Source organism: Pinus tabuliformis, chromosome 2_2, assembly GCF_031772625.1.
Source record: "Pinus tabuliformis cultivar Carrire ecotype Pingquan chromosome 2_2, CPIR1, whole genome shotgun sequence".
NCBI classification, from domain to species: Eukaryota; Viridiplantae; Streptophyta; class Pinopsida; order Pinales; family Pinaceae; genus Pinus; species Pinus tabuliformis.
In genome coordinates, this window is record NC_142300.1 from 472,256,473 (window position 1) to 472,328,561 (window position 72,089).

The 72,089-nt window shown below is 39.3% G+C and overlaps 1 protein-coding gene across 1 annotated transcript; it reads left to right on the top strand.

Moving 5' to 3' along the window:
- The first annotated feature begins 47,323 nt into the window (after nucleotides 1-47,323).
- LOC149193375 (laccase-12-like) lies at nucleotides 47,324-56,562 on the top strand. Its single transcript, XM_089406616.1, has 7 exons — nucleotides 47,324-47,446; nucleotides 47,942-48,093; nucleotides 48,236-48,320; nucleotides 54,885-55,050; nucleotides 55,165-55,293; nucleotides 55,378-56,322; nucleotides 56,432-56,562. Exons 1-7 carry the CDS (start codon nucleotides 47,324-47,326, stop codon nucleotides 56,560-56,562), a joined length of 1,731 nt encoding a protein of 576 aa, XP_089262742.1.
- Nucleotides 56,563-72,089: the final 15,527 nt, after the last annotated feature.

Genomic DNA, 72,089 nt, shown 5'->3' on the forward strand with positions numbered 1-72,089 from the left:
AAATGCTTGGTATGAGAATAACTAGAGACAGGAAGAATGGAAAATTAACATTGTCTTAGAGTGAGTACATACAAAAGGTGTTGAAAAGATTTAATATGCAGAATGCAATACTAGTCAATATACCTTTGGCTAGCCATTTCAAACTAAGTAAGGAGGTGTGTCCCAAGGCTCAGGAAGAAATGGCTTATATGTCTAAATTTCCATATGCATCAGTAGTTGGAAGCTTAATGTATGCAATGGTCTGCATAAGGCCTCATACTACATCTACAGTGGCAGTTGTAAGCAGGTACATGAACAATCTAGGAAAAGAACATTGGATGGTGGTAAAATAGATTCTCAGATATTTTAGAGGTACCATAAATCAAGAATTATGCTTTGGTGGTTCAAGCATTACTGTTGATGCGGATATGGCAGGTGATAGAGATAATAGGAGGAGCACCACAGGGTATGTGTTTACTGTAGGTAGAACAACTATCATTTGGGTTTCCAAACTGCAAAGTGTTGTTGCACTCTCAATGACAGAAGCAGAGCATGTTGCTACTACAAATCTTAGTAGAGAAATGATTTGGATATAAAGGTTTCTAGATGAATTGGGTAAGAAGCAGGAGTTGGGTAGGTTATATAGTGACAACCAGAGTCCCATACATCTTGTAAACAACTTTGCATTTCATTCCAAGATTAAAAATATACAGCTCAAGTACCATTTCATATGGTTAGTGTTGGAAGATGGATAGTTGAAGCTGGAAACGATACATGTTAGCTAGAATCATGCAGATATGTTAACAAAAGTTGTAACCAAGGAGAAACTAAGATTTTTCTCAGTTTCAATTGGTCTTCAAGTATGATGAAGAAGATGTGAAATAGCTAGGTCCAAAGTGGATTCATTGTTCAACAAATGAAGCAGTGGTGGAGTTGCTATAATTAGTCTCCAAGTGGGATATTGTTGGGTGTGGAGCTTGATTATCTTCTTTATTCAGAGGTATCGTCGCATTAGACCCTAGCTTGAAATGTGGTGGCAACGCCGCCCATAAATGTAACCTCCAAGGGGCGCGACAACGATTATTTGGAGCCCCCCTGACAAGGGATTGGGGGCAGCACCCTCGAAGCTAAAAATAGATGTAAAATTTCCTTGTAAAATGTTGTAATTTCGTAGTCAATCTGGGTCATTCATTAGGCGGAGATGTAACGGTAGAATTTATGTTTAATTTAGGGTTTTTTCCCTAGAAGGAAACCCCTTGCTATATATGAGGGAATTGTATTGCGTCTATGTAGATCTGTATTCTAAGTGAGAAAGAGAGAGGAGATTGTGTGTGAGAGAAGAGGGAATTGCAACAGATCTGCTGTAGGTTGTATCTCTTCATTTTCCTGGATAATATAAAAGGAAGGACTGGTTGTTTCTCCGTGGACGTAGCGCAAATTGGGTGAACCACATATATCTGTCTCTCTCTTGTTTTATGTGTTTTTTGTGTTTATATTTATGCAATATATTTTATGTGTTCCATTGCTCTGTAATATATAATTTTCTAACATCTTCTTCGTGATTGTAAGAAAAAAATTGTTAAGTGTTCAAAAGACATGGATCATCATTTAAAGTTTGAGGGATCATGAAATTTCAATGATGTATGTCACGTGGATTCCATGTTGTAACACATTTTTAAACGTAACACTTTGCTACACCAACAACAGTTGCATTGGACCAATCTAATGCTTCCATATCTGGCGCTTCAGGCAACCACAAAAAACTATGGATATGGGTTTTACCTCTATGCTACCACTCATACCTAAAAAGATTGAAAAAATGCAGTTAAACTAAAATAAGCAATCATAAAAACATACATTTTCCTTCAAATCATTATAAAATTATCGAAAAGGACAAACAAAAAACTTATAACAAAAGTCTCTAGCACCACGATATCTCTACAAGACTATGTCACCAAAGAAATTGAATCTTTGGTGCATATACATAGCAAATATATGCGGGTACTGTTGTAGCGGCTATAACACTTCCCTCTAAAAAGTTTCCTTAGCTTCTTTTTGGAGTCTCGATACCAACCATCCTTAGCAACATGTCTTGCCTTCTCAAGTACACAGGCTTTAGTGATTTCCTAGCATATTGCTAGCCTGTTCATGATAGCTTGTTGCATTCCTCTCACAGGCTATTTCTCCAGACTTAGTCGAGCTACAGGCTAAGAAACTCCCTCAAGAAATTGCGCAATTCTGGAGGGGAACCAACCTTCCCTCCAGAAATTGTGCAATCCTATCTAGCAACCTGCTGGGCTCTAGAATTGCGCAAATCTGCATGTGAAGCTTCACTAAAAAAATTGTGCAATTCCTCCCAACAGGGTTTCTTAGCTCAAAAATTTCACAATCTTGGGTAGCAGTCAATTGGTCTACCTAGAAATTACGCAATCCCTCTGGGAAGCCAACCCAACTCCCTCCTAGAAATGCACATTTTTCCCCTCAAATGAGAAAATTGTTGCATGTGTAGTTGGGTTGATTGGTTCCACCCGGGACTAAGGAAACTTGACTTGCATGCATGGACTATTGCTTCCTAAAATAGCAAAAGGAAGCATGCAAAACAAATCCCTAGATTTTAGGAAGTTATTTTTAGCAGCTGGAGGTTAAATGCAAAAATTGTTTTAGAATATTTCCTCCAAGTGTCGCTTTTTCCTAGATTTGTGGCATGCGCATCATGAGCCTCAAATTTATTTATTTAACGCTTCATAGATCACTTCTTCACATTGATCTTGGAGCTCTAACATCCCACAACACATCCAGGACTCTTCGACACATCCGGTTCAATTATTCATGGGTAAGTTGGCTTAACTTGTCTTTTGCAGCATTTCTGTCACTTTTTTTGTTTTAGCTTGTGTGAGTGTTGTTTTCTTCATTTCCATGAACGCTTTCTATCATTTACATGCATACTAGCTTGTACTAGCACCATTTCAGTTTTTGTTATCATCTCACTACTGTCACATGCATGAAACTATTTTGCACAAACAGTCACCGATTCGGCAACTCGCTTCACACACATGCATGTTGTTCCATTTTTTGAATCTTTCGTTCACTATTTTCATGCATGATCATTCAATCCTTCTTACACTCAGTATCACCATGCATTCACTTTCACATTTTCTTTCAGTTGCCCGTTGGCGGCTCTTGGCAGGCTTGGCCCGGACTCTATCTCACTAAGACAACATTGCGCAATCCTGAGAGGGAAGGCCCTGTCTTCCTCTCAGAAAATGCGCATTTCTTCCTAGTGACTATCCTCCAGTCTTTCATTTCACAATTATGAGGGACAATGACTGTTGGCCTAGTAAATTGTGCAATGTAGTCACTGGGCCTACAACCACTACCAGCTGAAATTGCACATTGTGCAGTTCTAACAGCCATCAGGCCAACCTGGTTTATGCATTGCGCAAATCCAGTAACTAGCCATTCCCCCCAGATAACCCAGACTGCCTTTTGTGTAGTTCTGGCAGCCAGTCTCCCAACCTCCTAGGAAAAATTGCACAATCCTTGCCAGTCAATCCCTAGATATGTGTCATGTCATTCCTCAAGTTTTCTATAGTTTTCGCTAACATATTTCTTACCATGCATCTCGCTTTGACTCCAGATCTAGCAGTTGTTTTTCCACCTCTTAGAAATTCAGGATCAACGGCCTCCAAGAGAGCCAGATCAAAGGACACTAACAGAAGTTCAACTGGAGCAATAGTTGAATGAGTGCCTACAAGTTTGCCAATCTATGAAGATACCAAGCTCATTGTAGAAAAGGACATCAAACTGAAATGGCAAGAGGTCAATGATTCATTTGCAGGAACATTTGGGGATGACCTCTAAGACCACCAAGTTTATGTCAACATTCACAAGTCCGGCTTGTACCAGATTGCATGCAGATATCCCGCATTCTCTTGCACGTACATGATATAGTGAATCGTCTCGCACATTGACCGTGAGACGATCACATTGAACAATGTCAGCAGGATAGATATTGCAACCTTTAGGGCACAAGATTATGATGAGATGTATCATATGCCGAAGCCCGTGATCATCATGGAGACTCCACTTAGCATACCTAGTAGTAATGCCAACTCCAGAGACATCTTGAAGAACTAGGTGAAGGAGCTAGCTAAATTCAAGACGACACCCAACCATGTCTACAAGATGAAGATACTGCAGAAGGCATATCAATACTTGGTCATCTTTTCATTTCGACTGTATGGCCAAGAGATCATAGAAACCTTCCCACAGAGTTGGATGATCGCACTGCAACAACTGGTCAGAGAAGGAAAAGCATGCAACTAGTCTGACATGTTGTTTCATTAGCTGAAGGAACAGGTAATAAGGGCTTGACAGCCACCCAATTGTATGCAATCAATAATCTACATGTCTGCTTACATCTTGGATGCAATCTGTGCCCATCAGGAGTTCTCGGGCTTGGAGTGGTCATGGACATTGGCGGAGACCTCTATGAACACTTATTGTAAGGTGTTGCCCGAATGCAGCTTCAGAGGAGTAATCACATGGCTGTACGATCATTTTCTCATCCCAGTTTACAAGATGATATTGAAACAGGATCCACCCTGCATGTCAAAAGAAATAATGGAGGCATTGATTGACATAGCTGATTGATATGCCTCACTGTCTGGAACCTTCATACAGATGTACAGTGCGGACAAGCCTCAACATGTTCTACCGCATGTTTTCTTGGACATACTTGTCAGGCAGGAAGTATCATATCACATCTTGGTAGGATTGACAATTAGGCTGCAACAGAAGAAGAAGGCACCTTGGCCCACTCTTCCATTGCGGATCGGGTTATATGAGATACAGAGTTTCAAGCATGTGGATGTTGAATCAGAGCAAATGAAGAAATATCCATTCGACCTCCAAAGTTACAATCCATATGACCCACATTGTCTTGTGAAAGATCACTGCATGAGAGTACAGTTCAACTAGATCTACGAGGAATTTCATTGGGCAAAGGAATACCCATGGAGATATTGCTACAATTTCTCCAGATCCAATGAACAGGTCAGCTTCGCTATGGAATGGTTAGCAAAGAAGAATGAAGAAGCATCCTGTAGAGCACCAGCAGCAACAAAAAAAGTGAACATACCAGTGCGTGAGAAGGGCAAGAGGAAGATTGTCGACATCATCTAGGAGGAGAAATGCTGCATGCTCTGAGGAGATCCACTTGTGGAGAAAGAAACTATGGCTATGGAGGCAAAGAGGTAACAGCATGATAAGAGAAACACGCAAAGGCAAAGAGAGAAACGGAGAATGGAGGAAACAAATAATTAGTTGCATGAGTTGAAGGAGAAACTCCAGAAGGAATAGGAGTTGCATAGACAGGAGAAGGAAGCACAACAGAAATAGGTACAACAGGAGGCGCAACATGTACAGACAAATGAAACTGCATCCGTACAGGTAGTGGACTCATCAGAATAGCTGGCATTAGGTAGACAGGGTGAACCATCGTAGGATAAGGACTTCGCCAGGACATAGAGCAAGCACTTGAATAGATGGATATGGATATGGAACAAGAGGAGTTAGAGAAAGACATCAAACTCATGCCTCAACAGCAAGAGGTATACCCACTAGCTTCACTGCATCCAAATGAGGAGCAAGTCCTGAGCGACCAAGGAGACAATGATATCCTTGGAGATCAGCCGGAAGAATGGATGCACAACATCTCATTCAATGACTCTCAACATAGATTTGTGCAATCTTGCAGAGTTTCGACTCCAGATGATCATACATCTCCTGTGTAGTTTGAGGAACAAGGCATGTCTGACAGGCGTGAACATCCAGCAGTATTGGCTGATGCTACCAAATAATATGCCGAAGCCACTAGCTCATGTGTTCGCTTTCTGATAGCTGAGAATGAGTGAATGGCTAAGGAGCTATAGACGGCCAAGCAGGGAGGATAATTGGTTGTAGCATCCACTTGAGAAGAGTTGAAGAAGGCAATACTAGACGAAGTATTATCCCTTGACACAGTCATGTGGGTGTTGTATTCCAAGTTTGGTATCGTGCATAAGGCAGTTGTCCATCTCCATGGTTTGGAGAAGCAATGTGCTAGGAGAGCACATATCTTGTCAAACGTGCATGTTGTTGTTGATTACATGCAAACATGGACAAAGAGATACAAGGGAGCTCCGCATCACTTGCATAAGATGATGAAGCCCATAGCGGTCGAGCTAAAGGCATGCATCCAGAGTCAAATCTAGAACTATGAGGAGCTCCTGCAGGTCATTACTGGTATACAAGCTTCCCATGCATGGGTATTCAAGAGTATGCATGTTGTTGTGCGTGCACAGGTGATCCCATCTATTGGGACTCTCACCTAGGAAAAGACAAAGGCACAGGTCTGACTGGATCTTGACTCGTACTTTGACGAGTTGATGTGCATAGCCACCAACCCAGACTTGATGATCAGTATAGACACCATGCACAAGTATGTTTCTGGTTTGGTCACTCTCAAGACAATGATGCGCATGCTTTTAGATGAGTTGGACAGAGGATCTCGAGCAGTGTACACGGATGCTATGGAGTCAAGAGTTCACTTCCAGAAAGATGTCACCTTTGAGCACGTGGACTGCATCCGGACTACCAAGCTTGGCATGAGTTTTCTATTGTCAACCACCATGAGGATGTTGAAGAGTTGGTCTTCCAGCAGTTGTCCAAGCTATAGTGATGTCTTGCATGGCTTGCTCAAGCCATTTTGTCTTACACGGGTACATGTGCATTGTAAAGTAATGTTTTTTCAAGTGTAATTCAAGTGTCGATAGTTGGATGTAACAGTGATAGAGTAGATGAAGAGTCATGAGGGTATTTGAACTGTCACAAAGGGGAATGTCAAGGGCCACCCCACCCTTTGCTATAAATAGTCCCTCATAAATAATTGTATAATCTTTAGAGAGAGCTTGGACAGTATTGTAATGTGCCTTGGCCTCTCCACTGCACAGAGCTAGTATATCTCTTTGGAGGAGCAAGCAGTTGTGGCTGTAACGTTACGTTGTCAGAACTAGTGCTTGGACATGGATGTAATGTATGACTGGAACTTACACTTCTTAATATAACAAGAGCCATCACGTTTCATGCCTATGTTGTATTGTATTTCAGTTATCTATTTACTCTAAATGATATATGTCTCCTTGCTTACGCATGCATGTATAGCTATTTCTGTGTATGTATGTATGAATATTTCTGAAATGTGCAGTTGGTTTAACCATCACTTTATATTTCTAGCTAACTTGTCTTCCATGCTGTGATGCATCTTTGCTCATGTGTTCCCTTTTTAACTTCGTGCTATCACAGGTTGCCAAGGGGCATTGTCACCTCACCTTCCATGTGTTAGAACCTCTCATGCACCTTCCTTGGCTTGTCACATATGTCACACCCTTGCTACCAACTGGGACATATTACTTGCCTCTATGTGAAATCACAGTCAAGGCATTACTGTACAACACAATGTTGGGACTCCTACACCAAACGGTCAGAGGTATAATTGGGACTTCTTATTGGGGAGATTCCCTGACATGTTAGCAGGTCCAGCACTGTCAACATTTTTGGCACTAGAAGGAGGGCCGGATGACAAGATGTGTCCTCTCATCCTGTTTTGAACATTCGTACATCTATCATTGAGTATTGAAATCTCGTCCCTCCATGATGTTTTTCACATGTCGAATCTGTTACCATCATGAGGGCATTTTTTGATCTCTTGTCTACATACACGTATGATGGTGAAGGCGAAGTTGCTTGGCCTGAGTTCTTACATGATTTCCTTGCCATGCTTCACAAGAAAGATGGATGTTCTGATGAATAGGCCAATCTATTTCTTACATACACACTTCATGAATCTCCACATCGGTGGATTTGCAGCCTACTAGCTGACAGCATGCACTCACTTGAGCACTTCTATGATCTCATTGAAGATACTTTCTATCATTTTGATCCATAACATCTTGACCAAAACATGTTACAACAACGAAAGGCTCTACATGAATCACCTATGGATTTTTGGCAGTGATTCCGTGATTTGCAGTTTCAAGCTCCTAAGAGCCAGATGAAATTTCCTTATATTTGGGATAGGTTCGTGTATTGTCTCAACAAATTTTCACATCCCAAGAAGAAATATGAGCTCAAACCTCACTCAACATACTTTAGTGATGGATTTGTGCAATTACAAATGGAGACCGTCACTGTCACAAGTGACAGTTCGCCGTCCCCTCATTAGATAGCTCCCCCACTGTAGAGTGATGCGGGAGATCATGCTCACACATTAGTTCAGTTGTCACATCCTCCCAACATAACTTCATTAAATTTTCGTGCATATTTGGTTGTGAGTCCATCGAGTTGTCATATGAATTTTTGTACCACAAACTCTGTCTTTGTACTGAGATGATCCTTCGGATGATGCTGCCTTGTGTTCTTCCATTCCGGACTCTACGCTTGTTGTGAATGAGGATCAAGCCATTGACGGAGTTGGTGTTTCACAACCAATATGCATTGTCATTCATGAAGAGTATGACTGGGACCTTGAGCATCAACACTCGGTGAAAGATGACTCCCTTCATCCAAGCCTCCTTCATTCTTTCCTGACATCTTTGGTGAACTTGCCATCCATGATTTCACATGTGTATCTTCATCTACAGATGCACCCATTTTTTATCACTCGTAGGACACACCAGATGTCAATCCATCATCCAACAATGGGGAGGATAAATTATTCATTGAAAATCCACTTGGCCTTTCATCTGCCTTTTCCAGAAACACAGAGGATGAATTTCTCCGCTTCTCGTCTACCCCTCTATTTGATTCATCATATGATGAGGATGTTGATGAAATCATTGATTTTTCTGATCATGGCTCTCGTGATCCATTTGCTGCCATGTTCGATCACGATGATGATTCTATCACAATTGATTTTTCGAAGCCAACTGTTTATGATGATCTATCTGACGACGAAGTTGAAACACCCCAGACTGTCGAGGCACTTCAGCCTAAGCTTATGGTTATGTCAGGCCCTCACTGTCCTATTTCACTTTCGATCACGAAATTTCTCAATCACCCGAGGCTCCTCATCACCCATCTATATATATTGAAGATCCATCTCACACAAAGATAATGCTTCCTCCACTCGAACTGCACAATCCCATTGCTCATGCACTAGAGGAATCTTACATTGCAAGAAGACGTGCACGACGCATGTTGTCTTTCTTTCTTTCGTTTTCTTGCATGTCACAGTCAAGAGTGTGCATATGCTTCACAGCTACATGCAGTGTCACACAACACCATGATATGTCCACGTACTTCTTGTCATGTACTTGCACTCACTTATGTCCTGTGGGCACTTTTAAACATGAAGTGTGTTTGTATTCATTGTTATATCTTTCTTGTCCACCGGTCCGCACAATCGGGTTGCTCACAGACCAAGCCTTCACCAACATGGTTCAACCAATGTGCGGTGGCTGCATTGGAAATGTCACTTCACATGATCATGCCCATGCGCCGTTAGCTTAGGAGTAGGAGTAGTGTTTGCTTTCTATTTTTTTTCTTTCATGCTTATTTGCTTACTTTCTTTGTTTTGTTTTTTTGTCTTCTTGCTTGTATTCTTACTTACTTTTCTTTCTCATTTACTTATGCTTATGCTTTGCTTTGCTGTTTGTTTGCTTGTCTGTTCATAGGTTAGTTTCACATGAAACCACGTATGACTCCTTAAACAAGCTGGGTAAAGTATAAGAGGCCTTGTACAACTATCACTACTTGGTTATTTGTCATCCTGCCTTTATATGAATAACTTGTTACTTTTAGTCCATGATACGTCAATGGAAAATACGTATTGTTCGAAGTGAACCTTGGTGAAAACACAATGCTTGCGAACTAACTAGTGTCACCTACTCTAGTCGGTTGTTTTTGGGTTAACCCTTGTCAGCTCAGTCAAGTAGAGTAAGGTGAGGGGGGAAACCTTAAAAATCACGTCAAAGGTATATAATAAACTACTTCTCTAAAGGAACAACCTATTCTTATCTTAATAAGTCAGGATCCCTCTTCCACCTTGGAAATGAATAAGTCTTATGCATAGTATGAAAAATGAAAAAATGAAAAATGAATAAGGAAAAAGAAGAGAAAGGCTTCCTGTGCAGAGAGGTGATGCAAGTAACTCCACTGGGGTACTGACCAGGCTCACTGGCAACGGAGCGATGCTTGTGTTCCTACGTGACTTCGTCGGGGTACTTTCTAGGCCTGCTAGCAGCGGAGCAACACTAGAGATGAAACTAAGACTCTGAAGATTATACTTCTTGTGCACCAATATAACCCTCAACCCCAATTAAAACAACCATGTTGACTTGTCTTGGAATGTGTGTCAATCGACCAAGATCTTGGCAGATGCTACATCTTACAATCAAGAAATTGTGGAAACCAAGACAAACTGAGAACTAAAAAATACTTCTGGAGGTGTTAGACTTTCTTTTCATGAACAAGGTCAATTCAGAGAGCTAGAGTTCTACCAATGTGTCACCAAGTGTTGTAGCATCTACAACACTTCCCTCCAAAATTTTTCCTTATCTTCTTTTTGGAGCCTCCCTACCAACCATCCTCAGCAGCATGTCTTGTCTTGTCAAGTACACAAGCTTAAGTGATTTCCTAGCAAATTTCCAGCCTGTGCATGATATATTGTTGCATTCCCCTCACAGGTTGTTTCTTCAGACTTGGTCTAGCTACAGGCTAAGCAGATCCCTCAAGAAATTGAGAAATTCTGGAGGTGAACCAGCCTTCCCTCTAGAAATTGCACAATCCTGCCTGGCATCCTGCTGGGCTCCAGAATTGCGCAAATCTGCCTGTCAAGCTTCACTGAGAAAATTGCACAATTCCTCCCAGCAGGGCTGCTCATCCCAGAATTTGCGCAATCTTGGGTAGTAGTTAGATTCTCTACCTAGAAATTGCACAATCCCTCTAGGCAACCTGCCCAGCTCCCTCCCAGAAATGCTCTTTTTTCCCTCAGATGAGAAGATTGTTGCATGTGCAATTGGGTTGACCAATTCCCCCCGAGACCAAGGAAACTTGACTTCCATGGATGGGATTATTTTTCCTGGAATAGCAAAAGGAAACATGCAAAAAGCATCCCTCGATCTTAGGGATCTATTTTTAGCAGCTGGAGGTTACATGCAAATATCGTTTTAGAATCTTTCCTCCAAGTGTCGTTTTTTCCTAGATTTATGGCATGTGCGTCATGAGCCTCAAAATTATTTGTTCAACACTTCATAGTTCACTTCTTCACATCAATCTTGGAGCTCTGACATCCCACAACACATCCAAGACACTTCAACACATCCGGCACAACTATTCACGGGTAAGTTGGCTTAACCTGTCTTTTGCAGCATTTCTATCGCTTTTTGTGTTTTGGCTTGTGTGAGTGTTTTTTGGTTTATTTCTATGAATGCTTGATGTCATTTAAATGCATACTAACTTGTACTAGCACCATTTCAGTTTTCGTTAGCATCTCACTATTGTTGCATGCATGAAATTGTTTTTCAAGAATGATTGCCGATTCGGTGACTCACTTCACCCACATGCATGTTGTTCTGCTTTCTGAATCTTTCATTCACTGTTTGCATGCACGATCATTCACTCCTACTTACACTCAGTATTGCCATGCATTCACTTTCACATTTTCTTTTAGTTGGCCGTCGACGGGTATGGGCAGTTTTGGCCTGGACTCTGCCTCACTAAGATATCATTACACAATACTGAGAGGGAAGGTTGTATCTTCCTATTATAAAATGCACAATTTTTCCTAGTGACTCTCCTCATATCTTGCATTGTGCAATTCTGATGGACAATCACTGCTGCCACAGAAAATTGCACAATGCAGTCACTGGGCCTGCAAACACTGCCAGCTCAAATTGTGTATTGCATAGTTCTAGTAGCTAGTAGGCTAGCCTAGACTGCGCATTGCGTAATCCAGCAGCCAGCCAGCCTACCCAGAAAACCTAGACTTCCTTTTGCATAGTTCTGGCAGCTAATCTCCCAGCCTTCTAGGAAAAATTGTGCAATCCTTTCCAATCAATCCCTAGGTATGTGTCATGTCATTCCTCAATTTTTCTTTGGTTTTCACTGACAGATTTATTTCCATGCATGTTTCTTTATCTCCAGATCTAGCAGGTGTTCATCTACCTCTTAGCATTTCAGGATCAACAGCCTCCAAGAGAGTAAGACCAAAGGACACTGACGGAAGTACAACTGGAGTAGTAGTTGAGCGACTGTCTACAAGTCTATCGATCTATGAAGATACCAAGCTGATTGTAGACAAGGACATCAAGCTGAAATGGTAAGAGGTCAATGATGCATTTGTAGGAACATTTGGGGAATACCTTGAAGACCACCAAGTTTATGTGAACATTCACAAGTCCGGCTTGTACCAGATTTCATGTATATATCCCACATTTCCTTGCATGTACACAATACACCAGATCATCTTGCACACTAATCCTGAGATGATGACATTCAGCAGTGTCAGCGGGACAAATATTGCAACCTTCGGGGAACAGAATTATGATGATATGTATCATATGTTGAAGCCTGTGATCATCATGGAGACTCCCTTCAACATACCAAGCAGTAATGCCAACTCGAGAAACATCTTGAAGAACTGGGTGAAGGAGCTGGCTAAATTCAGGATGACACCCAACAAGGTATACAAGATGAAGATATTGCGGAAGGCGTATCAATACTTAGTCATGTTTGCATGTTGACTGTATTGCCAAGAGAGCATGGAAACCTTCCCATAGAGTTGGGTGATCGCATTGGACAAACTGGCCAGAGAAGGAAAAGCATGCAACTGGTCTGACATGTTGGCTCATTAGCAGAAGGAACAGGTAACAAGGGCTTGATAGCCACCCAAAGGTATGAAAGTATAAATCTACATGTTCGCTTGCATCTTGGATTAAATATGTGTGCATCAGGGGTTCTCGGGCTTGGACTGGGCATGGACATCGACAGAGACCTCTGTGAACACTTAGTGTAAGATGTTGCCCAAATGCATCTTCAGAGGAGTTATCACACGACTATCTTATCATTTTTCTACCCCGGTTTAAAAGATTATATTCGAACAAGATCCACCCTGCATGTCAAAAGAAGCAATGGATGCACTTATTGACATAGCTGATTGGTATGCCTCATCATCCGAAACCTTCATATGGATGTACATCCCGAAGAAGCCTCCACATTTTCTACCAAAGTTTTCCTTGGACATACTTGTCATGGAGGAAGTATCATATCACATCTCGGTAGGATTGATAGCTAGGCTACACCGGAAGAAGAAGGCAACTTGGCCCTCTCTTCCATTGCATTTCGGGATATATTAGATATGAAGTTTCAAGCATGCGGATGTTGAAGTAGAGCAGATGAATAAATATCCATTCGACCTCCGAAGTTACAATCCGTATGACCTACATTGACTTGTGAAAGATCATTGTGAGAGAGTACAGTTCAACTGGATCCACGGGGCATTTCAATGGGCATAGGAAGACCCATGGAGATATTGTTACAATTTATCGAGACCCAATGAACAGGTTGGCTTCATTGTGGAATGGTTAGAGAAGAAACATGAAGCACCATCCCAGAGAGCACCAGAAGCAGCAGCAAAATTGAACATACCAGTTCATGACAAGGGCAAGACGAGTATTATCGACAACATGGAGGAGGAACAAAGCTGCAAGTTCCAAGCAGATCCACTTGTGGAGAAAGTATCTATGGCTATAGAGGTGAAGAGGAAATAGTGCGACAAGCGAAACACGCAAAGGCAGAGAGAGAAATGGAGAATGAGGAAATAGAAAAGGAGTTGCATGAGTTGGAGCAACTTTAGAAGGAAAAAGAGCTATGCAGATAGGAGAAGGATGTGCAACACAAACATGTACGGCAAGGGGTGCAACATGTACAAACAGATGAAACTGTGTCCATACAGGTAGTGGACTCATCAGAACAACTGGCATTAGGCAGACAAGGTGAACCATCGTAGGAGCAGGACTTCGCTCAGGAGATAGAGCAAGCACTAGAACAGATGGATATAGATATGGAACAATAGGAGTTAGATCAAGACATCGACCTCATGCCTCAACACCAAGAGGTCAACCCACCAGCTTCACTGCATCCAGAAGAGGAGCAATTCATGAGCGACCAAGGAGACACTAAGCTCCTTGGAGATCAGTCAGAAGGAGGGATGCACAACATCTCATTCGACGACTCTCAACATAGAGTTGTGCAATCTCATAGAGTGTCGACTCTGGATGATCATACATCTTCGACACAGTTTGAGGAACGAGTGATTGTGTCTGACATGCACAAACATCCTGCAACATTGGTCGATGCTACCAAAGCATATGTCGAAGCCACTAGCTCAAGTGTTCACTTTCTAATAGCTAAGAATGATCGAATGACTAAGGAGCTATAGACGGACAAGTAGGGAGGAGAATTGGTTGCAGCATCTACCTGAGCAGAGTTGAAGAAGGAAAGATTGGATGAATTATTGTCCCTTGACACAATCATGCGGGCGTTGTACTCTAGGTTTGGTACCGTGCATAAGGAAGTTTTCCATCTCCACGATTGGCAACAGCGATGTGCTAGGAGAGCACGTAACTTGTCAAACGTACATGCTGATGTTTATTAAATGCAAACATGGACAATGAGATACAAGGGAGCCCCTATTCACTTGCCTAAGATGATGAAGCCTAGAGTGGTCGAGATGAAGGCACGCATTTGGAGTCAGATCCGAAACTATGAGGAGATCCCATAGCTCATCACTGGTATACAGGCTTCCCATGCATGGGTATTCAAGAGTATGGATGTTGTTTTGCACACACATGCAATCCCATCTATTGGGACTCTCACCTAGGCGAAGACAAGGGCATAGGTCCAACTGGAGCTTGACTCGTACTTTGACGATTTGATGCGCATAGCCACCAGCCTAGACTTGGTGATTAGTACAAACACCATGCACAAGTATGTTGATGGTCTAGCCGCTCTCAAGACAATGATGCACATGCTATTAGATGAGTTGGATAGAGGAGCCTGACTAGTGTACCCGAATGCTATGGAGGCAAGAGTTCGCCTCCATAAAGATGTCACCTTAGAGCACACGGACACCATCATGGAGTACCAATCTTGGCATCAATTCGCTACTGTCAACCACCATGAGGATGTCGAAGAGTTGGTATTCCAACAATTTTCCAAGCCATAATGATGTCTTGCATGGAATTCTCATGCCATTTTGTCTCACATGGGTACATGTGCATTTTAATGTAACATCTTGTAAAGTGTAAGTCAAGTGTCGATAGTTGGATTTAACAGTCATAGAGTAGAAGAAGAGTCATGAGGGTAATTGAACTGTCACAAAGGGGAATTTCAAGGGCCACCCCACCCTTTGCTATAAATAGTCCCTCATAACTCATTTTATAGGCTTTTGGTCATCCAAGCTTCCAAAAAGACTATATTAGAGAGAGCTTGGATAGTATTGTAATGTGCCCTAACCTCTCCACTGCACAGAGCTAGTATATCTCTTTGGAGGAGCAGGTGGTTGTGGTTGTAATGTTCCATTGTCGGAACTAGTGGTTGGACATGGATGTATTGTACGACTGGAACTTAGACTTCTTAATATAACAAGAGCTAACACGTTTCATGCATATGTTGTATTGTATGTGAGCTATCTGTTAACTCTAAATGATATATGTATATGTTTTCTTACGCATGCATGTATAACTATTTCTGTGTATGTATGTTTGAATCTTTCTGAAATGTGTTCTTGGTTTAACCATCACTTTGGATTGCTAGCTAACTTCCCTTCCATGTTGTGATGCATCTTTGCTCGTGCGTTCCCTTCTTAACTTCATGCTATCACAAGTTTCCAAGGGGTGTACTCACCTCACCCTCCATGTGTTAGAACCTCTCATGCACCTTCCTTGGCTTGCGTTATATGTCACACCCTTGCTACCAACATGGACATATTACTTTCCTCTGTGTGAATTCATGGTCAAGGCATTACCGTACGACCCACTACTAGAACTCCTACACCAAACAGTCTGGGATCTAATTGGGACTTCTTACCGGGGATATCCCCTGACATGTTGGCAGGTCGAGCACCGTCAACAGGTACCAAATAATATTTTGAATCTTTCTAGCATGCTCACTTTGTCAATGACAATCTCTGCTTGAAGGCATAATACTATGCAAATTAGGCCACTTTGTGTCAGCCACAGTCATTTTAAAAAGCAATGTAGGGCAACCCAACTGGTTGATCATATAAGTTAATTTAGAATGGCACTTTTGCTACTAAGCTCTTGTACCCCTAAGACAAGATCCAAAATGCATTAATTTCTCATCCAACTTATTATTTGGAAAATCAAAAAGTTGTTGACGCAACTCCTAAACAGTTACAGGAACATTTTCATGAATATTTTTTTTCAAAAAAAATGAATTTGTTTCCTGACTACAATGCCGCATAATCATATTCAACAAGAAATATCGAAATCGAGGATGGCTTCCAAATATTTCATCATAAAATCTTAATAGATTCAAACCATATTCATGCATCTGAACATTGCAAATTCGAGGATGCAACCAATCAGTATCACCTGTAGGGAATAAAGTGGGGAACATTAAATCTGGTAGTCCTTCAGTATTATATTGATTAATGGGAGATGTACCAATATTTGGCCAATCTATTGGTTCAATGGATGTGTTATTTACATTATCAATAAATCTTCTGATTCGATCAACTTCCCGGGATTCATTAGTCAAGAGAAAAATAAAGGATGATAGGTGACATTACAATCAATTAGCCCCATCTATTTCAATCTCTGCATCCATCCTAGGTATATCATCAACATCACTATCAACATATTGTAACCTTAGAGAAACATCAGTAGGTCTTTCTAGGAGAGAAGCAATTGAATCCATGTCAATTTCCACATCCCTGTAGTACTTGTCCATTTCAATTTTAGAATGCAATGCATACATCACACATTGTCTCCTCACATAGCATTCATATTGAATAGCTCGTCTTCTTACAATAAAATAATCTAGTTCTTCAACATGTCGTGGAATCTTCTTTACAATTCAAGAAATATCTTGTGGGAAACATATCATGTGGTCGTTATATTTATATTGACCACCACGAGCATGCATCACTTGCAATATTGGATTTACCCACGCTATTAGAATCTCTTAAACTTGTGTAAAAACTCTTAGAACCTCAGGTTGTGAAAAGCGATGGGCGGCTTTCTCAGACTTATATCTTTTACAAATCGGCTACTCGTGAAATCTGACAACTTGTTTACCAGGATAACATTCATTACATACATGGCACATATTCACATGAGACAAAATATCAAACCTCGACCGCAAGTTTTTATTCACATCAAACATTTGTTAGCTAAAATGATAGCAAACACTTTCATTTTCTCTACAAAACACCATTCTAGCTATGCGACCATGCGAAATAACTCGTCGAACTAGAGTATTGGTTTTATCATTTCATTCGATGAAAGAATGGGAAATCATTCTTCTATATTCATTGCACCTGACCAAATTCTTCCTGGAAGAAATAAAATAACGTTTGTAAGAATGAAATGTCTACAAAACAAATCAAATTTGTTAATGAAACAAAAAATAATTTACATTTTCTTCATTGTTGCATCGTCCATGTGCAAGTCGTCGAACTGATATTTCTTGCATTTTTATCAAATTTGTTTCTCGACCACTATTCACCTAAACAAAATTTTGTGAAAAAACATCAAAAAAGACATTTGTAAAACATTATAAATTTAACATTGCCAACCACTAAACCTTTCAAAATATATATGCGTTAAGCACCTGTGCTCCGCTAAGAGGAAAATTATTCTCACATTCTTCGGCTTCAACAATATTCTCTGTAGAGCTATGTCAAGAAATATAGGTTCCAACATTTCCAATAGATCGACCTGTTGTAGCGGAAACAACCATCCTTCCAAAAAAAATCCTTAGCTTCATTTTGGAGTCTCCCTACCAACCATCCTCAACCATGTTTTGCACTGGCAGGTACTTATGCTTCAGTTGAGTTTTTGTGGCTTATCAACTTGTGTTTTATATATTGTTTTCCTTTCGCCCGCAAGATGACATTCCATGAATTGGTCATCAACTGGATCTTGTTCTCACTTTCAAACTTGTGCCGAATTTGATGGGAACCAACCTTTCTCTCTAGAAATGCGCAAAGCATCAAGGCAGCCTGCTGCTATCCAAAAATACACAGAGCAAGAAGAATACCTTCCCTCTGAAAATTATGTAGAGCAGCCCATCACTGGGCTTTCTCTCAATATTTGCGTAGATCTGGCTAACAACCTTGGCTTCAATCCAAAAATTGCGCAGATCCTAAAGGGTAGCCAGAGCCACTCAACCCATAAACTATGCATGAGTCACTCTAGGGCTTGCAGTCCATTGCATGTGCTCCAAATTTGACTGGTTCCCTCTAGGACTGAGCAATCTTGCTTTGCATGCATCGGTTGCTTTTCCAAGAAAAATCAAAAAGAAAAAAAAAAAGAAAAAACGCATCCCTAGATTTTAGCATTCCACTTTTAGCAGCTGGGGGTTACATGAAAAAGTCATTTTAGAAACCTCTCGCCAAGTGTCTCTTTTCCTAGATTTGTGGCATGCGTGTCATAGTCTTTGATATTATCAAAACTATGTATTCAATTCTTCAGAGCTCATTCTTCACTTCGATCTTGGAGATCTAGCATCCCCCATCACATCTAGGAGCATTCGGCACACTTAGCTCAACCTTCTCTGGGTAAGTCTGCTTTTCATGTCTTTTGTTGTTGTTCTGTCGCTTTTTGTATTTTGGTTTGTGTAAGTGTTGTTTCCTTGGTTTTATTGAATGCTTGTTGTCATTTTAATGCATGTTAGCGTGTAGAAGCATTGTTTCAAGTTTTCCATTGCATCACCTTATTGTCACATGCATGAAACTATTTTTACACTAACAGTCATCATTACGGTGAATCGCTTCAAAAACTTACTTATTTTCCCATTTAATGAGTCCTGAACTAATTTTTTCATTCATTTTGGTTGACTCATGTCTACACCCAGCTTCGCACATGCATTCAATCTTTACTGTTTTCAATCGCCCATCAACGGGTCTGAGTTGCCTTGGCTCGGACCTTGCCTTGCTTGGCTTACACTACACATTCCTGGGATGGAAGGCCATACTCCTAGGAATTTCACAAAGCTTACTCAACACTGACCTCCCAGGCTTTCTCTACACAATTCTGAGAGGTAGTGCCCCGTTGACCCTCATAATTGTGCAATGAAGTTTTACCGAGTTGCAGTCATGCTGACTGAAATTGTGCATTGTGTAGTTTCAACCCGCAACAAGCCAAGCTAGACTATCCTCTACACAGTTTCAGCATTCATTCAGCTCACTGACAGTCCAAACTATGTTCTCCACAATTCTAGCAATCAGCCTCCCAGCCTCCATGTGAAAATTGCACAAATCTTCAAGTTAGTCACCCAGGTGTGTTGCATGTCAGTCCTCAAGTTGTTTTGGTTTTCAACTGAGATTGTGCCTACCATGAGTGTTGCTCTATCCAGGGTAGGTGTTCATTCATCTCTCAATAGTAGAGATACAATGGCTTCCAAGAGAGTAGGGTCAAAGGACACCATAGAGAGTGCAACTGGAGATGTAGTTGAGCAAGTGTATATGAGTTTTCCCATCTATGAAGACAATAATTTTTTCATAGAAAAGGAGATCAAGATGAAATGGCAAGACATCAATGACATCCTTTTAGGCACCTTCGAGGAGAATCTGGAGGATCACAGAGTCTATATGAACATACACGAGTCGAGCTTGTACAAGATTGCATGCAGGTATCCCATGTTTCCATGCGCAGACATGATCCATTGGATTGTCTCGCATAATGATCCAGAGACAATGGTGTTGAGTAGTGTTAGTGGAACAAAACTTGCTACCTTTAGGGCACAATACTTTCAAGAAATGTACCACTTGCCGCAGTCGGTGGTCACAATGGATGCACCCTTCACCATGCCAAGGGGCAGTGCAAACTCAAGAGACATATTGAAGAGTTGGGTGAAAGAGCCATCTAATTTCAGGACAACACCCAACCAAGTGTACAAGACAGGGATACTGCAGAATTCTTATCAACTCTTGGTCATCTTCGCATGCCGCTTATACGACCAAGATAGCACAAAAAGATTCCCACAAATTTGGGTGATTGTGTTGGATTAGCTGGCGAAAAAGGGAAGACGTTTCAATTGGTCCAACATGTTGGCTCTCCGACTCAAGGAACAAATAATTGAATCCCAATATCTACACAAGGGTCAATAAGGAAAGCTTTTCATGTTCGCTTACATACTTGATGCAATATGTGCCAGTCAACAGTTCCCAGGCTTGGGTTGGGCATGGACACCTTCAGAAACCTCTGTGCACACCAACTGTAGGTTGTTCTCTGAATGTAGCTTCCATGGAGTTATAATACAACTATCAGACCACTTCGTCACCCCGATGTGTAGGATAATCTTTGAGTAGGATCCACCTTGCATGTCATAGCAATTGATGGAGTCATCGGTTGACATAGCAGATTGGTATGCCTCACCCCTTGGCACCTTCATCTGGATGTACAATGCAGAGAAGGCTCCACATGTTTTAAAAGTTTTCCATGGATAGGCTGGTCATGCAAGAGGTTGCATACGTCATCTCGACAGGGTTTTCAGCGAGACTTCATAAGAAGAAGAAGGCACCTTGTCCCGCTCTTCTTTTACAGATCATTTTATATGAGATCCAGAACCTCAAGCATGTTGAGGTCAAGATGGAGGATTCAATAGGTTCACCTCTGGCACCAGAAATTTCAATCCATACAACCTGCATTACTTAGTGAAGGAACAATGTATAAGAGTGTATCATCCTTGGATCCATGGGGTCTCTCATTGGCCTGAGGAAGACCCATGGAGATATTGTTATAACTTCTCAAGGCTCAATGAACCATTCAAAATATTTGTAGAGTAGTTAGCAGTGCAAAAGGCAGTAGCATCTCAGAGAGAAACATCATCAACAATTGCAGAGGGTAGCATATCTATGCTTGAGAAAGGAAAGATGAAGGTTGCCAACAACACAAAGGCAAATCAAGGTTGCAAGTTCAAAGCATATCCACTTGTGTTAAGAGAAGCTTTGGAGTTTTAGGCAAAGAGGTGGAAGCACGATAGAAGGATCACACAAAGACCAAGGGAGAAGAAGAAGTTGGAGGAGGCATAAAATCAGTTGCAGGAGTTGAAGCAGCAACTCAAGGAAGAACAAGAGTTTCACAGAAGAGAGAAGTGTAGTAGGAACAGGAACAACAGGAGGCGTAGTATGCACACATTGATGAAACTATGCTTATATAGGTTATTGACTCATCCAAGCAGCTGGCACGTAGTAGATAGGGTGAGGAGTCGCAGGAGCGAGACTTCGCTGAAGATATTGAACATATGCTAGAGCTGATGGACACGGATGTAGTTTAGCGAGAGTTAGATCAGGACACTAGCCTCATGCCTTAGAACTAAGTGGTCACTCCACCAGCTTCACTATATCTAGGAGCAGAGAAAGTCCCAAGCAATCAAGGAGACACTGAAATCCTTAAGGACAATCTGGAAGTGGATGTGCACAACATGTCTTTTAATGAATCACAACACTGAGTTGTGCAATCACATAGAGCACCCACTCCAGATGTTCATGTATCTCCTGCACAGTTTGAAGAACGAGTGACCGTGTCTGATGTGCACAAACATCTACATGCATTGGCCAATGCTACCAAGACATATGCTAATGCTACCAAGTCACATGCCGAAGCCACCAGCTCGAGTGTTAGATTCTTGATAGCTGAGAACAAGCGCATGGCTAAGGAGCTACAAGCAGCTAAGTAGGGAGAAGAACAAGTTACAACATCCACTAGAGCAGAGTTGAGGAAAGTGATAGTTGATGAAGTGTCATCTTTCGAGACAGTCATGCAGAAGTTGTACTTTAGGTTCGTCATCGTGCATCAATCAATTTTCCATCTTAACAGTTAGCAACAATGTTGTGCTAGGAGAGAACACATCTTGACAAATGTACACACTATTGTCGATCACATGTAAATATGGATAATGAGGTACAAGGGAGCCCTGATGCACCTGCCAAAGATGATGAAGCCAAAGTTTGTGGAGTTGAAGGCACACATCTAGAGTCAAATCCAGAACTATGAGGAACTCCCGCGGCTCGTCACGAGATTACAAGCTTCACATGCAAGTGTGTTCAGGAGAATGGATGTCATTGTGCACACGCATGCTATTCCATCCATTGGCAGACTCATCGAGGAGAGAGAAAAGACCCAAGTCCATCTGGAGATGGACATGTACTTTGATAAGTTGATGTGCACAACCACTAGCGTAGACTTGCATATGAGGGCAGACACTATCCACCAGTATGTTGTTAGTTCGAGTGCACTCAAGACCATGATGTGCATGCTATATGACGAGTTGGACAAAGGTTCCAAATCAGTGTACCCAGATGAAATAAAGGCAAGAGTTCACTTTCAGAAGGATGTCACCACAGAGTACGCGGACACCATAACAGACTACCAAGCTTGGCATCAATTTGCCACCATCGACCATCGAGAGGATGTTGAAGAGTTACTCTTTCGACAACTATCCGAGTCTTAGCCATGTCTTGCATAGCTTACTCAAGCCACTTTTGTCTCACATGGGTACATGTGCAAATTGTATTGTAAACATGTTGTATAAGTGAAATACCAAGTGTCAATAGAAGAATGTAACAATGATGTGTAAGTTGAAGAGTAATGAGGGTAGTTGAAGAGTCACAAAGGGTAATGTCAAGGGTCACCCCACCCTTTGCTATTTATGGAACCTCATAACTCATTGTACAGGCTTTTGGGAGCCAAGGTTCCTCTAGGTATAACTTAGAATAAGATTGGAGTGTATTGTAACGAGCCTTGGCTTCTCCACAGTGCAGAGCTAGTACATCTCTTTGGAGTAGCAGGCAACAGTGACTGTAATGTTAGATCTAAGACTTTTGTGATCCATATTGTAGATAAATGTCTTTTGGATTAATCACATCATTAGGATTTGGTGACGTTTCAAACCAACTAATGTGGTTCATGACTATAATGTTCTGTTATCGGGACTAGTGGTTGTCGTGGTTGTATGTATGATTGGACCTTTCACTTTTTTAATATAACAAAGCCAACACATTTCATGCATATATTTTTGTTGTAGTTTGACCATCCTGGTTACTTTAATGATGTATGTAGTTGTAATTTAAGCATGTATGTATGGACTATTTCATATATGTTCGTATGAATCTTATCGAAGCGTGTTGTTGGTATAATCCATGACTTTGGATCATCGACTATCCTGCTTTCCATCACGTGTTGTTTTTCTGCTCGTGTGTTCCCTTTCAAGATGCATGCTATCACAGGTTTCTAAGGGGTGCAATCTTCCCCAGTTCCATGTGTTATAGCCTTTCATGCACCTTCCTTGACTTTCTACAAGGTCAAACCATTGCTACCAACAACGACATCTTATTTACCTCTGCGTGCAACTGCAATCAAGGCAATATCGTACTACCCACTATTGGGACTCCTACTCCAAACGGTGTAAGGTCTAGTTTGGACTTCTTACCGGGGAGATCCCCTCACATGTTGGCGGGTCCAACACCATAAACATTTTTGGCACTAGGAGGAGGGAGAGATGAAACGCTGAGTCCTTAAATCCTATTTTGAATCTTCGCACATCTATCATGGATATTGTTGTAGTTAACCCTCCGTGATGTTTTTCCAACACACATTCCTTTGAAGTCACCAAGGAGTTTGTTGATCACTTTTTGGAACTCACGTATGATGGTGAAGGTGAAGTGGCCTGACCTGAGTGCTTACATGACTTCATTGCCTTCTTGGGGAATGAGGAATATTTTGATGAAGTGAATGTCAATATGTTGCTTGCATACACACTTCGTGAATTCCTGAAACATTGGTGCCGCAACGTGCCTCATAATTGTGTGCACTCATTTAATAAGTTCATTGATCTAATCAAATCTATTTTTCACCATTTTGATCCTGAAGCTCTTGATAAGAAAATGTTAAAACAATGAAAGGCCCCACATGAATTGCCTATGGATTTTTGGAAGTGATTCCATCTACTCATGTTTGAAGCTCCGAAAAGTTAGATGAAATGCCAATATCTTATGGATAGATTTGAATATTTATGTCATAAATAAATTTATACCAAAGTGAAGAAAAATTCAAACCCTGCTCGGCATACTTTGGTGATGGTGTTGCACAATCACAAAAGGACATGCCTGTTGTCACAAGTGATTGTCCATCTTCCCCTCATCAAATATCTCCACCCCCGCAGAGTGATGTGGGAGAGCGCACACACACATTTATTCAGCTGGTACAGGCTTCCACCCTCACTACTCTTAACTTTTGTGTAGATTTGGTTGGGTAGCCCATGGGTTGTCATTTTCACTTGTTATCTCAACCTCCATCTTCACGTTATGTTGATCCTCCAGATTGTATTATCTTATGTTCTTTCATTCCCAACTCTACACCTATTGGGAATGAAGATCAAGCCATCGACAGAGTTGATGTTGCACAACCAACCTGCGCTAACATTTATGATGAGTATGACTGGGAATATGAGCATCAACCTGTGGTGAAGGATGACCCCCTTCTGTCCATGCCTCCTCTGATTTTTCCTGACATCTTTGGTGATTCTTCTATCTCTGATTTTCCTTGTGTAAATTCATCCCCAAATGCATCTAATTTTGATCATTTGGATAACACACCCAATGTCAGTGCATCATTTGATAGTGGAGAGGAAAAATTCTTCACTAAAAATCCACTTGATTTTTCATCTACTTTTTCTGGAAATGCAGAGGGTGAACATTCTTGCTTCTCATCTACCCCTCTATTTGATTCATCAGATCATGATTATTCCGATGAACTCATTGATTTTTTTTTATTGTATCTATCATGATCATTTTACTCCTGTATTCAATCACGATGTTGATTCACTCATTGTTGATCTTTCAAAGCCACCTGTTTATGATGATCTATTTGTCGATGAAGTTGAAACCCCCTAGTTTGTCGAGGCACTTCAGCTCCAGCTGATGGTTATGTTAGGCCTTCGCTGTCCTAAGGGTAGTTTCTCTTCCAATTAGGAAATTGTTGAACTACCCAAGGCTCCTCATCACTCATCTATATGCATTGAAGATCAATCCAACACACAGATTTCCCTTCCTCCACCCGAATCACATGATCTCATCGCTAATGCATTGGAGTAATCTTACATAGAAAGCACACTAGGAAGATATAAGTTGTCTCTTTTTCTCATGTTTGCTTTTTTTTCATTGTCAAGAGAGTGCATATGCTTATCATCTAAACGTAGTGTACCATAACACCATGGTTAGTCCATAGACTGCTTGTCATGTGCTTTCACTCTTTTCTTTTCTGTGGACGCATTTAAACTCAAAGTGTGTTTGTCTTCATTGTTATATCTTTCATGTTTGTTTGTTCGCTTGACTATGTTGTTTGCAAACCATGCCTTCACCAACATGGGTCAACCAATGCGCTAGTGGTTGCATTGGAAATATCACTTCACGTGAGCTGACCCATGCACTGTTAGCTTAGAAGTAGGAGTAGCGTTTGCTTTTTGACTGGTTTTCTTGCATGCATGTTTGCTTTCTTGCTTTATTTGTTTGTTTGCTTGCTTGCATGATTTATTTAATTTCTTTTCTTTCATATTTTCTTCTGCTATTTTCTTTATGTCTTGTTTGCTTGCTTTACATCTGTAGGTTAGTTTCGCATGAAACCATGTGTGACTCTTAAGACAAGTAGGATAAAATACAAGAGGATTTGTACAGCTACAAACACTTGTTTTTATATTTTCCTCTCTCTTTATGCATAACTTGTTGTATTTGGTCAATGATACACCAATGGAAAATATGTTCAGTTTGAAATGAATTTGGGTGAAAAAACAACACTTGCGCTATAACTAGTACCACCTACTCTAGTCGGCTATTTTTGAGTTAACCCTTTTCAGCTTAGTCAAGTAGAGTAAGGTGAGGGGGAAACCTTAACAAGTATCTCAGAGGTATACATAAATACTTCTTTGAAGGAACAACCTCTTCTGCTCTCAATAAGTCGGGATCCCTCTTCCACCTCTGAAATAAATAAGTGCCTACGCACAGTTCTTTAAAAAATGAAAAAATGAGAAATTGAAAATGTGAAAAGTTTTGAAAAAATGAATAAGATGAAAGAAGAGAAAGGCTTCCTATGTAGAGAGGTGATGCTTGCTGGCAGCGGAATGGTGCTTGTGTTCCTATGTGACTCTGTCGGGGTATTGTCTAGGCTTGCTAGCAACGGAGCAACACCAGAGATGAAACTTAAACTTTGACAATCATATTTCTTGTGCACCAATATACCCCTCATTCCCGATCAAAACAACTAAGTTGACTTGGCTTGGAATGTTTGATGACCGATAAAGAACATGGAAGGTGCTACATCTTTCACTCAAGCTAGTGTGGAAACTAAGATGATCAGATAATCAAACAATACTTTCAGAGGAGTTAGACTTGATTTTCATGAAACAAGGTCCATTCAGAGAGCTGGAGTTCTACTAGTGTGTTGCCAATGTTGTAGCAGCTACAACCGTCCTCCAATATTTTTCCCTAGCTTCGTTTTGGAGCCTCCCTACAAACCATACTCAAAACCATATCTTGCACTAACAGGTACTTATGCTTCAGTTGAGTTTTTGTGGCTTATCAGCTTGTGTTTGCTAGCTTGTTTTCCTTTCATCCACAAGCTAACATTTAGTGAACTGGTCATCAACTGGCTGTTGTGCTCACTTGTAGAATTGGGTAGAACTGGAGGGAAACTAGCCTTGCTCTCAAGAATTGCGCAGAGAATCAAGGCAACCTGTTTCTCTCCTGAAATGAGTAGAGCGAGTAGACTATCTTCCCTCTGAAAATTGGGCAGAGTGGCCCATCACTAGGATTTCTCTCAAAATCTGCTCAGATCTAGCTGACAACCTTGGCTTTAGTCTAGAAATTGCGTAGAGCCTTAGGGGTAGCCAGAGCCACTCATCACAGAAACTATGCATAAGTCACTCTAGGGCTTGCAGTCTATTGCATGTGCTCCTAAGTTGACTGAATCCCTCAAGGACTAAGCAATCTTTCTTTTCATGCATGGATTTATTTTTCCCCAAAAAACAAAAAGAAAAAAGAAAAAAGCATCCATTGATTTTAGGGATCCATTTTTAGCAGTTGTGGGTTACATGCAAAAGTTGTTTTAGAAACCTCCCGCCAAGTGTCGCTTTTCCTATATTTGTGGCATGCACATCATAAGCTTCGATCTTATCAAAATTATTTATTTGATGCTTCAGATGTCATTCTTCACTTTGATCTTGGAGCTCTAACATCCTCCATCACATCTAGGATCATTCGGCACACTCAGCTTAGCTTTTTCTGGGTAAGTCCTCTTTTCATGTCTTTTACTATTGTTCTGTCACTTTTTATATTTCAGTTTGTGTGAGGGTTGTTTGCTTGGTTTTGTTGAATTCTTGTTGTCATTTTAACGCATGTTATCTTGTAGAAGCATTGTTTCAAGTTTTCCATTACATCTCCTTGTAGTCACATGAATGACATTGTTTCTGCACTAACAGTTGTCGTTGCGGCGACTTGCTTCACACACTTACTTGTTTTCCCGTTTATTCAATCCTACACTTACTATTTACATGCATGTTCATTCACTCATTTTTGCACCCAGCTTTGCACATGCATTAAGTCTTTACTATTTTCAGTCACCCGTTGGCAGGTCTAAGCTGCCTTGGCTCAGACATTGCCTTTTCCAACTAGCACTACACATTTTTGGGATGGAAGGCCATGCCTTGATCCTAGGAATTATGTAGATCTTGCCCAACACTAGCCTCCCAGGCTTTCTCTACATAATTCTGAGAGGCAGTGCCCCATTGGCCCTCAAAATTACGCAATGCAATTTTACCAGGTTGCAGTCATGCTGACTGAAACTGTGCAGTGTGCAGTTTCAGTCCTCAATAGGCCAAGCTAGACTATGCTCTATGTAGTTTCAATAGTCAGTCATCTCACTAATAGTATGGACTGTGTTCTACGCAGTTCTGGTAGTCAACCTCCCAGCCTCCAAGTGAAAATTGTGCAAATATTCCAGTCAACCATCTAGGTGTGTTCCATGTCATTCCTCAAGTTATTTTTTTTTCAACTGACATTGTGCTTGCCATGAGCACTTCTATGTCTCCAGCTATCACAGGTGTTCATTCGTCTCTTAGAAGTACAAGTACAATGGCTTCAAAGCGAGCAATGCAAAGGACACCATTGACATCGCAATTGGAGATGTGGTCGAGAAAGTGTTTATGAGTTTGCCCATCTATGAAGACACTAAGATCTTCATAGACAAGGAGATCAAGATGAAATGGCAGGATATCAATGACATCTTTTGAGGCACCTTCGAGGAGAATATGGAGGATCGCAGATTTTATGTCAACATACACAAGTCTGACTTGTACCGGATTTCATGCAGGTATCCCGCGTTTCCATGCACAGACATGATCCACTGGATTATCTCACATACTAATATAGAGACAATGGCATTGAGAATTTTCAGTGGAATAGAACTCTCTACCTTTAGGGCACAGGACTTTCAGGAGATGTACCACTTTCCACGGTCGGTGGTCACAATGGATGCACCCTTCACAAAACCTAGTAGTAGTGAAAACTCAAGAGACATCTTAAAGAGATGGGTGAAAGAGCCTTCTAAGTTTAGGACAACACCCAACCAAGTGTACAAGACAATGATACTACAAAATTATTATCATCTCTTGGTCAGCTTCGCATGCTTCTTATGCGGCCAAGAGAGCACAGAAACATTCCCGCAAATTTGGGTGATTGTGTTGGATCAGTTGGCGAATGAAGGAATACCTTTCAACTAGTCCAACATGTTGGCTCTTCGACTGAAGGAACAAGTAAGAGAAGCCCAACATCCACCCAAGGGTCAGCAAGCAAATATTTTCATGTCCGCTTACATACTTGATGCAATCTATGCCCATCAGTAGTTCTAAGGCTTGCATTGGGCATGGACACCTTTAGAAACCTTTGTCCACACCTATTGTAGGTTGTTCTCTAAATGCAGCTTCAATGGAGTTATAATACAACTATCAGACCACTTCGTCACCTCGATGTACAAGATGATATTTGAGAAGGATCCACCTTGAATGTCACAGGAAGCGATGGAGGCATCGGTTGACATAGCATATCAGTATGCCTCACCCCTTGGCACCTTCATCCGGATGTACAGCACGGAGAAGGCTCTACATGTATTACTGAAGTTCTCCATGGATAAGTTGGTCATGCAAGACGTTGCATGCCACATCTCGACAGGGTTGTCAGCAAGACTACATAAGAATAAGAAGGCACCCTGGCCTGCTCTTCCTTTGCAGATCGGTTTGTATGAGATCCAAAATCTCAAGCATGCTGAGGCCGAGATGGAGGAATTCAAAAGGTTCACCTTCAACATCAGAAGTTTCAATCCATATGACCCACATTTCTTAGTGAAGGAACACTGTACGAGAGTGTATCATCCTTGGATCCATGGGGCATGTCATTGGCCTGAGGAGGACCCATGGAGATACTACTATAGCTTCTCAAGGCTCAATGAACCAGTTAGAATGGCAGTACAATTGTTAGCAGTGCAAAAGGCAACAACATCTCAGAGAGCAGCATCATCAGCAACAGCAAAGAGTAACAAACCTGCGCATGACAAAGGTAAGAGGAAGGTTTTTGATAGTGTAGAGGTGGACCAAAGCTACAAGTTTAAAGAAGATCCACTTGTGTTAAGGATCACAAAGAGGACGAAACACGACATAAGGATCACGCAAATACAGAGGGAGAAGCAGAAGCTCCAGGAGGCAGAAAAGGAGTTGTAGGAGTTAAAGAAGAAACTCAAGGAAGAACAAGAGTCGCGCAAAAGAGAGAAGGAAGTGTAGTAGGAATAGGAATGTTCAAGACTCACAACATGCACACATTGATGAAACTGTGCCCATAGAGGTTATTGACTCATTTGAGCAACTAGCACATAGTAGACAGGTGAGTAATCACAAGAGAAAGACTTCACTCAGGATATTGAACAGATGCTAGAGAAGATAGACATGGATGTGGTTCATCTATAGTTAGATCAAGACCTTGACCTCATGCCTCAGAACCAAGAGGTCACTCCGTCGGCTTTACTAGATCCGAGAGTAGGGAAAGTCCCAAGCAATCAAGGAGACACTGAAATACTTGAGGACAATTCGGAAGTGGATGTGCGCAACATATCTTTCGATGAATCACAACACAGAGTTGTGCAGTCGCATAGAGCACCCACTCTAGATGTTCATGTATCTCCTACACAGTTTGAACAACGAGTGATCGTGTCTGATGTGTGCAGGCATCCAACTGCATTGGGCGATGTCATCAAGGCATATGCCGAAGCCACCTGCTCGAGTCTTAGATTCTTGATAGCTGAGAATGAGTGTATGGTTAAGGAGCTACAAGTGACCAAGAAGGGAGAGTAACAAGTTACAACATCCGCTAGAGCAGAGTTGAGGAAAGCAAAACTTGAACAAGTACTATCTCTCGAGACAGTCACACGGAAGCTATACTTCAGGTTCGTCACTATGCATAACTCATTTGTACATCTTAACATTGGCAACAACACTGTGCTAGGAGAGCACACATCTTCACAGACATACACAATGTTATCGATCACATGTAAATATGGAAAATGAGGTGCAAGGGAGCACCATTTCACCTGCCAAAGGTGATGAAGCCAAAGGCAGTGGAGTTGAAGGCATGCATCTAGATTCAGATCTGGAACTATGAGGAACTCTCACAACTCATCATCAACTTACAAGCTTCACATACACAAGTGTTCAAGAGCATGGATGTCATTGTGCACACGCATGTGATCCCATCCATTGGCACACACATCGAGGTAAAAGAAAATAACCAATTCTAACTGGAGCTAGACATGTATTTTGATCAGTAAATGTGCATAGCCACAAGCGCAGACTTGCAGATGAGCGCAAACACTATGCCCTAGTATGTTGTTGGTCTGACTGCACTGAAGACCATGATGTGCATGTTATCCGACGAGTTGGAAAGAGGTGCCAAATCATTGTACCCAGATGCAATGGAGGCTATATTTCACTTTCATAAGGATGTCACCACAAAGTACATAGACACCATAACAGGCTACCAAGATTGGCATTAGTTCACCACCGTCGACCATCGAGAGGATGTCGAAGAGTTAGTCTTCCCACAACTGTCTCAATCTTAGTGAAGTATTGCATCGCTTACTCAAGCCCATTTTTGTCTCTCATGGGTACATGTGCAGATTGTATTGTAAACATGTTGTATAAGTGAAAGACCAAGTGTCAATAGTAGAATGTAACAATCATGTGTAAGTTGAAGAGTCATTACAGTATTTGAAGAGTCACAAAGGGGAATGTTAAGGGTCACCCCACCCTTTTCTATTTATAGAATCTCATAACCCATTTTTCAGGCTTTTGGGAGTCAAGCTTCCTATAGGTATAACTTCGAGAAATCTTGGAGTGTATTGTAACAAGCCTTGGCTTCTCCAAAGTGCAGAGTTATTACATCTTTTTGGAGGAGAAGGCGGTATTGACTGTAATGTTTCGCTATTGGGGCTAGCAGTTGTCATGGTTGTATGTATGATTGGATCTTTCACTCTCTTAATATAATAGAGCCAAAACATTTCATGCATATATTCTTATTGTAATTTGGCTATCCTAGTTACTTTAATGATGTATGTAGTTGTAATTTACACATGTATGTATGGACTATTTTGTATGTGTTTGTATGAATCTTATCGAAGCTTGTTGTTGGTATAATCCATCACTTTGGATATTTGCCTATCTTGCTTTCCATCTCTTGGTGTATTTTTACTCGTGTGTTCCCTTTCAAGCTGCGTGCTATCACAAGTTTCTAAGGGGTGCAATCTTCCCACATTCCATGTGTTAGAGCCTTTCATGCACCTTCCATGACTTTCTGCAAGGTCACACCCTTTCTACCAACAAGGACATCTTACTTACCTCTCTGTGCAACTGCAGTCAAGACGATATTGTACTACCCACTGCTGGGACTCTTACTCCAAACTTTCTAAGGTCTAGTTGGGACTTCTTGTCGGGGATATCCCTTGACATGTTGGCAGGTCTAGCACCATCAACATGACCCAAGTCATCAACCATTATAGCAAGTATATTACTATCACCAAAAACATCGTATGCAACAACTTCTTCCCTGGAATCAGATTCCCTATCTTCCATTATAACATCTGTTGCACCATATCCACAGCCCCCAAGGTTCTCATCTCTACCAAGGGTCCCTATGTAAACACAATATTCCAAAACATACAACATCTGAGAAGATATATGGAAGAAGACCAAATTTCCAGAGAATCAAAAACAAACCAAACAAAATGTTCTCCTACGTACAAACAAAAGTTTATAAACTTACAATTAGTCTTATTGTACGTTTCATCATTTCTTGAAGTTTGACAAGTTGGTTGTCGACCCTTGCATTCAGGATGAAATAAAGGTTTGACTGCTTCTGAATCTATTTTTCGATTAGTAATGATTTTGAAACGAATATGAAAAAATAACACAAGAAAAAATAGAACAACAAGAAGTTCAAATGCACAAGAAAAAAATGCAAAAGAAAAAAAGAATGATCTCCCTACATTGTTCTAATGAGCACATTACATACAGATTCAACAGAGGTAACTTTATTAACAGTATAGTATCTACCAAGAAACACCTGACCCTCTTCACCAACAAAGTTTCCCAAATTTTCAACCATTTCAAGAAATTCTTCATTCCTACAGTTCTTATCAACTCCAAAACCTGCATTTCTTTCATTATTTTCACAGAAAATACCATTGTTATTGAGATGAAAAATCTCTTTAAAAACACAATATTCCGAAAAAAAAGACAAAAGTTTGTAAACCTTCAAAAAATATAAGTTCTTTCAGATGAAAAACATGCAACAAAATGACCATCAAAACAAAATTTTCACTACAGAAAACCATTGCTCTTTTCATAGTTATGATTTACAGGTCCACCTTGTTCATCATTTGCTAAAGCTCTTTTCTTTCGTTGATATGCAACTCTTCTCCGTGCTTTAATGACTTCCTTATTCTTTTGATACCACTGTCATTGGTATTCACTTAATCGTTATCGTGTAGCAACAGAGCGAGGTTTTTTCGCACCACTCTTGTTTTTTATTTTGCTCAACATCTCTATGATAACGTTAAAGTCAGTTGAAAAGTTGTTTTGAAGTTCTGTTTGACACTAATATATACTCTTCAATCTCAAAATAACTAAAAACTAAAAAAAGTACAGAGAATAAATATTTGAGAAATTATGTTTCCCACAACAAACTTGGGACACATGCAAAAATGTTCCCCTTACACATAATTGATACAATGACAAGTTGAAGAAATAAAAAATAAAGAAATACAAACTGCATTCGAAATTTACCATACATATGTCATGAATATAATTTCAAAATGTGAATTACAATGATGTTAAAAAAATATTTAAAAGCATACAGAAGGTCTACTGCATTATCAAAAAACGAACATGTTCAAGCCTGAAAGGCTAAATCAATACATCCACACGTACTGCACCTATGTGAAGAATACAATCTACATTATGAATAACTAAAAATACATTTCCATTTTTAATGACATGATCAAAATCCTCCACCGTTTGTAGATAGAAGCATGAGGCTATCTCATTAATATCACTTCAAAATGTGAATTAAAATGATGTTCAAAAAAATATTTAAAAACATTAAACATACATATGGTCTACAATAATATACAAAAATGAACATGTTCATGCCTCAAACAATACTTGAATACATCCACAGGTAGTGGAGGTATCTCAACAATAGAATCTGCATTAGGAATCAGCAAAAAAGGATTTCCATTTTCAATCACATCATCAAATTCTTCAAATCTTTGTAGATAGAAGCATGACGCTTCAAGCATGGACAATCCATCAAAAATTTCCATTTTGCACAGTCCACTCAGTAAATCATACAACTTTAACTGCACTCCAGACCAACCGTGCATAAGTACTTTCTCTCCAACTATGCACAAAGGTAGGTAACCTGCAGATTTACTATTTATATCCAAAGATACATATTGAAGCAACAACCATCTGTGTCCCCAATCATCTTCAAAATATTCCAAACTTTTCTCTTTCAAGAGTCAACCAAATTGAAAATTCTCTATCTCTTCAAGTGACCAAACAGACATGCGACCATTATTAACAACACAAACAAGTTGATTCTTGTATAAGCCTAATGACATACATTGTATGTCAACAATAGGAACAAATAAATAACCCCAATTATTTCTATTCAATTCCAACCAATAGATAGTGTAACCATAAGTAGGGTAATCTTCATAATCTCTATCTAGATATACCCAATAAAACTTTTCTTTAAAGAATATAGCCTCCTTTGGTGGAGTTACACCACCATATGGAAGCTTCGTCCTCTTCCAAACATTTTCAACACTACTGCAAATGAGAAAATGTGAATCCATGTTTTTACAAACATGTCTCAAAAACATGCATGAATAATTTCCCGGACTGCATTTTTGAGATAAAGAGAATAATCCTCACTCCTGAACACTAAGAACTCCAACATTTCTAAAAATCTTCATCAAAGGGTTAACAATGAAATAATTTTTTGTATGCAAATAACTTCCAGGCGTGCTGAAGAGAATCATTGATGCCACTGTACATTCATTATGTATGTAGAATGAAGAAAAGGAAACACCATAGTCAAAAAGCGACCACTATTATTAAGGTATGATTCTAGGAAGCAATCATTGGGAAAGCAAGTGGACAAAGAAATAAATCCTAACTCTTTCTCATGACATCGATCACAATCCATAAGAAAAACAAGACACCATTGTCTACAAACCAACTTAAATTTCATCAACACCAACAAAGGAAGCCAATGAAAGAGAAGCTCAATAATGTCAAAGGGGAAAAATTTCCAAATAGTAATATCCATATCAAAAGCAACAACCTTTGTTGGCAATAAAGGAAAACTTCCCTTGTATACTACAAAGAAAGAAAGAAAAACGTTAAATCACAATAGCAACAACATTCATTCATTATTTTAATCTGAAAAGAGATTAGGAAAAAAATCCATTTTCATCATTAATTGGTTTCTATATACTTCAATATTAGACTAAATAAATTAAATAGTGCAACTTAAAAATCCAAAATTATTAAAATTTATAGCCACTCCACAAGAACAATTTCTTCAAAGATTTCCTCAAAGATGGGCAAGTTAAAAGTTTTCAAAATTTGAAAAATTTCATCCCCTAAACACTTAATAAATCTATTTGTTAAATAAATTCAAACTAATAATTTATAGATACAAAATTAAGGTAGCTATATACATATCGAATACATTTTAACATTCTTACACATCTACTAAGCACTCTAACATAGTTTTGAAGGCTATATGCAAACCAAAAAATATTATGTCTAAGATAGTTCTGAAGGCTATATGCAAACCAAAACACATTATTTAAATAACTCAACATTTTTCATAATGTTCGTGAATTGTTATGAAATATTAGATGGTGTATGCTATAACTTTAGCATTGTTTAGGATTCTTTATAACCTTGCGGTCCTCGTTTATGTGTCTCCATCCCACTCATAGCAATTGTTTTTTTTACTTAGATCCAAAAATGTGCAATCCAAACATAGGTCCTTCTATGATTACATGCATGATATTTACAACTCAGTAAATCACACAAATGATTGTACACTATCCCTGCACTCTAGTCTCAACTAAGTCTTTCTTAGAATCGGCTAAAGTGACACTTGTGGATGCACTAGTGCACCAACTGTCTATTAACTCTCTATTAGTTCCACAAATAGTTTGGAACTAATTTCACTGAACATTAACTCAATAAATTGAGTTGTCTAATTACAACTCACAATTAAACTCATCCTGGACCCCTAAAACTTAGGGAGAACCTATACATGACTTCATAAAGACTTCCAACTCGAAATTCCTAAACTAATAAAGTTAATTAAACCTAATTAACTATTTACAAGTTGCTATGAGAATAGAATTTGATTTTAATTCTCAGTTTAATTCAAGGACAAATTTAAACTCGAATTTCTTGTTGCCATTTCTCAACACTCCCTCTCAAAAAGAAAGGGATTATTGACTACCCTGATCTTGTCTTTGTGAAACTTAAATTTACATTTGACAATGCCTTTGTAAAAATGCCAACATCTTTCTCCTTCATGGGAATATACTCTAACAACATGATCTTCTTGTCCTGACGATGAACCACACTGGTTGGTTCGAAATGCGTCGACAAAATTATCTCTATGTGATTTTCGCCAAAGATTCTTCTCTTAACATGATCTTCCTCAATACGTAATCTTTGAGATGATGATATCAGATACCAATATTCTTGGACTGATCATGAAACGCTGCATTTTCAGAGAGTTTGATACAACTTTGATTATCGCAATAAATAAAAGTTGGACACATCTGCTGACCAAAAAAACCAACCAGGATCTTCCTTATCTAGATGGCCTCACATTTTTCCTGACTCACAGCCATGTACTCTGCCTCTACTGAACTAAGTGCAACCAATCTCTATTTCTTGTTGTACCAAGAAACTGTCGTTGAGCTAATAATGAAGATCCCTCCTGATGCACTCTTCCGGTCGGATGGACTCCCTACCCAATCTGCAGCAGTGAAGCCTTGAAGCTTCATTCCCTTTATCTGTCTATACCATGATCCATATTGAGAAGTGCCACTGAGGTATCTCAACACATGCTTTGTCGCCTTACAATACATCTTGGTAGTCCTAACCATCGCTTAACTAAGCTGGTTAACTGCATAGCACATATTTGGTCATGTGTTCACCAAGTACATGAGTGAACCCACAAGCTGCCTATAAACAGTAGCTTCCACTACTTCACATGAAGTAGAATCCTCCTTCCTCCAATTACTAGCTAAAGAAGTCTCCATTGGTTTTCTGTTATCCATGTGGAATCTTTTGAGTATCTCGTTGGAATACTTTCCCTGAGACACAAAAGAATCCCCATCTCTTTGCCATACCTCCATGTCAAGAAAGTAATGCAGGAGCCCCATTTCCTTCATCTCAAACTCTCTTGCAAGGTCCTCCTTGCAAGACTTGATCAGTTGATCATGACTTGTCAATATGAGATCATCAACAAAAAGTACAATGATCAACAATTTACCTTCCATCACTATGTGATACAAGTTCACATCTGCTTCACTCTTTGTGAAGCCTAACTCAGTGAAGTAGATATCTATCATGGTGTACCAAGCACGGGGTTCTTGATTTAGCCCATACAACGCTCTCTTGAGCCATCACACATGTGACTCATAGTCAAAGGTCTCAAAACTTGTAGGCTTCTCTACGTACACCTCTTCCACAATCATACCATTAAGGAAGGTCATCTTTACATCCATATGATGTATCTTCCAACCCATTTGTGTTGATAGTGCCAATATAGATCTAATCAACAAGTACCTTGCAACAGGAGCAAAGGTCTCATCATGGCCAATCCCCTCTACCTGTGAAAACCCACGGGCCAAAATTCTAGCCTTATGTTTCTCCACACTACCATCTGCAGCTTTCTTTACCTTGTAAATCCAATAGGAGCTCACTAGTGACTTGTCCTCCAATCTTAGGACCACATCCCAAACACTGTTATGAACTATGGATTCATACTCCTCCACCATGAAATCAACCCAAACTGGCTGTTGCACTGCTTCCTTAAAGGAAGATGGCTCTGTCACAACACATTTGCCCATAAGGGCCATGTATATAGTACACCTCTCAAGTGACCTTCTCTTCCTGTGCTAAGAAGTGGGTGCTCCCACATCCTCTCCTACATCATCCAACAATCTGTCAGACTCTCTAGTGCACTTTCTTCCCTCTCTGGAAGACTCTGCCTAAGTGGATGTCTCCACTAGCAAATCCTCTGCATGTGGTTGCTCCATATCAATATGAGGCACCTCAACCTTAGGAGATAAAATATCCTCATTTGCATTTAGCTCAAGTTCCCTCTCAAGGGAAACTCTCATGGCCTTCTCCTCATCGAATCAGACATCCCTATCAACCATTGTCATCCTCTTCGTCAACAAGTACACCCAATAGTTGTGAGGTGTATCATTGTACCCCACAAATATCCCCAACTCTGTTACTGGCTCAAGCTTCTTCTATGCATATTTGTTGACATGGCAAAATACCAATGACCCTAAAATCCTAAAGTGACCAACATGTGGCCTCTTACAGGAATAAGCCTCCTTCGGTGTCTTCATCTCAAGTATCTTATGTGGGCTACAGTTTTTAACATAAACCGTTGCGTTGCATGAATTAGCCAACAAGTGTAGTGGTAGGCCCTAATCATGTAACATCACCCTCATTTCCCCTACTATGTGTATGCTCTTCCTCTCGTCGACCCCATTTTGCTGAGGGTTATGGGGTTCCCTCGACTCTCGTTTAATCCCTTCCATTGTACAAAAGTTCTTAAACTCATTTGAGACATACTCACCACCATTATCACTCCATGAAGCTATAACCTTCTTGCCTGACTCTTTCTCCACCAATGATTTAAACTCACAAAACTTTGTGAAGGTTTTATCCTTTTTCTGCATGAAAAATATCCAACATTTTCGAGAAAAGTCATGAACAAATATAATAGAATATATGTGTTTGGATGTGGATGTTGTTGAGAATGGTCCACACACATCTGAATGGACTCACTGTAGCATAGCCTCTGCTCAACTCTCTTTGTCATGAAAGGAATACTTGGTGTATTTTCCCAAAGTGCACCCTTTGCATGTATCAACTTGCTCAAGTGTACCTTTGGGAAGACCGGTGGAGATCTGCTGCAATATCTTCAAAGTCCCATGATGTAAGTGGCCCAATTGCCTATGCCACAATTCACCAACATCTCGGCTTTGCACCCTTTCTTCTTTTGACATCAAAGCAGCACACTCCTCCAGCTCCAGCTTATAGTGATTATTCACCCGAATCCTTATCTTCTTTAGTTGACCCATGGCTATGTGTCGAATGAATGCCTTTCCTTTTGAGAAGATCACATCATAGCCTCTATCCTTAAGCATGGTAATGGATACCAAGTTCTTCTTTGACCTGGACACATCCATAAAATCATTTAAAGTGAGTGGAACCCCATTCTCCCTCTGAAAAGTAATCATGCCCAATGCTCTAACACTATACTTCCTGTCGTCACCCATCTCGATATGCATATGGAGATCTCTCTCCTCTAGGTCACTGAATAACTCTTTGTTGGCAGTCATGTGGAATGAAGCTCCACTGTATAAGTACTGTACACTTCCCATCATTGATGACACCATGCATGCAATGAGGGAAAATACCAATTCGAATTGAGATGCCAAAGCCTCACCCGCTGCACCTCCCGAGGACTTCTTCTTCGACTTCTTGAGTGGAAAAGTTGTAGCAAAATTGCCTAGCTCATGACAATGAAATCACTTAACTTTCCTCATGTATTTCTTCTTACCTCCATGATGAGAATCCGATTTGGAATGGGAAGCTTTCCCTTTCCCCTTATTCGCCTTAATCACTAAGGAATAGTTCTCTTCATCTTAAGTCTTTGATGAAGAGCCATCACTGGTGTTTCTCTTGATCTCCTCCTGTATCAAATCCAACCATAGTGGTTCCCAATCTAGAAGCTTCTCCTGACCATTGACATAGTCTTGATAACTATGCCAACTCTTTGGGAGTCTCAGAAGAGCAAGACTTGACAATATCATCCTCAACAACCGTGATTCCAACACTTCCAAGTTCATCACAACACTGAGTGAACTTGGTCAAGTATTTTGGAATTGTCTCGCCTTTCTCCAATTTTATTTTTCAAAGTTTGTCCTTCGGTGCCAATTTCTTGTGGTCACTCTTGTTCTGATACAAGTCTGTCAATGTTTTCCACATAACACACGAAGTTTTCTTTCCATGGAGACTAGAGACAATGTGGTCTCAAACACCCTCAAGGATTATCCGCCTCACCTTCGCCACACACTTCTTCCATTCGACCAAATTCTGTGCATCCGATGTTGCTAAATTAGTAATTTCTTGAACAACGAATTCCTTCAAGCCTTTATCCTCTAGCACATCCTCCATTTTGTCCCTCTAGGTTATAAACTTCGATCTACCTTCCAAGGCATACTGGAGCCACAAACCATAGAACGCCATCAGCCGTTCCTGAAGTATGTATTGAAAATTCGAACTTCACATGTAACCCAAAACAAAAAACTTTGAAATATCCTCTAGTATACTGTTCTCAACTCCAATACCATGTAGAAAATCTTGTAGATTCACAAACTCATTAAATTTACTAAAGCACAGGACAAGAACCTACTTCTACTTTCACCCAATGGAAGCCAATAGATCGATGAAAACAATATGAAAAGAAGAAAATAAATCAATGCCACATAACACAAGATGTATCTTGGGAAAGCCACCGCTCAAAACCCCGCTATTTGTATTACATATATCAAAAATATGAGTGAATATACAAAGTTTTTTCTCACTAGAACAATTCTGCACAAGTATAATCGACTCTCTCTCAGCTCACAAGCAAGCTCTTGGTGAAAACTTAGACAATTTTGCAACTCTCCAAGCCCCTAATCTCTTGCGTAATACCTAGGATGAATAGCCCGTATTTAAAGGGAATTCATGCTTCCAAAACTGCACAATCCAAACATAGGTCCTTCTCTGATTACAAGCATGATATTTACAACTCAGTAAATCACGCAACTAATAGTACATTGTCCCTACATTCTAGTCTCAACTATGTCTTTCTCAGAATCAACATGCATAAGTTTAGGATGAGGGAATCTTCAGTTAACTAGAGTGAAACTTGTGGGTGCACTAGTGCACCAACTGAGTGTTAACTCTCTATTAGTTCTACAAACAGTTTGGAACTAATTTAACTAAACATTAACTCAGTAAACTGAGTTATCTAATTACAACTCACATTTAAAATCATCCTGGACCCCTAAAAGTTAGGGAGAACATATGCATGACTTCAGAAAGGCTTCCAACTCGAAATTCCTAAACTAATTAACTTAATTAACTATTTACAAGATGATATTAGAATAGAATTTGATTTTAATTATGAGTTTAATTCAAGGACAAATTTAAACTGAAATTTCTTGTTTCCATTTCTCAATACAAGTTCGTCAGTTTCTGGAGGTCGTGGTAACAATCATTTCCAAAAGAAAAACATAGATGGAGCATCGCCATCCACTCAACCCCTGAAGATGAGCGGTCGATGCATCGATGCTTAAATAATAAAAAGGGTGGTACAGGCCTATAATGTTGGAATAATAAGTTTAAATGACCGTAGTATTTTAATGAGTTTTCAATATGTATTTAATATAAACATGTATAGATAAACATTTGTAATAAGAATTATTTGTTAAAATGCTTATTTTGAAATGAACTTAAGCATAATGAGCTTCAACGACTCTAATAATATTAAACAAACCCTCACTGATGATATTTAATGAAGGCTCACTGGCAAAGGTTTGGTCTTGTCACCAGCAAACAGTCTGTTAAGTCGTTCATGCCGCTATGCATGTCACGAGTTCGAGTCTTGTCTTACCCAAGGGCCATTCTTGCGGACTGGGCAGTTCCTCTTAGAGGTTATAGTGGCAGTCGGTGGGATTCGACCCCGTGTAACGCAAGTACGATACCACCGATGTTGTTGATTCCACTAGTAAAAAAAAGGATATTTAATGAAGACTCATGATGGTAGAAAATAGAGAATAAACTTATCTTAATAATTAATACAAGCATCAAATTGGACAATAATTTGTAATAATCCGTGTTTGAGTATGCAATGACAACTGAATGTATAAAAAAAGTATACGGACATTAAATTGGACAAGAATTTGTAATAATCTGGGTTTGAGTATACAATAATAATTCATAGGACAATTAAAAAAGGTAACTCATCTGAACAAACTCTCTTTGATGAAACTATCAAAGCTCATCAGACATCGAGTGTGTCAATTGAGAACTTGCAAGATAAAATGACTTAGGTGCATCCTACCAATACAACATCTTTCAATAATCCACCAATTACTGAATCTATTTCGACTTCAAACATAATTGCATAGCCAGCTACAATGACCACTACAACAACCATGGACAAAAAGAAGCTTATTGACATTACTAGTAAGTATGACAACATCAAACTTTCCAGTGATAAACAATTTTTTTAAGTTATAGAGAAAATTGTTAAGACTGCTAAGAAAATATTGTGGAAAAGGAAGAAGCATACCAGCACACTCCAACAACAATAGGAATGAGGAAGGGAGACTTAGCTTGCATGTCAAAGTCAGACAACATAAAAGGTACATATTCCAACTCTAGCCAAGATTGAGGATAATCTCATTACTATCCAACAACTGGTAGAACAATTGACTTATCATAACATCTAGCTCCATGCTCAAGTATTGAAAATGTAGGCACGACCTATAATTGTTGTAGATCCTAATTTTACACAAGCCCTATAGAAGGCCCATAATAAGTTTCTAGCAATGAAGCAAACTCTATAAGTCACACTTGACAAAGGAGTTTTTATTACTGCTACATTGAATAATTGGCCCAACTACTTGGCTTCTATTCATTCAAAAATAAGGGCTCAAGAGCTACTTATCATAGAGTTGTGAGCTAGACAAACTTCATATACTAGAATGCAGTAAACACTTAAAACTCAGTTGGAACATGAAAGTGAAAATTATTCACAGTTACTGCAACAACACGGCTAGTGGCTAAGAGAGGGAAATAAATCTCAACACGAAGCTTCCAATGGATCAACATTTTTGCAGGGAATTATTAACCAAGTCATCAGCATTGAAGCAGCCAAGCATTTTACTCAGAGGATAGCAGGGGACACACCTATGGAAGAAAACATGAAATAGTTATCTGATCTCATAGAATCTAGTGTTCAATCTAGCATGCAAGTTCAAGAATGGTCTATCTTCAACAAGTAACTACATATTTTTGCTCCATTGATTTATGAAACCATATTTCCAAGTACGAATCTACCTCCATTAGAATGTTCAACATAACCACACCCACCACGACCTACCCATGACTTTTATGCACCAAGTGTTTCAACATATGTTGCAACTTTAGAACAACAATCTCATGAAGAGGAAGTTAACCAAGCAGAGAACAAGTCGACACAGCCAACTTCAAAGGTTTCAACCGCAACAACAGAAGCACGAGGGGATGACACACCAAATGTTCTATCTTAGTCTTATTTTATTGTAATAATTGTACTCAAAATTTTAGTTTAAAGAATCACCGCCACGAAAGTAAAAACTTGCCTTTTCTTTTGTCAATTTTTGTTACACTCCAACTCTCCCCTTCTTTGGGATGAAGAAGGCTTTGAGTGTGGGGAAGATGTTGGAGGAGCTAGTTGGCTTAGCCGAATAGCCCAAGTCAAGTTGATAAGTATGTAATGTAATAAAAAGTTAGCTAATGACATGCTAAGCACCATGTTTGGCCAAAAAAATAGACTAGAATTATTGTCCCGACAATCTATATATATGTTTGTCTACATAAAAATGTGATAATTCTAGTTTTTGTTTCAACATATAATAAAGATATATCTATGCTCTTATGTTGGTTTTCCATTACTGTGTCTCTTTTCATATTTGCGTATGCTTGACATGTGATTACTTAATGTTTGTCTAGTGGTAATAATGCTTGATTTTCGCTAGATTACAATAGAGATACCTAGAGTCTAAAGAAACTATCAGAAAAAACAACAACATGGGTAGGGACAAGGAGAAACAAAGGATTTTCTATCCCGTAAATCCCTCCTTATGGTGGGAAACACCCCCTTATGGTTGATATTATGAACACTCTCTAGCAGATGCATAGATTGCTTCACTATTTGCTCAAGCTCGTCAACATGACCATAATGATATCCTTAAATTCATAAACCACCTCAAACATACTCTATGGGAGAAGAACAATTGACTAGTTAGTTCTGGAAAGAACAATGACAAATCCAAGAGTAGATGATAGGCTAGAATCTCGGCTAGCACACATGGAGGATCACATCCATTGTGAATTTAATCCCCTCCATTCCCTGGCTTATCTTCAGATCATCCTATACTGGGAAACTCTAATGATGCATGATGAGTGTTGGTTGTCTTTTTGTATTGTTAATATTTTTGCAATAATTGTCGGTTAATGTATGTATATCGCAGTCGCTTTGGTATTTCACTATGTATTTGGGAATACAACTCTTGGACAAAAATTCTAGTAAGAGTGAGGGAAAGAGGCTTTTGAGATATGTCTTGGAACGATGTAATCTGATGCAAACTCTACAATACACCTAATAATTATTAATATGATTGATATACAACTTCGAACATATCGAGAATATGTAATAATGTGGTTGTGGTGGTATTATAAAATAAAAAATTCTAAATAAACTTTCATATATACAAGTTATACTATTTTAATAATTAATATTATTTTTATATTTATTTATTTATTGAATAATAATAATTCTAGAATAAATTGATGTGGGAAATTAGTGATTTATAAGAGTTTTATTTATAGATTTTATTAATTTGATCTAATATTTAATATTAATTTAAATTTAATTTAATTTATTGAATATAAACATTAAAATTAAAACGCATTGAAAAAATGAAATTTAAAAATTTTCAATTTGTTTTTATTTAATCCAAAATAAATTTTAATTTTAACAATATATATAAAAAAATTACTTATTAGAAAAAATTAAAATTATAAAAATAATGAATATAAAATTGTAGTATTTTTTAATACATTAATATGAATTATTTCTCGCTAACACTGAATCCAATAATTCTTTCGATTCTTTATCAGCGTCATTTAAAATTGTTATTTATTTGAGAAGATATTTTAATTTATAGTCCTAAGATTACAAAAGATTTTTCAGTGAAGATCACATGAAACATCATTTGTCGACGCGTTTTGAACTAACCAGTGTGGTTCATCGTCAGGACAAGTTGAAGAAACAAATCCCGGTACCTAGTCCAAGTAGCTATTGGACTTTTTAAGCCGTTGGAGGCTCTGCTCTGTGTATTTAGCTTGCTAAGCTGGATCTGTTTCTTCAACTTGTCCTGAGGATGAACCACACTGGTTGGTTCGAAACGCGTCCACAAATGATGTTTCATGTGATCTTCGCCAAAAAATCTTTTGTAAACTTGATATGGATCACAGAACCCTGAACACTACTATTGAGTCCTAAGATTGTTTGGGTTAAAGGAAATCGAAAAATAAAATATATTATTATTTATATTTTTAAATATAACATCGTAATGATCTTTGGTTCAATATAATATTTAGCAAATCATATACAATAGTTTGGGAAAAATTAAATTAAGATGAGTAAAATTAACATCGTTAATTTCAACCACTATCCTTAAAAACAATGTACTTCAATTAAATAATTTTATTTATAATATTAAATTATATTAAATAAATAATTAAATTTATAACATTAAATTAGTATTTGCATATTACAGTGTATAAGAACGCTAACGGCATTAAACTGAGGGCGGAAGGCCGAGGGCGTATTAAATAAACAATTATATTTATAATATTAAATTAGTATTCGCATATTATGGTGCAAAGGAAAACCGATCGCGTTAAACAGAAGGCATAGTGTCGGTTTACCAATCTCTAGTGTTACCTCATAAAATTTCACAATAAAAAAATGGCTTCGCAGCATTGTAGTAAATAAATAAATATATTTTTTTTTAAATATTTATTTATTTATATGAAATGAGATTCTAAATTTCTTTTCTGGTTTTAACATGATATTTTGGTATAAAGTACTCGAATAATTTGAAATTTGAACTAGAAACATGATTAGTACAGATTTCTAAAAGCAACATCAGAAATAATGAGTTTAAAAGACTAGAGTATTTTACTGAGTTTTCCCTATGTATGTAATAAGAAGTAGTTGTTAAAATGCTTATTTTGAAATGAACTTAAGCATAATGAGTTTCAGCGACTCTAATGATATTTAACGAAGGCTCCTTATAATGATAGCAAATGAAGAAGAAACTTATCTTAATAGTTAATACAAGCACCAAATTGGACAATAATTTGCAATAATCTGTGTTTGAGTATGCAATGACAACTGGATGTATAAAGAAAAGAAAGTATACGAACATTAAATTGGACAAGAATTTGTAATAATCCGGGTTTGAAAGTATGCAATGACAACGGAAAGAAAGTATAAAGAACCGATGAAATTTTATTTCGCTGGAAGAGCACGGTCTAATTTGAAACGTGGCAGCTGTCGATTTCCTTACGATTTCTTTAGCATTCTAAAGGAAAAGTCAAAATACAGAGTATTAGAAACATGGTTGAAATTAATTAATATGATCCCGTGATAGTTAAGGATAGTTAAGGATTTTAATCTCAATGCAAATATTTGATAATAATCCGATGGCGGATGGCAACGACCAAACTTGATTAAGAGCTTTCTTCGTTACGGTTTTGCGTATATTGTGCATAGGAAATAATGAGGAGAAACCATTAGCATACAATGCCATTATTATTAAGGAACGAGGAGAACAGTGTTGACTCGCGTCAAGGTATGAGTTATTTTTGTTTTCCTGTCATATAAAATGCTGTTATAACGAAGGAATCAAGAAAACCAGCGGCGCCGTCATTGTGTAACCGGGGAGGAAAGAGACCTTTCAAATACGCACGTTACTCAGGTGTCATTCTTCGACCGTGTCCTCCACTGCGGTACACGTCGACTACGAAAAGTGTGTCTTCATCTTTCTAGAGCTCAGCGCCTAACTTCACCGAGTTTAGCCTTTTCTGACAACTTCTAACTTCACCAACTTTGACCTTTTTGTTACGGCTTTAACGACTTGAACGTAGACTTATCACCAAACTGAACGGAGTTCAACTGGCAATTTACATGTATAAATACTTTGATCTCACTACTCTCACACATATGTTTGGTTTTTTTTTTTAATCAAACTTCTGTGGAGCTGCACGTTGAAATAGAAACAGTGCAGCTTGCTAAGTTTATTAAAAGTATATATATTCAATGGAAAGGTTTAATCAACATTTGTGGGCATGCCCATTTGCGACTAGGTTGTTTCGAATAGTCATATGCCTAACATGGCTGACTGCTATGGCCTCTGCGAAGCTACACAAACATATATTCGTTGTATGTCTTCTCATCTTTCAATATTCCCATTTAAAATGTATGTTAGAGTTTGCTTGAAAAAAGGTGTTATAATGAGCTGGGAGATGTTGCTTCCTTGGAATTTCAAGTCTTTCCTTTAATCCATTGGGTGTTAGAGAAAATATATATTTATAAACGAAAAATAAATCTATGGATTTAGATGAAGCATCCTGGGTGCATTAGCTTTTTTAACATATTTTTTTTTATGGACAGACGCATAGAAATAATAGCAAAGCACTGTCTATTAAGATAGAATAAACATTAACGTGCAATTCCTAGTTTCTGGTATTCTGAGCACTCTGTGCACTTCATATATTGTCTGTCACTAACATGGATGTATCATATCATAAATTCTTCTGTATGAATTGCGGTAATTTCCTCCGCTCATTGACTATGTATGAGTAATACTCAGGTATCTGATCAACTCATCACTTAATAATGTAATGATGTTTGTGGCTGGTTAATCGCAAAATTCAGCTTCGATCTACACCTGTGAAAAGGCTATGTGGGACACACAATATCATCACTGTGAACGGACAGTTCCCGGGTCCAACGCTGCATGTTAGAAACGGAGACAAACTTAAAATCAAAGTGCCCAACCAGGCGCAATATAACGCTACCATTCACTGGTACGTCACGTCTCTAACCCACCGAGTAGTACTGCATCATATTGATGTTAATGCATTTTTAAGTCTTGTTAAACGGCAGAGCATCGTGTATGTCTGGTTTTGCATGTTAAAAGGAATAAATTGTTTATGCTCGTATTTACAGGCACGGAGTGCGCCAATTTCGCACAGGGTGGTCAGATGGACCTGAATTTATAACACAATGCCCCATTCGCCCAGGGCGAAGTTACATGTGGGAGATTTTTCTGGCAAAATCTCAAAAACATAGAAAATAAACTCCACAGAGGCAATGCTCTGTTTCTACTTCCACATGATCTTTTGTGCACAGGGAAGTTTTTTTTTTTTTTTTTTAAATTTACTGAGGAACAGAGTATTTCACCACCATAAAAACATTTCTATTCATTAAAATATATGCCTGATACATATTCATCCTCTTTGGTGAGAGGGATTCACCACAAAAAAAACATTCAACCATTAAAAACGAACTCTGTCTCCTCCTGAGTATTTACACTGCTGGTGTGTAAAAACCCATTTACATTTACTGCTGTAAAACTAATTTACTCATACTGGTGTAAAAAAAAATTTACATATGAAGCTCAAAAACATTATATGTCTGCTTCACTCCCCGCACTGTTGTGCATTTCCTTTTGCAAAAATCAACAAAGTTTACCTCATGGAAAATACATGCGTTCCACCCTCTGTCTTCATGCACTGCTGTGGAAAACTATATTTCTTCAGAAAAGTCAACACCCTCTGTCTTCATGCACTGCTGTGCAAAACTATATTTCTTCAGAAAAGTCAACACTTACTATTCGCTTCAGCCACACACCTTTTGTTTCTTTGTTGCAACAAAAATTACAGAGCACGTTTTTTTTTACATGGCTCGTAATATATAAGAAACTTAAAAAAAACAAAACATATGTTTCAAAACATACAACGAAAATAATTAAATGCTTTACGTGCCCTATATAAAAAAAACTTAACTATTCACCTAATCTAATGACACTGCATTAATGAAAGGTATGGTCAACCAAGCTTTTATTTTACTCCACGCAATCCTTGATTTGATGCGGGCCCGTATGCAGCTTCAGGCGATCGACGACGGAGAGCGCGGGAGCAGATCGGACGGCGGAGATCAATTTCGGAAGCCAATTTTGGGTTGAACTTTACCTCCCGAAATATTACGTTGGCTGACGTATGGGGAGAGCCACGCGTCAACTCGAAATTTTATCGGGCCCTTGTGTACGGAAACCACTCCATACCAAAGAGTAGTCCAATATGCCTCAAGTGGGTTTGTGGTTTTGCTGCGGTGGTTTTGGGGAGCGCAGTTGAAATTAGATTTCAACACTCCCCTTTAATTTCAACTGCTAGGCATTCGGTCATACCCAAACACTTCCTCAAAAATTCAAAGCTTTTTTGATCCAAAGGCTTTGTCAAGATGTCTGCTATCTGTTCTTGAGTCATGCAATGTTCTAAGACAATTTCTCTATTGTTCACCAATTCTCTGATGTAGTGAAACCTTGTATCAATGTGTTTCGTTCTGTTATGAAACACTGAATTCTTTGACAATGCAATAGCTGAGCTATTGTCACAAAAAATCGTTGTCGCTTTTGCCTGCTCTTGGCCTAAGCTTCTCAACATTCTTCTCATCCACACTGCTTGACATGCTGCTGCTGTAGCTGCCACATATTCAGCCTCTGCTGTAGACAATGCTACAATGGACTGCTTCTTAAAAGCCCATGAAATGGCTCCTGAACCCATATGAAAAACATAACTGGAAGTGCTTTTCCGATCATCTACACTTCCAGCCCAATCACTATTAGTGTATCCAATTAAATTTGAATGTTCTGAGACAGTATATAAAATGCCAAACATTTTGGTACCTTTGACATACCTCAAAATTCTTTTTGCTGCCTGCCAATGTGCCTCCTTTGGCCTCTCCATAAATCTGGAAATTAAACTAACAGCATACATAATGTCAGGCCTAGTAGCTGTTAAATACATAAGGCTGCCAACAATACTTTTGTACAAACTAGGATCAAAATCCTTGCTGCTGTCCTCTCTGCTGAGTTTTAATCCCATTACTGTAGGAGTGATCGCTGCTTTGCATTCTTGCATGTTAAATCTACTCAATACTTGATTTACATATCTAGCTTGTGAGATAAAAATTCCTTTTTCATTTTGATCTACTTCTATGCCTAAGAAGTATCTCAACAAACCCATATCAGTCATTTCAAATTCTTCCTTCATGACTGATTTAAAATTCTCAATGCACTGATCATCATTACCTGTGAAAATAACATCATCAACATATAAGACAACAATCAAAATTTTACCATCTTTTTCTTTGATGTAGACGGTGGGTTCTCCTTCACACTTGTCGAATTCATTATCCAATAGATATGAATCTATCCTGATGTACCATGCTCTTGGCGCTTGCTTCAGCCCATAAAGAGCCTTCTTCAATTTGCACACTTTGTGCTCTTCACCTTTCTTCTCATAGCCGAGAGGCTGTTCAATGTAAACCTCTTCCTTTAACACTCCATTTAGGAATGCTGACTTCACGTCCATTTGGTAGACTTTCCATTTGTTTTGTGCTGCTATGGACAGCACTGCTCTCACGGTTTCCATTCTTGCAACCAGTGCGAAAGTCTCCTCATAATCTCTCCCATACTGCTGCTTGTACCCCTTGACAACCAGCCTTGCCTTGTGCCTTTCTATCTTGCCTTCAGCATTGCTCTTAGTCTTGTAAACCCATTTCACTCCAATGACTTCTTTACCTTTTGGTAGCTCAACCAAATCCCATGTTTTGTTCCTCTCTATGGCATTCATCTCCTCCTCCATAGCTTCTATCCATTTCCTATCTTTAATTGCATCCTCGAAATGAATAGGATCATCAACATGACAATACAAGGCAAATAAGGAATTCATTCCTTCATCATAAATATCACTTAGATTTCTAAATTTCTTACCTCTTTCATTTGGTGTGGAAGTGCTTGAAGACGCACTTGAATTTCCTCCTTGTGGTGTGCTTGGAGAAGCACTCTCGTTTATCCTCAATGGTGTCCCTTGCTATCCTTGTGTTGGCGCTGCTGTTTGGGGATGTATTTCAGCCACCTCCTCATCATCTTCATCATGAGACAAACAGTTTTTAACATTCACTGTTTTCTCTATGCTTCCATCCCAAGCTTCCTCTTCAATGAATTAAACATCTCTGCTGACGAAAAACTTCTTGGTAGATGGGATATACAACCTGTAGGCCTTGGATTCCTCACTATATCCAATGAAAAGACATTTCTCCCCTTTGTTGTCCAACTTCCTCCTTAGCTGATCTGGAATGTGTGCATAGGCCACACATCCAAAAACTCTCATGTGGGTGACTCCTTGCTTTCTCCCACTCCATGCCTCTTCCGGCACTTTGTTCAACACTGCTTTTGTAGGACACCTATTCAAAATATACAATGCACAATTTACAGCTTCAGCCCAATAATCATTTGGCAAATGCTTTGCCTTCAGCATGCTCCTCGCCATATCCATGATGGTCCTGTTCTTCCTTTCAGCAACTCCATTTTGCTGCGGAGTGTACCTTGCTGTAAACTGTTTATGAATTCCATTTTCTCTGCAAAATCGTAGGAATTCCTTGGAAATATACTCACCTCCTCTATCAGTTCTCAAAACTTTTATATGTAGCCCCCTTTGGTTCTCCACAAGTGCTTTGAAATTTCGGAATTTTTCAAACACTTCACTTTTGTTTTTAAGAAAATATACCCAAGTTTTTCTTGTAAAGTCATCAATGAATGTTAGAAAATATTGGCTTCCTGCTAATGATGGAGCTTGCATTGGTCCACATAAATCTGAGTGGATGATCTCTAAGGGTGCCTTTGCCCTTATGCTTTTACCTGATGGAAAACTTTCTCTATGTTGTTTCCCCAATATGTAGCCTTCACAAAGGCTGTCCGGTTTCTCTATCAATGGTAGTCCTCTTACCATTCCTTTCCTACTCAACAAATTTAGACCTCCAAAATTTAGATGACCAAATCTCAAGTGCCACAGCCAATTCTCATCTTTTGGCACGCTTTGGAAAGCCTCTTGGGTAACTGCTGCAATTACATTTTTGTTTTTCAAATCTGCCCTGATCCGGAGAGGGAACATCCTGTTCCTTGTCATCTTTACTTCAGCAATGCATCGTTTGCTGGGTGCTATATCCATGATGGTGCATACATCATTTTTAAATAAAACATTGTACCCCTTATGGACAAGCTGTCCAATACTCAAGAGGTTACATCTCATTCCAGGGACATAGTAGACATCTGCTATGGTTTTCTTTTCTCCTTGCTTTGTAAATATTTTTACCTCTCCTTTTCCCATAACAGAGATTTTACTATCAGTACCAAGTGTAACTTCTGATTTCACATTTTTATCTAGGGCAGAAAAGAAGGCTATGTTTCCTGTCATATGGTTGCTGCAACCTGAGTCTAAAAACCATATGTCTTCACTGTTTGTTTCAGCCATGTTACAAGCTAAAAGCACATTATTTTGGCTGATGTTTTCTCTAGTGACATTTGCATTTTGTCTATTACTCATATCATGTTGTTTCTTCCTACATTCACTGGCATAATGCCCATATTTTTTTACAATAATAGCATTGGACATTGGATTTTTCATACCTTTGTCCTTGAGCATGATGTGGTCCTCCTTGTTGGCTGCTACCTTGGCCTTGGTTCTGATTCGGATTGTTGCCTCTTCCTTGTGCATTTGCTGGGCTGTTCCTTCCACCTCTGTTCTGACTTCTGCCTCTTCCTCTTTTGTTTCCTCTGCCTTGACCTCTTCCTCTTCCAAAAGACATCTGGGTCTTGAAGGCTTGCTCTAAAGATGAGTTTTCATTCCTACTCAATCTCTGCTCATGTGTTATCAGTGATGCATGTAATTCATCAACTGAAAATTTTGAGAGATCCTTTGTCTCTTCAATGGTGGTGACAATCGCATCAAACTTTGAGGGTAAGATCCTCAATATTTTCTCCACAATCCTCCTATCTTCAAGGGTTTCTCCATGAGTCCTTATCTGTGTGACCAAACCAATTACATGTGTGAAGAATGAGTCAATGTTGTCTGACTCCTTCATGCACAAATTCTCAAAATCTTTCCTCAGCAATTGTAGTTTTGCTGTCTTCACTCTCTCCATGCCTTGATAGGCTGTCTTGAGGGTTTGCCATGCTTCATTGGATGTCTTAGCTGCTGCTAACCTTGGAAACACACTTCCATGCACTGCTTGATACAAGAAGAAAAGGGCTTTTGAATCCTTCTTCTTGCAGCTCTTTAATAGATCCTTCTCTCCTTGAGTTAATGCATTAAACTCATTTTCATCTGCTGGTTGTTCAAAACCTTCCTCAACTATTTCCCATAAGTCTTGGGAAGCAAACAAGGCTTTCATTGTTTTTGCCCAATAGTCATAGTTCTTACCATCAAATAATGGGAGCTGCATACCCATGCTATTACTGGTGCTTGTGCTAGCCATTCTTGCAGCCTCAGCTATGCTTCAATTTCTTGACTGTGTATTTTAAAACAACTGACTGCTTCTTCAGCAACACATAAAAAAACTTTGTGAAATACCTGAGTATTTTCTTGACTGAGCCTTCACTCTACTTGAGAAGTTTTATTGCTGCAAAAAACTCCTCCCTTCAGCTTCTTGAACACCTTCAAAGAGCCTAAGCCTGCTCTGATACCACTGTTGGGGATTTTTCTGAGAAAATCCCAAAAACACAGAAAATAAACTCCACAGAGGCAATGCTCTGTTTCTACCTCCACAGGATCTTTTGTGCACAGGGAAGTTTTTTTTTTTTTTTTTTTTTAAATTTACTGAGGAACAGAGTATTTCACCACCATAAAAACATTTCTATTCATTAAAATATATGCCTGATACATATTCATCCTCTTTGCTGAGAGGGATTCACCACAAAAAAAAACATTCAACCATCAAAAACGAACTCTGTCTCCTCCTGAGTATTTACACTGCTGGTGTGTAAAAACCCATTTACATTTACTGCTGTAAAACTAATTTACTCATACTGCTGTAAAAAAAAATTTACATATGAAGCTCAAAAACATTATATGTCTGCTTCACTCCCCGCACTGCTGTGCATTTCCTTTTGCAAAAATCAACAAAGTTCACCTCATGGAAAATACATGCGCTCCACCCTCTGTCTTCATGCACTGCTGTGCAAAACTATATTTCTTCAGAAAAGTCAACACATACTTTTCGCTTCAGCCACACACCTTTTGTTTCTTTGTTGCAACAAAAATTACAGAGCACGTTTTTTTTACATGGCTCGTAATATATAAGAAACTTAAAAAAAACAAAACATATATTTCAAAACATACAACGAACATAATTAAATGCTTTACGTGCCCTATATAAAAAAAACTTAACTATTCACCTAAGCTTATGACACTGCATTAATGAAAGGTATGGTCAACCAAGCTTTTATTTTACTCCACGCAATCCTTGATTTGATGCGGGCCCGTATGCAGCTTCAGGCGATCGACGGCGGAGAGCGCGGGAGCAGATCGGACGACGGAGATCAATTTCGGAAGCCAATTTTGGGTTGAACTTTACCTCCTGAAATATTACGTTGGCTGATGTATGGGGAGAGCCATGCGTCAACTCTAAATTTTATCGGGCCCTTGTGTACGGAAACCACTCCATACCAAAGAGCGGTCCGATATGCCTCAAGCGGGTTTGTGGTTTTGCTGCGGTGGTTTTGGGGAGCGTAGTTGAAATTAGATTTCAACATTACACATACAAATTCACCATCACTGGTCAGGAAGGAACTCTCTGGTGGCATGCGCACAGCTCTTGGCTTCTAGCTACTGTCTACGGAGCTTTGATCATCTTGCCTAGACTGGGAAGCACTTATCCCTTTAAATTTACAAGGCCACATCGCCAGATTCCCATTCTTCTAGGTATGCTATAGCTATTCAATTTGTTATGCTCCTTGGTTAGAAATATAATTGGGAGCTTGGTTTAAATTTAAATTCTAATGTGATTGAAATGTTTGACCCTGTTTGAATTCGCAGGAGAATGGTGGAATAGGAATCCTATTGATGTTGTGAATCAAGCAACCCGAACAGGAGCTGCCCCCAATGTTTCAGATGCATTTACTATAAATGGACAACCAGGCGACTTATACAAATGTTCTAGTTCAGGTACATGTCTTCCTACATTAACGCATATCAAATAGATTGAATCTGTTCAGCTGGCAAATGATCAATTTCAAATGATGGATACAGATACCTTCAGCGTCTCAGTAAAAGCTGGGGAAACTAATCTTCTGCGTGTCATTAATGCTGCTCTCAATAGTGACCTGTTCTTCTCGGTAGCTAACCACACAATGACCGTTGTTGTTGTGGATGCTTTGTATACAAAGCCTCTTAAGATGAATGATCTGATGCTCGGGCCCAGCCAGACAACAGACATACTTGTAACTGCCAATCAGGTTACAAGTAGATACTATATGGTTGCTCGAGCATATTCCAGCGGGCAAGGGGTTCCATTCGATAACACCACTACCACTGCCATTCTAGAATACGAGGGAAGCTCTAACAAATCAGCTCCAATCATGCCGAATCTTCCATTCTATAACGACACCCAGAGTGCCACTAGCTTCGCCAATGGTCTCAGAAGCTTGGCCTCACAAGATCACCCCATCTTCGTTCCTCAGAGGGTGAACGAGAATCTCTTCTACACCATAGGTTTAGGGTTGATCAAATGCCCGGGGCAGTCTTGTGGAGGTCCCAACGGATCAAGATTTGCAGCAAGTATGAATAACATATCATTTGTCCTGCCAACAACTTCGTCAATTCTTCAAGCTCAACATTTTGGAATGAAAGGAGTATTCTCCATAGACTTCCCCGATAACCCTTCTCTGCGATTTGATTATACCGCACAGAATATAAGCAGAGGTCTGTGGTCCCCTGTGAAAGGTACAAGAGTGAAAGTTCTTAATTATAACACAATGGTGCAAGTAATTCTTCAAGGAACAAATATATTTGCGGGTGAAAGCCATCCTATTCATCTCCATGGTTATGACTTCTACATAGTGGGAGCAGGATTTGGCAACTATAATCCACAAACCGATCCTCAGAAGTTCAACCTGGTGGATCCTCCTATGCGCAACACTGTAAACGTTCCAGTTAATGGCTGGTCTGCAATAAGATTCGTGGCTGACAATCCTGGTGAGCATTTATTTCACAACATTCCATTTTCCTTCTGTGTCGTCCCTTATTCTGAATTGGATGATACATTGTGCATAGTCATGGTAATTATGGTGATTACTTATTGCAGGTGCTTGGGTGATGCACTGCCACTTGGACGTGCACATAAAATGGGGGCTGGCCATGGTGTTTGTGGTTAACAATGGACCTGACGCTCTTTTGAGTCTCCAGTCACCTCCCAGAGATTTTCCGCGATGCTGAGGAAAACTGCCATCCATACCAATCGATAATAGAGATGAATCCCGATCTTTTATTGATCCCACTTCATGCTTTTTACCTTGTCATAAATTTTCTTCTTCCATTCTTATGTCCATTATTATCCCGATTGTTATGGCAAAGTTCCGGCCTATTGGGAAATTTGTAGTTACACGAGAGTAATGTAGGAAATCTGGTATTCGTGTGAACCGCTAGGAAATGAAAAATACCTTGGTCACGATCACAGCAATAGAAGACCCACGTACTTTTGAATCAATGCTATGGGTATATTATTTATGGTTCAGTAATGGAAGACTAACAAAATCACAGTTACCAATGTGATTGATAGATGCGGATAGGCGTATATGAAACATATAGAGTGATATTTTCCAATGTGGTTGATATAGGTAGATAGGATTATATCAATTATATTAATAATTATTATAGGTATTTAGGATTATTAATAAATATGGAGTCGTTTAATGAGGCGGAGGAATTACCCAGATGGTCAAAAAAATTTGTAGAGACAGTGTTTGAATCATGTTTTTGATAATGGAAATGGATTCAACACCATCAAAAGCGTCTAAGACACCTAAAAGTTTGAAGTTTAACAATTATAACTTGGATTTACAAATATCTTTGCCGGATTTTCTCTAAATATAATCAGAATTTCCATAACTTTCCGAACAATTCCTCCTACTAGTTAGACTACGGTTATAAATATTAACAACCAAATCATTTATATATATTATTATATAAATATTAATATATAGTAATTAATAATAAAAATAGCTCATAAAAATATATTATCATTATATTATTAAAATAATATAATAAGAAAAAATTATAAAAAAAATAATAACAATTATACTGTATAGTAATAATAATAATATCTGATTATAATATTATATTATTATTATTATATTATTATAATAATAATATAATCAATATTATTATAACATATTATTATAATAATAACAATAAAGAACAATTATTTATTATTTATGATAATCAATAACCAACAAATAATAGCAACTATATTCTTATATATTTATATATTTATGATTATTATATTAATACTATTATAATAACATAAACTCATAATAATATTAGTATTATTAATTATTATTATTATTATTCTTAGGCATTAGTATTCTTAATATTTATCTTAGGGTTTATATACATTGGGTTCATTATTATGAGTATTTAGGATTATTAATAACTATATAAATATTATTAAACATATTTAAAATTATTAATAACTATATAAATTACTCTATAAAATTATTGATAACTATATAAATATTAATAACAAGATTATATATATATATATATATATATATATATTATATTAATATTATAATAATAATATAAATTCCTAATATATATTAATTAATAATAAGAATAGCTCATAATAATATTAGATTATCATTATAAATTATAAATTATATAAGAATATAAAATTATAAAAAATAGTAACAATTATATTCTATTATTATTATAATAATAAGAATCATAATATCTAATTATAATATTATATTATTATAATAATATACCAATATAATTATTATTATTATAATAATATAATTAATATTATAATAATATATTATTAAAATAATAATAATAAAAACTAATTATTTATGATAATTAATAACTATACAAATAATAGCATCTATATTCGTGTGAATCGCAAGGAAATGAAAAATACCTTCTCATGATCGCAGCAATAGAAAACCTACGTACTTTTGAATCAATGTTATTGGTATATTTTTTATGATTCAGTAACGTAAGATTAATGCGTGGAGCCAAATTGATTCGTTCAAATAATTTGTCGGCCGCTTATAAAAGGTGACGATTAGGGCACGCTTAAAAGTTAGCTATAAAAATCATAATGATCCTATCATTATAATTTTAAAACTAAATCGTCTTTACTTTTAATTTTATATAATAAATATTTCTTTTAATTATAAATAAAATTAAGTAAATTAATTTATTTTTAAATAATTTCACCATTAGTATAGAATTTATTATTATTTATAAAAAAATTATTTATTTATTATTATTTTTAAATTTAAATTATTAATTAATTATTTAAAAAAATTCAAACATTGCGCTCTAATACTCATATAATAGTATACACTTAAAAAAAAATTTAAATTTTTTTTTATACGACCAAACAATATTACACTGCTACACCAAAGGCATTTTTGAGACATTTTTTTAAGACAAAAGAAATCTTTTGTCTCGAAAACTCATTTTTTATTTTAGTTATTTTACATTAAAAATTAATATCAATTGATTTGTCTTAAATATAGACCTTAAGACAAAAATAGGTTGAGACAAAAATATTTTAAGACAAAACTTTATATTTAAGACAAAAATAGTTAAAGACAAAAATATTTTAAGACAAAAGTAGTTTGAGACAAAAATATTTTAAGACAAAACTTCATATTTAAGACAAAAATAATTTAAGACGAAAATATTTTGAGACAAAAGTAGTTTGAGACAAAAATTTAAAGGCAAAACCTTATATTTAAGACAAAAATAGTTTAAGACAAACAATTTAAGACAAAATTATTTTAAGACAAAACTTTATATTTAAAACAAAAGCATTTTGAGACAAAAATATTTTATGACAAAACTTTATATTTAATACAATGGCCACTTTAAATCGAACCTATGTTTAATACGATATTTCACTTCGAATGAAAATGGAGGGCAGCGCTGAGTTTCAGGGTGATCTGTGCGCGCGTTCTGAACTGGAGCTCCCGCGCCCCTGCTTCCTCGGCCCTCCACAGGCCCCCTGCCTGGCAGCCCCTACTGCTGGGCTCTCAATCCTTCCCGGCATCCTCGCAATCGGGCTTTGCCTCCCACCTCCGGCCAGTGCTACTGCTGGCACAACGTCCGCATCTGGGTTTTGCGATGGCAGAGGAGCGTAGCCGCCGCCATGAGTGCGCCTGAGGGTGGGGAGCCTTCTCCCACCCCACCAATCTCTTCGGAAGAAGCATTCAGAAGATTGCTCTCGCGGAAAGGGAAGAAACATTTGATTCCAGAAGTCTCGAAATTCATCAAAAAACTGGAGGAAATTCCTGAGATCGCCCTGCCAGAAGACCAACCGATAAAAATCGCCCTAGCCCTATCTGAGAGAGGGTTGGTAGGATAATTTATGGGATGCTGGCCCTCTACAAAAATAACAGATGATTGGATCCAACGCAACTGGAGGCCCCAGCTGGAAAACAATGTGCTCTGCTATGTTGTCGGGAGAGGGTATTTCATTTTCTAGTTCACTTCCAAAGAAGATCGAGATTTGGTTTTGAGAAATGGTCCGTATTTTATGGGAAATTAGGGTCTGTATCTTAATAAGTGGACCCCCGATTTCGATCCCTCAATCGATACCCCTAAAGAGGTCCCAATTTGGGTCCGGCTTCCCAATCTTCCGATCCATTGCTGGAGCTATCACAGCTTGCAAAAGATTGGAAATGGCCTAAGCCGTTTCATTTACAAAGAAGATAACAAGGGCCAATATAACTGCACAAGAATCTATGTGGAAGTCGATCTGGAAGCTGGACTGCCTGAAGTGGTAAAACTTACAGTCATAGAATGGCATCACTACCAAAAATTGGATTACGAGCAACTGCCTTTCAAATGCAGAACCTGTCACGAACATGGACACTTCCAACGAAATTGCCCAAAATCTCCAACTAGGGACAAAGTGGACGAAGAAGGATGGAAAGAAATAAAAAACGGCAAGGCAGTCCCAAAACCAACTGAGAAGAAAAATTCAGGGCCATTGGGGAAGCCATGGCTTAAACCAAAAGCCAAAGAAGTTCCAAAAGAGGGTTCTTCCTCTGGGGTAAAGACAGATGCCATTGGAACCCAAGAGGAACCAGAAGACCCGTCGAAGAAAGTGAAAGAAGTAGAGGCAGAGTCAACTCTTCCTCCATTAGAGGATGAACAAGGGGAAAAAGAAGAAAACAAGGAGCACATCAGTCTGGGCTCCAATTCTGAGGGAGATTCGGAAGATGGAGTCTCAGATTCAGACAGCTCGCAAGTCACTCCTATCAAGTCGGCCAGGGGTCGAATGTTCAAGAAGAAACAGAGAGAGGAACAAACTTATCTGGATGTTCTCCAACGCTCTCAGAAAACTCTCAAAGGAATGATGAATACCAGATCTAGGCGCAAGCATGGTCAGGCTCCAAAAGGAGCCACAACCTTCCAAGCCAGTAAATAATGAAATACTTCTCCTGGAATTACAGAGGGTTAGGCAGCAAGGTGCAAGAAGAAGCTCTGAAAGACATTGTAAGGATGTACTCACCTGAAATCCTTCTCATACAGGAGACAAAACTAGAGGACATTCTACTCCTCCAAGCAAGCAAAGCATTCTGGCATAAAGGCCAAGGGAGAGCAGTCAGCGCTAGAGGTGCCTCTGGAGGGATTGCCTACTTTTGGGATAGCTCCAAATATGATCTGATTCACAAAGAATGTTGCCCCCATTGGCTACTCACTAAGCTCCTCCATAAATAATATGGCCACCAAGTAAGTATGTTCAATTTTTATGCTCTGGTCTTACCATCTGAGAAAAAAAAATTTGGGACTCGCTCCACTCCTATCTTTTCTTGCACAACCTAGAAAATATTATTATTGTAGGTGGTCTGAATGTTACGCTAGCTACAGAAGAGAAAAAGTGGGGCTCACTGGTCAGGGACCCAGCTAGAGAATGGATTGAAGACCTCATTTTAGATTGGGAATTGGAGGATATCAAGCCCACATCTAGGAAATTCACCTGGTCAAACAAAAGGATAGGCCTCGGCCACAATGCTACTCGTCTGGACAGATTTCTAGTCCAATCCTCTTTCTTGACTTGTGGCCTAATGGCCACCTCTAAAATTATACTGAACTACACCTCTGACCATCAACCCATTCTGCTTGAGCTCTCCTTGGATGGAAATCTTGGCCCCATTCCCTTTAGATTCAGTTCTCTATGGATTCATCAAGAAGGATTCCAAGAGGTGGTCTCCGAGGCCTGGAACTGACAAGTTCATGAAGGATCCCCTTTCTTTGTGTGGGAAGAAAAAATGAGGAGACTTAAAAGGGAGCTCAAGGAGTGGGCTAAAAGGTTGAAAACGCCCACCGCCAAAAGAAAGGAGATGCATGACAATTTAGCAGGCCATCAATTAACAATGGAGAATTCCGATGTAACTCAAATCCTTCTTCAAAAAGAAGTAGAGTTGCAAAAATATCTCCATAGAGCAAGTAGGGATGAAGAAGAGTTCTGGAGACAAAAGTCCATAAATATTTGGTTACAGGCCAGAGACAAAAATAAAAGCTACTTCCATAAGCAAGTTGAAGCACGCAAGCACTTCAAAACAGTAAATGAAATTCACTATCAAAACACTATGGTTAAATATTCTGAAGGCATAATGCGAGCAGCCCATTCCTTCTTCAAATATCTTTACTCTGCCCCGGAAGACCCTCCTATCGATTCTCAAGCCTATCCGATTGATCTTATTCCTCACTGTGTTCAAGATTATGACAATATTATGCTGACTGCTCCGATTAGTATGAATGAGATTAAAGAAGATTTGGATTACATGCCTTCCTTGCCTTGATTCCGAAAGAAAAAGTCGCCACCGATTTCAGCAGATTCAAGCCCATCTGTTTGTGTAATACAAGTTATAAGTTGATTACCAAAATAATAGCCAACCATATTAAGAAAATTCTATCGGTCATCATCCCTAAAAACCAATGAGGATTCATAAAATGGAGAAAGATTCTTGAGAATATTGTGCTGGTGCAAGAAGCAATTCATTCGAGTTGTCATCGAAAAGAGAAAGGCATGGTGATTAAGCTAGATTTGACAAATGCCTTTGACAGGGTGAGACATGATTTCCTGTTTTCTGTGATGGAGAAATTTGGCTTCTCAAAAGTTCTCATAACTTGGGTGAAAGCCTGCATTGCCTCCCCTTGGATAGCGCCTCTGGTTAATGGTCGTTCAATGGAATTTTTCTAGGCCTCGAGGGGGCTAAGACAAGGTTGCCCTTTGTCCCCGCTTCTTTATGCCATTCAAGCTTTGGTGCTCAGCTTCCAGCTAGACTACTATCAACAGATCCAAACTCTGCCAGGCCTGAGAATGGCTCACAATGTTAAAGACATAAATCATGCCTAGTTTGATGATGATACATTATTGCTTGGAGGAGCTAGCATAAATTCTACTAGAACCTTCAAGAAGGAGCTGGACATTTATAGGGAGGTTTCGAGCAGCAAGATTAACTATCTAAAAGCACGATCTATGGCTGGAATTGCTCGATGAAAGATTTGACAGACATAACAAGGCTATTAGAAATGGAAAGAACCTTGACCTGGGAGTCAATTAAGTATATTGGGATCCCAATCTTCAAATCAAATCCTAAGGTAGCTCACTGGATGCCCCTGCTAGACAAGCTAAAACTCAGAATACAAGCTTGGGGAGCCTCATGGTTGAATAATGCTGGGAAGGTAATCCTTATGAAATCTGTTCTCATAAGTCTCCTAGATTATCAGAACTCCATTCTACTAGCCCTAAAACCTTTATTAGTAAAGTGGATGGTCTTCTGAGAAGATTTCTGTGGGAGCGAGGAAAAAATAATGAAAGAAGGCTCCATTTAGTTAATTAGGACACTATTAAGAAGCCATTCTTGGAAGGAGGTCTCCAAATGCAGGATATAGTAGCCCAAAATCTTGCTCTGGGCTCCAAGCTCCTTTGGAACATTGTTTCTGGGAATCCTAGTTGGAGCAAGAGAGTTCTGTGGAAAAAATATTTTCACGGGTAGCATTTGAGGTGCTTGGACTAGTGTCCTAGAATTTCCAAAGGATCACAAGTTTTCAAACTCTGTCTCACAGCTTTGAAACTTTTCAATTATAAGCTTTATTAGATCCCAGGTAATGGGAAAACATTAAAATTTGGGAAGATTCGATTCTTGGAGATCAGCCCTTGAATCAGATGGCAGAATTGGAAAATATCAGAGCTTGGCTTCAGGCCAGTAATATGGAAACCCTTTGGGACATCTCCAATTGGACAAATGATGCAGAAAGTCTATGGAATGGTTGGAATTTGGGGGAGGCCCCTCATTGGCTGGATGGTGAAGCCAATTTATTGTTGGATTTGCTCCAAGGAAAATCTCCCTTAAAGGCCTCTTCTAAGGACAAAAGAGGGTGGGGTTCTATTTCAAGCTCTTACTCAGTAGCAGAAGGTTACAAAAGTATGATGGTTGTCCCTAGCATCCCCCCAGAGCCAACTCAATAGAAATTTATTTGGTCTTTTCTTGCTCTCCCCAAAATTAACTTCTTTTTCTGGACTCTGGCGCATAAAAGTATCCTTACTAGAGATAACCTGGGGAAGTGTCGAATGGAAGGTCCCTCCAGGTGCCCTCTTTGTGCATCAGATGAAGAAAAGGCTAACCACCTGTTCTTATTGTGCCCCTTTGCTCAAGAAGTTTGGAAGGGTGTCCTGATGTTAGGACCTGCCAAAATAGAGCTTCCAAGAAATATTCAGGACCTACTAAGAAACTAGGCCAAGTTATCCCCGTTCTGTCTCTCCAAAAAAAGCCTTCTCAAGACTGGATGGATGTAGATCCCCAAATTTACATGCTGGAAACTGTGGTTGGAGAGGAACAATAGAATATTTAGGGAGGAGAGTTGCAACCCAGTCAGAATTATCACCAAGATCAAAGCTCTATTGGGGGAGACCTTAGAAACCAAACCCAGCATAAGAAATGGCATGATTTTGGATAGCGAGGAAGATCAATGGTTAAAAGAGCTTGTTCCAAATCATCAGAATAGATCCATTCCTCCGGCTAAAGCCCCTTCTAATTGGGAAATTCGTCTGGAATATCAGGAATTCATCAAATGGAGATCTGCTTTGGATGATCATTGCCTATTCTTTGATGGGGCCTCTAAAGGTAACCCAGGAAAGGCGGGTGGCAGGGGAGTTATCTTAAGCCCAGGTGGCTCAACTAAGCTGTGCTTTGCTTGGGGTCTGGGGCATGAAACAAACAACAGAGCAGAGGCTCTTGCTCTATGGCAGGGCCTAAATCTGGCTATCAAGAGGAATCTCCTCTCCATCTCAGTCTTTGGAGACTCCAGACTAATTATACAAGCTATGAACTCTCAAAAGATCCCTTCTCAGGTGCAGTTAGCCCTCATCCTAAAAAAAATCAGAGTACTATTGCCCAATTTCCACAAAATCTCCTTCTATCATGTTCTGAGGAAGTTAAACTCATAGGCGGACTTGGCAGCCAACCTAGCCTCTCTCAGGAGTAGGAGATCTCCGTTAGTAAATGATGTTGAATCGGACAACATCATTCCTTAATTTTGGAGTTGTCTGGGCCTTTGCTCCTTTGAGCATTTTGCTGATTCAGATTCTCTAGACTTCGGGACTGGACCATTTTGAGCTGGCTCCTCTTAGGAAACGCGGACTCATCCACAAGGGAAAATTAAGAATGCAACCATGGAATTTTCAATCTCTATTCGTCGTTGGAACTCACTGTTGTGTTTGGGTAGGTGCTGGGGAGTTCACGATTGCTCTTCAAGGCCAATTTACCGCTCTTGGCATTCTTGAACACTATATAACACTCTGCCAGAGATTTTAAAAAGAAAACGCAGTGATTCTTGGGATGATCCGACACTCTGGCGCGTTGGATCTCCTCTCTGCAAGCTAGGAAGCAGAGATAAGTCACGGAAAGCAAAAGCAGCAGAATTTCAAGGCACCATTCTGAAACCAAATCAAGTTCTTTTTCAAGACTCTATCTGCATTCACAGTGTAACTCATTCAGCGGACTATTCAAAAGAAAAATCTTCTTTCCACGCCGACTGTAACAAGGAAATACAGGGTTTCAGTGTTAAAGTCCTCGACAACTGATTTGCCGAATTTTAAATAAAAACTAACTGTTTATGTAAAAAAAAAAGAAAATGGAGAGCAGAGCGCTTAGGGTTTGATGCTGCTCTGCAACTGGCAGACCTTCACAGACTGCGTCGTTCTACCATTAACCTTCAGCCATAAGGCAGCTACAACACACTAAGGAATAACTATCACGCAATGGAATCCCCTCAAGGGGAGGACATGATGCCTCCCCCCGCTGATACGAAAAACGGGCTGCGACAGACTGAAAATGTTAGGATGGACCATCCAGAAGATAAAGTAATAGAGAATGAAAATACGCCAACGAATAACAACACAAATGAAGAACCACGAGTGATGTCAAACACCTGCAAGCCGATAGCAGTTGACAGACCCAAAATCGAGCTCCCAAGTCAGTGCATCAACACTTAGATCTAGTTTATGAGGGATAATGCTTTGCTAGGAAAGTTCATAGGCCTTTGGCCAACAGGGAAAGCTATGCATGGCTGGATCACAACCAAATGGAAGCCAAAAGGGCATATAACACTACAGTTAGGGCCTAAGGGATTCTTTACTGCCATTTTCAATTTTCTGGAGGACCAAAATAGGGTATTGGATGGACAACCATATTTCTTCAACGCAGCAGGGTTGTACCTAAGAGGATGTATCGAACACTTTAACCCAGACAAAGAAGATCTGAGCTGGGCCCCGGTGTGGTTGCGCCTTTATTCTCTCCCTCTGGAGTATTTGAACGAAGACTCTTTGTGAGACATTGGAAATGGTTTAGGTGAATTCATCAAAGTGGCAGAGGAGACAAAGCTAAAGCGATACACCTCCTATGCACAGATCTGTGTATACATGCACCTCAACAAAGCTCTCCCAGACATGGTAAGCCTCTACAATGATGATTATGAATTGTTACAAATAATAGATTATGAGCATGTACCATTCCGCTGTCGAAATTGCACGCCCTGGGCCATTTATTCTGAGACTGTCCCTCCAATATGAAATCTACGACCACCCCTTCAATGGACGAATCTAACCTGGATGGGTTCACAAAAGTTCCCAATCACAAAAATACCCATATAAAGCCCTCTACCTTAGTCAAAAAACCTGTCACCAGCACCTCCTTGCCCTCAACAAGCAACAGCTTTGAAATCCTGCTCCAACCGAAGGTTCATATTTTAGATAATCAGAAACAACCTGAAGCCATTCCTAAGACTTCTACCCATTCTGCTCCATCAAGCTCAAAGAAAGCCCTCACTTCTAAGCAACCCATGGACACCAAAATGCACTCTCCCAGTAACATGCTGAAAAGGACTGCTCAAGGTATGGAGGTAGATAGCACTCAGATGCAACTCACGATTGTAGATGATTCAGAGGCAGAGCAGGAAATAGTACAGCACATGGAAGAGGAACTGGAGAGATTCGACATCATAGATCTAGATATACTGGGACTTGAACAGGCTTGTAAGAAAAAGGAATATGACAAAATTCCTAAGCGACAGCTAGAGAACTTAGAAGTAATTCTCTCAGGAGCACAGAAGCAAAGATCATTAGGTGTCCAAACTGGTAGTCAGTGGGATGGAAGAAATATCTTCAAAGACAACAAGAAACGAGGACGGAAACCGATCTTCAGAGAACCATCCGCATAGGGGAGATGCTGATGGAATCTGGAAGATACTCCAAGCTCACCAAATACTATAATCCCCTTCCCAATCGTCAATCATGAAGCTCATCTCATGGAACATCAGAGGGCTCAACAGCCCGGGGAAGGGACGATTAATAAAGAACATGCTACAACAAGAAAAGCCTCAAATTCTCTTCTTGCAGGAGACCAAGTGTAATTCCACAACATTGGATAAGATCCTTGCCAAAGCATGGCCAAGAAGCAAAGAAGTGGCAGTGGAAGCCATGGGAGCCTCAGGAGGGCTAGCCATTGTTTGGGATGATAGAGCTATAACACTTACCAACTTACATGCCATTAAGCACTTTATTCAGGCCAAGTTTCATTTAACAGGGACAAATGTTCATGGACACTTAACTAATGTCTACTTCCCCCAGGAGGAAACAAACAAAGTAGACACACTGAACACCCTAACTCAGATCAACTCAGAAAGATCCCACCCACTTTGAATCATAGGAGGGGACTTCAACATGATTACAAGATTGGAGGAAAAAAGAGGAGGACAGATCAAGCTGGACTGTGAAAGCATGCACTTCAAAAACTACATTCATAATAGCAAGCTTATAGATATGGAATTCAACAATGGAGTTTATACTTGGAGCAACAAGCGTGCAGATGCCCACCAAATTGCATCTCGATTAAACAAATTCCTGATCTCTGATAATTCAATACATCTTGGCGGGGATGTCTTGGCCTCTATATTGCCACTCTCTGGCTTGGACCATTGGCCTATTAGGCTTCACTAGCAAAGACTGGGAAACAATGTTCACAGGCCCTTTCGCTTTGAAGCCTTTTGGCTGAATCACCTTCATTTTCATAACCTGATAATAGAGACATGGAGAAATTTCACACCACTAGAAGGTGCAAAAATGTACAAGCTCCAATGTTGACCTTTTGATCGTGCACAAGATTTTGAACCGGAGCTCCCGTGCCCCTGCAACCTCGCCTCCTGTGGCCCTCCGCAAGCCTCCCACCTGGCAGCCCCTGCTGTTAGGCCTCTAATCTTCCTCCTCGGCATCCCCGCAGTCAGGCTCTGCCCTCCTCCTCTGGCCAGTGCTGCGACTGGCTCCCTTCTGGCCTTTCCATGGTTGGGATCGACCCCTCCCAGATGCAAGACAATGAAGACCAGGCTAAGATCTTCGCCTCTCTCATTTCTGAAAATGCTACCATTCGAAACAAGCCCACAGCTTCAAGGTCATCAAGAAACTGGCTGACATCCCAGAAATCTCCCTTCCCCCTAGTCTCGCAAGGAAGGCAGCGATCTCTCTAGCAGAGAGAGGTCTAGTTGGACAATTTACTGGCCTGTGGCCCTCTCCCAAAGCTGTACAGAAATGGGTGGAGCACAATAGGAATGCGAACATACGAGGAAAAATCGCAATAAGATTCTGTGGAAGGGGTTACTACACATTCCTCTTTGAAACCAAAGAAGACTGGAATCTCATCTTTATAAATGGTCCCTACTTCATGGATTTGAGAAGTATCTATCTAAACAGATAGTCCCCTAACTTCGACCCAGAAATGGATATACCTAATGCAGTCCTGGTTTGGGTTCGCTTGCCCCATCTCCCTCTTCATTACTGGGGAGATGAATTAGTCAAAGCCATTGGGAACGTTGTCAAAAAATACATCAACAAATGCGAACCAAAGGACAACATGCACGCATGTGCAAGGATCTGTGTTGAAGTCAACTTAGGAAAGGGCCATTCGGAAGCAATCAAGATCAAAGTGGACCAATGGATCCATATTCAGCAGCTATACTACGAAAAAATCCCGTTCAAATGTAAGGTATGCCATGAATATGGTCATTTTGCTAATAGGTGTAGTAAACTAAAAGAAAATGCAATGAATGAAAATGCTGAAGCCAGGGAAGACACATGGGAACAAGTCAAGAAAAAGAAAGCCCTTTTGCCATCAACTGCTGGAGGAACTTGTCTCATAACAATCAAATCCTATGGAACACCCAAAACACCATAGGAGAAATTCTTTACAAATGGAAAAAAAATTACCCCTGGCAGCACAGGAAAAATAACACAGTGAAGAGAGTCTGGGACATTCTTCCCCACAATATGTTATGGAATATTTGGCTAGCACGAAATCGGAAGGTTTTTAAGGATAAGGACTTGACTGTTAGAAGCCTTTGCACCAAGGCAAGGAGTCTGGCCCTTGAGATCATCTCAGTTAAGAATCCGAGAAGTATAAATGTCAGTGAACTCGGCATAGAAGAACGCATTTTCGTTGGACACCTATTAGACCAAAACACCAGCAATCAGAAGGGAAACCCTACTAGCAACAGAAACAACAATGTTTCCCCTAACTGGAAGATCAAGCTAAAAGAGGAAGAATTTGCAGGTTGGCTTAAAAACAACAATAGGCATTATCTCTGTTTCGATGGGGCCTCAAAGTAGAATCCTGGGGCAGTAGGGGCGGGAGGAGTTATTTTTAATACTAATGGGGATAACATACTCTCATACGAGTGGGGTCTTGGCCACACTCCCAATAACAGAGCAGAAGCCCTGGCCCTTTACCAATGTCTTATCCAACTTGGGAAGCTTGGTATAGACACAGTGACGATATTGGGAGACTCAGCAACAGTTGTCAGTTCAATGGTTTATAACAGGGATCTGCCCAATGCTCTCCTTCAGTAGATTATCAGATGGTGCCAAATTTTAGGACACACCATGAAAGATGTGCGCTACTATCATGTTTTGCAATCGTGCAATAAAATTGCGGATAGTCAAACCAATAAAGCTTATGCCAGATCACTGAGCTGCCTTATCTGCAATGGTGTGGAATCATTTCGGCATATACCATAATGAAGAGACCTCCTAGATCTGAACAAAATCTCAGCTCATCCAATATACCTTTGGTTTCTGCTATTTCGTTTTCCCAAAGGAACAATGGGAAAAATGGAACAGCAGAAAAAATGGAATAGCAGAAAAGGAACAGCAGAAAAAAAGGAACAACAGAAAAGGAACAACAAAAAATACAGTAGAAAAGGAACAGTAGAAAAGAAAAACACAGCTCCAACAAGTTCGTCAAGCTTGAAGCAAGTCGGCACTGACGACAAACCTGAAGAGTCCACTGCTCGACACATCAACCATAGTAATATAGATTGATATGCTTTGTAAATGTTGTTATTTACTACTGCAGTTTGTTAGGATTTACCTTTGGTCTTTGGTTTTTAGAAGCCCAAAAGGTAGGATTAAGGAGGATTTTTATTTAAGCTGTAACTCCTTCTTCCCTAGCTCTTCTTGGCACCTCAGTATGTATTTCAAGAGCTCAGTCTCCCTCCTTTTTTCAGATTTATAACATCAACTGAATTTGTCAAAAAAAAAAATGTACAAGCTCCAACAAAAGCTAAAACATATCAAGGAAAAAGTAAAACAGTGGAATCGCTTTACCTTCGGCAATATCTTTCAGGTGCAAAACACTCTTGAACAAGAAATGCAAAAATTACAGCAGAGAGTCATAGCTGAAGGTAGATCTGAAGCCATATTAGAATAGGAACGTCAACTACAAACATAGATCTCAGAAAGAGCAAGACATGCAGAGATTCTTTGGAGACAAAAATCGAGGATCCGATGGCTTAAAGAGGGCGAACGCAATACAAAGTTCTTTCACCGTACCACCATCCAATGAAGAATGCACAACATCATTACTCTCCTCCAAAATCGACAAGGGGAACATCTAGAGAAGCATGAAGATATAGAATAGGAACTCCTCACCCACCTCCGGAGGGTGCACCAGGAAACAGAGACTGATTGGCTGCCAGCTATAGAGAAGATCATCAAGATTATTCCTAAGATTGTAACTGAGGAACACAATCAAATACTCCTTAGGCCTATTTCTTTACAGGAAGTGGAGACATCTATGCGACAGCTCAAAGTTGGGAAAGCACCCAGTCCAGACGGCTTCACTTCGGACTTCTTTCACAACTTCTGGGATCTAATCAAGGAGGAAGTTTGGAAAGTAGTCGAGGAGTTCAGAGTTAACAGATGGATTCTTCCACCCTTGAATGCCACCTTCATTGGCCTCATCCCTAAGGAGGAGAACAGCCAGACTCCGGACAAATTCTGACCTATTGCACTATGCAATGTATTGTATAAAATTGTCTCCAAAGTGATTGCCACATACCTCAAGCTCCTACTTCCTCTTCTTATATCACTGGAGCAATCAGGTTACGTGGAAGGAAGGCAGATCACTGATGGCATAATTCTCACTCATGAAGTCATTCACTCCCTAAAGCAAACCAAAAAGGCAGGTATGCTCCTAAAAATCGACCTCTCAAAAGATTTTGAAACTTTAAACTGGAAATATATTCAAAAAATACTGCTAGCCTTTGGATTTACCCCCCCTGGGTAAGATGGATTATGAGTGTCATCACTTCTACCTTTTTCTCAATTCTTGTCAACGGGGCCCCCTCCACCCCCTTCCACCCGTCCAGAGGTATCTGACAAGGGGACCCTCTCTCACCCTTTTTATTTTTTATTATGGTGGAAGGTCTTGGATATTACATCAAAGATGCCCTTCAAAACCAGCAATTATGAGGCGATAGTAAAAAAAGGTAAAGGTAAAGGATTAGGGGTTTGTCTACTGGCATTCACTAAGTGGTTAGTTTACCATGGTTGTGAAGGGATATTCAACAAAAGAAAAGCATTCCTGAGACACATAGCCATAGGGAAGGTGAAGCATATTGGGGTTCATGTGAAGAACTTGTATAAGCTATATGTGGAAGAATGTGCTACATTAAGCACTAAGGCGGAGAAAGTGAAGGTCGCGATGTCGATGAACTTTGGCACAAAATACTTGGTCATTTATATCATGGTACCTCGAATATTATAGAACAAATAACCACTCGCCTCTCTAAAGGAGCACTTAAGAAATAGTATATATGCAAAGGATGTACATTACAAAAGTACATAAAGTCCACATTCCATGATCAGGACAACAAGGCACATACAATCCTAGAAA

Excerpts from the sequence above, each read along its gene's own strand:
- LOC149193375 (XM_089406616.1), top strand. The coding sequence starts at position 47,324 with ATGGAAAGGTTTAATCAACATTTGTGGGCATGCCCATTTGCGACTAGG. Across the intron at positions 48,094-48,235 it reads TATAACGCTACCATTCACTG|GCACGGAGTGCGCCAATTTC; the intron begins GTACGTCACGTC and ends TCGTATTTACAG. Across the intron at positions 55,051-55,164 it reads CCAGATTCCCATTCTTCTAG|GAGAATGGTGGAATAGGAAT; the intron begins GTATGCTATAGC and ends TTGAATTCGCAG.